The sequence below is a fragment of the Barbus barbus genome (assembly GCF_936440315.1).
Source record: "Barbus barbus genome assembly, chromosome: 14".
Taxonomy (NCBI): domain Eukaryota; kingdom Metazoa; phylum Chordata; class Actinopteri; order Cypriniformes; family Cyprinidae; genus Barbus; species Barbus barbus.
This window is the reverse complement of record NC_136742.1, coordinates 7250413-7306259: the sequence shown is the minus strand read 5'-3', so window position 1 is coordinate 7306259 and position 55847 is coordinate 7250413. Positions and strand designations below refer to the sequence as shown.

The 55847-nt window shown below is 36.6% G+C and overlaps 5 protein-coding genes across 6 annotated transcripts; 2 read left to right on the top strand and 3 right to left on the bottom strand.

Annotated features, from left to right (window-relative positions):
* The first annotated feature begins 1824 nt into the window (after positions 1-1824).
* On the top strand, positions 1825-5602 carry LOC306879844 (protein FAM89A-like). Its single transcript, XM_079433055.1, has 2 exons — positions 1825-2242; positions 3481-5602. Exons 1-2 carry the CDS (start codon positions 1991-1993, stop codon positions 3754-3756), a joined length of 528 nt encoding a protein of 175 aa, XP_079289181.1. The 5' UTR covers positions 1825-1990; the 3' UTR covers positions 3757-5602.
* Positions 5603-10889: 5287 nt separating this feature from the next.
* Positions 10890-15628, bottom strand: LOC306879998 (protein ARV1-like). The gene is made up of 5 exons (XM_079433254.1): positions 15314-15628; positions 14760-14879; positions 14463-14616; positions 13229-13450; positions 10890-11720 (listed from the first exon to the last, which is right to left on the bottom strand). The coding sequence occupies exons 1-5, from the start codon at positions 15461-15463 to the stop codon at positions 11593-11595; spliced, it is 774 nt and encodes a 257-aa protein (XP_079289380.1). The 5' UTR covers positions 15464-15628; the 3' UTR covers positions 10890-11592.
* Positions 15572-33550, top strand: LOC306879997 (tetratricopeptide repeat protein 13-like). Its single transcript, XM_079433253.1, has 23 exons — positions 15572-15776; positions 17584-17678; positions 18258-18333; positions 18421-18491; positions 18898-18963; positions 20095-20187; positions 20275-20391; positions 21061-21171; positions 21372-21454; positions 21542-21683; positions 22515-22689; positions 23523-23679; positions 23808-23938; positions 24770-24902; positions 25027-25119; positions 26216-26299; positions 26917-27001; positions 28398-28507; positions 29905-30040; positions 30993-31072; positions 32136-32214; positions 32297-32376; positions 32488-33550. Exons 1-23 carry the CDS (start codon positions 15608-15610, stop codon positions 32600-32602), a joined length of 2481 nt encoding a protein of 826 aa, XP_079289379.1. The 5' UTR covers positions 15572-15607; the 3' UTR covers positions 32603-33550.
* Positions 33551-37322: 3772 nt separating this feature from the next.
* Positions 37323-47321, bottom strand: LOC306880063 (C-type lectin domain family 11 member A-like). Of its 2 annotated transcripts, XR_013785048.1 has the most exons (5): positions 47000-47281; positions 45720-45831; positions 45140-45331; positions 39509-40011; positions 37324-37847 (listed from the first exon to the last, which is right to left on the bottom strand). XR_013785048.1 is itself a non-coding variant. In XM_079433344.1 (4 exons), exons 1-4 carry the CDS (start codon positions 47093-47095, stop codon positions 39614-39616), a joined length of 798 nt encoding a protein of 265 aa, XP_079289470.1. In that variant the 5' UTR covers positions 47096-47321; the 3' UTR covers positions 37323-39613. The 2 variants fall into 2 exon arrangements, 1 of the variants encoding a protein (XP_079289470.1); XM_079433344.1 differs by having other exon boundaries at positions 37323-40011; positions 47000-47321.
* Positions 47322-48352: 1031 nt separating this feature from the next.
* LOC306879849 (uncharacterized protein C1orf198 homolog) lies at positions 48353-54765 on the bottom strand. Its single transcript, XM_079433064.1, has 4 exons — positions 54461-54765; positions 52534-52584; positions 51884-52450; positions 48353-49772 (listed from the first exon to the last, which is right to left on the bottom strand). The coding sequence occupies exons 1-4, from the start codon at positions 54746-54748 to the stop codon at positions 49716-49718; spliced, it is 963 nt and encodes a 320-aa protein (XP_079289190.1). The 5' UTR covers positions 54749-54765; the 3' UTR covers positions 48353-49715.
* Between the last annotated feature and the right edge of the window lie 1082 nt (positions 54766-55847).

The following is a 55847-nucleotide window of genomic DNA, read 5'->3' as shown; positions in this document are numbered from 1 at the left end:
TGTGTTTACATAGAAAAACAATGGAAAAGCAGCAGAGTATAAAAACGCATACTGTGTGAACAGCCCCTTACCATAAATGCTGTGGTCAAGCTAAATTTCATGTCATTGTGTAAATAAATGAACAGGATTGAAATAAGAGCTCGAGTTTTTAAAGATCAAGCACTGTCTGACTAATGGTGTTCATTTCTTTGGAAATGTGTATTATCAATCTGATTTGTGTCATTTTATCAAAGAGGACTGAATGTCACAAACCAACTAATACCACAAAAATATTGCACATATAGCCGTCTATACTGTTATTTTTCCACCAAAAGTTATGTTACTTCCTGGAGGATGATTGAAGACTGTGTGAAAATTATTTAATATTTGATCCATTATACAGCATGAAAGCATATTATAACATGGATTTTAGCCAAATTTACCCAAGCAGAATATCGTAGTTATGTTATACCATTCATCGTAATGCGTGTCTTGTGTTGACACAGAACATAAAAATGACACAAGAGCCAGTAAAAAGTTAATTCTTTGGATCTATATTGTCTTGACAGCATGTCCTCATGGTCAGATCTTTATCCTACCGCACTGTTCTCAAGTGTATCCAACACAGATAACAGTTTCAGCCGGATTGTGGATTTCATTTGTTGTGTTCATTGTGTGTATGTAGTTGTTTGGTTGGTAAAGGAGGCCATGACGTTTAGCAGCTTTGTCTTTGTGTGTGTGTATGCATATGCTGTCTTTGTACTGGCCTCATGTCAGTGCTTTGCGTGCAGCTGCAGCTGGGTGTGTGTGTGTCAGAGGGGCGGGTCTGTGGCTGCTCATGCTCACCATCTGTCCGCTGCTGACACCTTTGTTCCGTGTCGGGATTCCGGCCCTGACCTCACCCAGAGTCAATTCATCTGGCCATGTGCTCCTCAAGCCAAGGTCTGAGCTGCCATTTGAGCACTGTGATCTGGATTTAACCCAGTGATCAAAACACCAATGCTAAATTACAATATAACAACATAATGCAGCACATTTGTATTTATAGATGTATGTTTTTTAGCACTTCTTAAAGTGAATATATTTTAATGTGTTTATTTATAAGTACATATTTTGAAGAATTTTTGAGAACAGATTGCTAAATCTTTTTTTATTTATTTAATTTATCTTTATTCATTCATCTTTTATGTATTTATTTTCCTTTTAATTATATATTTTTTTCTTTTTCTTTTTCCTCTTTTAAACAGGCCAGTACCAATACCAGTACTATTTTCTACATTTTAAAAATGAATATAATACGTGTATATACTTTTAACAGTTTTTGAGTACAGATTGCAAAAATCTTTGGGATTCATTCGTTCATTCATTTATGTGTTATTTTATTTTTCTAAAATTATTGTTTTTTTAATTGTTTGTTATTTTTTTCCCAAACAGGTCAGTAGCAAATTCAAATAATAAAAAAAAGTTCATTTAAAAAAAAAAAAAAAAATTTTGAACATATTTCAAAATCTTTGGTCTTTTATTTATTTATGTGCATGCGTATTTATTTATTCATTAATTTGTGCTATTTATTTTATTTATATTTATTAAGTTGATTTTTTTATTATAATTTAGTTTTTCCTAAAATTACTGTTTTTTTTTTTACTTTTCTTCAAAAAAGGTCAGTAGCAAGACCAAATAATATCATACATGTGATGGAAATGTAGGTTACCACACAATAGCTCTGGCTGCGCTTTGATCAGAAGAAAAGATTAATTCAGAACTTAATTCTCATGAATATTCAATGACCTCGCTGTCCGTCATTGGCGGCCACGCCCAGTCTGCTCTGGGTCTCTTTAAAGCGACAGGAAGTGCGAGTTGAGGTCCAGCCTCAAAGACTATAGTGTTGTTCGCAGCGGTGGCTGGTACATGGGTTTTTCGACGTCGGGGTGTAAAGGTCTTTAAGAAAAATATCGCATGCCATTACTGTACACTCGTCTGTAAGCAGAGCGTGCTATTTGTGAATGTTAGTATGAATGGTAAGGTTGGGAATGGAGCAGCGGGCGGTATGCTGGCCTGTATTGAGGGTCTGCCGCCGCTGCCCAAGAGCCTAAGCGGACTGCTCAACTCCAGCGGCGGCTCGTGGAGAGAGATGGAGAGGATGTATGTGAAGAAGACCATGATTCAGGACGACTTGAGCCGAGGAAGGAATAACACGGACAATCTGCTGGCGAATAAACCAGCAAACCTGGATGCCGCCCTTGCTTTGCTCAGAAAAGAGATGGTAAGGGTACAGAATAGTAAGCAACAGCTGTTCTCCTGACTGCAGGCGTTCATTTAACTTGTCAGTGCCTGTGATTTAAAGGCTAGTGACCTTCCTACCTAGTCAACATGCTTGGACAGCGTAGTCACGAATAGAACATGTCTGTAACGCGAATCGATTCGGAAGGAACAACAATTGAAGGCGCCTGCGATGCTCAGATTAATCGATTCGAATGTTCGCAACTTGTCTGTAATGGCCAAAAATGTTCGATTTGAATATTTAGAACACCCGTGTGATTGAATGTTCTGATTGCATATTAATTGGTTTGTTTTTTGTTTCCTTTGATCCCCAACATTGTTCGATTAGAACGTTCCAATTGCGCCAGTGATGAACAAAAATGTCCGATTCAGATGTTTTGAATTCACTTGTGATGCCCAAAGTGTTAGATTATACTTTTAAGAACTAGTCTGTGGTGCCCAAAAATCTTCATTTGAGATTTTTTTTTGAATGTGACTGTCATTCTGAATGTTTCATTTGAATGCTTTAACACTAGTCCAATGTTTAACAATGTTCGGTTCGTCGTTTTTGTTCAGTCTCACAAAAATGTTCAATTTGCTAATTCGTAACCTGAAACCAAATGAATTTTTTTTTTTTGAATCTTTTGAAAGTGAACCTGATCTTCAATTTTTTGTTTTAATTTTAATATTTTGAAAACTTCTGTGATTCCCAACAGTGTTGGTGATGAACAAAAATGCTCTATTCCAGTGTGCGGTTCATACATTCAAAACTTGCCTGCTATGGCCACAAATGACCGTTTCAGATGTTTTGAGAGTGACCCTGATCCACAAAAATGTTCGATATGAGTGTTCGGTTCAGGACTACCAAGTGTTACCCAAAAATGTTCAATTTGAATATTCTAAATGCACCTGTGATGAACAAAAATGCAGGGTTCCTGCATTCGTAACTTATTGTGTAAACATTTAAAAGCAACATGGTCTATTTTGAGTATATTTGTGCATTACCTTTTGTTGTGACACTTGAACCATTACTGGGAAAGAATCAAATCATTACAATATCAGAACAAAGCTAAACCAGAAGAACATAAGGTTTGGAATGCAAACACCGAATATGCATTATGTGAGTAAACACCACAGATCGATTTGAAAGTAAATGTTTGGTTTTGAGTCACTTTGTTCTAGCGTGCAATGTGTTGTCCCTGTGATGTTTCCGTAAGCACTCATGAGAGTTTGTTTGCGCAGGTGGGTTTGCGGCAGCAGGACATGTCCCTGCTCTGTCAGCTCTGGTCCCTTCACGAGTCCATCCAGCAGTACAAGGGAAGCTGCCAGGACCTCTCCGCTGTGTCCAGTGCGGATGGACCCTACGGGATGGAGAACGGTTATTTCGACGAAGATGAGGAATATTATACTGAGTCCAGTATGACACCAGCCGAAACGCCAGATGGAAACGATACATCTCCTAAAAACGGGACATCCAAAGACAGCTGGATACATGACTCGTTCCATATCACAATCTAAAACACTTTAACTCTTTAATGCAAACAAGCTGTGCCATTATTTAGTTTGCTGGCATTTAGTTTTACAGCAGGCTCTTTCTATAGGACATATAATTGAGAATTATTATTTATTGTATAATATTCTACATAGTATTTTTTTTTTTTCCAGATTTAATCAACATTGGAAATTTTATAAGATCTTTTTTTATAAGGGGAGAAGCATATCATTTCATAATGAGGTTTACAGTAAATCATGTTAAACTTGCGTTGATGAATTTCTAGATATTTGTTTAATGCTTCACCCCTCTGAATTCAGAAAAGTCTTATTTCTGGTTGAGCAGTCGCTCGCTGGGTGCTTGCAGAAGACGGGGTTTTGTTTTTTATTGAAAATATGTATTCTGAATATGCTGGAAATGCTACCTATTGTTTGCTGAAATGTAATCCAGGGTATAACCAGCACAAAGAGCTTGTGACAGCATCACCAAAACAAAATGCAATGTCCCAGTTTGTTCATTGCATTATGTATTGTGTAACTCATTATGAACACGTAAGCAAGTAAATCGATAACCAGCTCCATAACATTTCCATAGTGTTTACTTCTCACATTGTGTAAACCTATTCTAGATGTTTTATTTATTTACTTATAATTGCTGCTTGGATTCAGTCTTCCATTGTGCTTGAACTTCCTCTCAGTGCATATCATGGGAGTGTCATCGTGTCAAGTGACTGGCATAAGGTCACCTGTATTCATAATGTGAGTACAATGCCCATTAAATACACCCAAAAGATTCAGTGTGTGCATATCATAGCATGCCATAATGTAAGCATTTTATACAGTGTAACATTTTCTTGATGTGTTGGTGAATCTAATGCCTGGAATTCAAAGATTTGCACCGTTATGGATCATCTAATTCTGTGATTGATAACTGATAGTCATCAGGGAGCGTTTCCTAATATCAGCCAAGAGAGAATGTCTTCTACCTCTATTGTGTTTGAGCTCTGAAGTCTTTTTTCTCACACCAGCAGACACAAACAAGTGGCTGTTTTTAATTCCAGCATTTACACAAATCCTGATTCGATTTGAACACACTCTTCCAATATATTACCTTCAATTCTGAGAGAAAAAGTGAAAAAATGTTATGCATCCAGCAAGGCTTTGGGTGCTTTGACCAAAATCAGCACTGAACTTCACACATCGTGCCTTGACACACCTTGGCTTTGAATCCAGGTGTTTTTGTTATCTCTGTTATCATACTATTTCATATCAACATCCAGCATCTTCATGCATGCATTTCAGTCCCTCTCATTAACAGAAGAAAGTTCCACCCAGAATCTACTCACCACCCATCTCATTATCTCCTGCAGTCATTTATTGCTGTGATCCTGCTCGGAAATTCCCACTCGGTTTTCGTAATTTGCATAGGAGTCAGTAAAAGTGATTTTTGGCCTGTTTGATCTCTGTGGTTGGATGTGAAATGATTTCTGCAGTTGCTGCAGTTTTGCATACAGTGATGTTCAATTATCTGGTTAGATAGCATTTGTGTGTTTGTTTTCGGTCAGTCTGTGTTCTTGAATGTTTTTCAAATTTTTAAACGCAAAACATTGCATATGTGAGGTTTGAACTGATAATTGATACAGGAATGATCCTTTTGTATGTTTTATTGTATGTGTTAGCGATATAAAATAAATGCAATAATGTATGGCCCATCTGGTTTTTATGCGTTTTTATGTCACTTTAGAATTTTAGTGTTCAAATTCTTCATTCAATATATCAACATAATTATGAAATAAATACTAGTGCTGTCAAACAATTAATCGCATCCAAAATAAAAGTTTTTGTTTACATAATATGTAAACAAACTGTATGTATACTGTGTATATTTATTATGTATATATAAATACACACACATGCATGTATATATTTAAGAAAAATATGTTAAGTTTATACATTTAAAATATTTATATATAATATCAATTATATGAATATAAATATGTACATGGAAATATTTTCAAAATATATACTGTATGTGTGTATTTATATATACATAATAAATATACACAGTATGCGCACAAATATTATGGAAACAAAAACTTTTTGGATGTGATTAATCGTAATTAATTGTTTGACAGCACTAGTATTTGTAATTTTGTTGATATTTATATTGAATGAAAAATTGTAACATTTATATTGAATGAGTCATTTGACAGCACTAATAAATACCTTTATTTATAAAAAATTAAAAATAAATAGTGGAGAAAAATGTGGCTTTCCAAAATAATATATTATATAATATAGTATGCATTGTTGTCACATGACATTTTTTTGCTTATTCCAGTTGTTTAATTTGCTCTTAAATGCCATTTTGTATAAAAAAAAATATCTTAGTCCCATTAAATAATGAATGAAGTTGATACAACTTTAGTTCCATCCATTACACTGGAAATAGAAGGTCAAGTTGATGCATTGTGGGATACAATATTTCACACATTAAGCTCTTTTATAATGCTCATTTTGTCCACTGAATCTATTCTGTATATGCAGAAAACATGCTTAATGTACACAGTATACATTTTCTGCAGCTGCAGTATTTAGTATGTATACTGTGCACAGTATCCAAATCATATGCAGAATATCAGCCTGACCTACATATGCCAACTGAACAGTACACAAGAGCTTACTAATGCAAAGCACTCAATTTAACTTTCCATCTCCTTTTTGATATTTGACTATCCTGCTTAACTTGAATCCTCTCGCTAAATTAAACGAGGTCAGGTGTTGACCATGACTGTGTCCCAATTCAGCGACTGTGTCCTTTGAAGAACGCAGACATCAAAGTCCACGCCTTTTTGGCCACAAAGGTCGAATTGAATTGCTAAATGGTAAGAGTGGCAGTAATATTTGTACAGGACTTTTTAGAGAGTTGCATTCAACTGTCTAATACCAAGCAGGGTTCACATCCTGTCAAAATATGTTCACCTTGGTCCATTTTGGGGATGTCGTGGCCTAATGGTTAGAGAGTCTGACTCTTAATCCAAAGGTTGCGTGTTCGAGTCTCGGGCCAGCAGGGATTGTAGGTGGGGGGAGTGAATGTCCAGCGCTCTCTCCACCCTCAATACCACGAATGAGGTGCCCTTGAGCAAGGCACCGAACCCCCAACTGCTCCCCGGGCGCTGCAGCATAAATGGCTGCCCACTGCTCCGGGTGTGTGTTCACGATGTGTGTGTGTTCACTGCTGTGTATGTGCACTTTGGATGGGATAAATGCAGAGCACGAATTCCGAGTGTGGGTCACCATACTTGGCCATATGTCACTTTCACTTTTTTATGTGCATAATATAAAGTATAAACTAGCTATGAAATCACATCCTAGTAAGATTTTCTGTAACATTTGTGTCATTAGATATTCAAAACCTATTACAATGTTGAAAAAAAAGGGTAAATTCAACATTTTCTTTCAAAAAGAAAAAAAAAAAGAGGTTGGACAAAATAATGTGAACACCTGAGATATAGGCAGTATTCAGAACGTCTATCAGAACAACAGAGATGTTGAAGACGGGAATCTGCTTCTCTCTCTTCTTGATTATATTTAAGTCAGGTGATTTGTCTAGCCTGGTCATAGTTTGAAGCTCATCTTGGTCAGGGGTGTCCAAACCTGTTCCCAGAGGGCCACTGTCCTGCCAAGTTTCGGATTTAGGCTGCATCCGAAAACTTAGGCAGCTGACTTCAGCGTTTTTGCACGAAGGCACTTCTGATTTTGGACAGGCGTCTGAGGCAGCGAAACGGTTTAATGATCTACAACAAAATAGAACGAGTTTTGGTGATAACTAAACTAATATTTAATTACTACAATACTAATTTCTCGCTAGAAATTACATCAAAAGTGCAAAAAGTTAATCAGAAATAAACATTTACACACAAACTAACCACTAAACGTAACTTTCAGACACCATCTTTTATTTTTTAGCTCAACCGTCACGGAATGGAACGCAGAGGATTGTGGCCGAAGGCAGCATTTTTCAGTTTTTGGATGCAGCCTTAGTGTGCCATAAAGGGATAGTTCACCCAAAAATGAAAATTCTGTTATTAATTACTCACCCTCATGTCGTTCCAACCCCATAAGACCTTTGTTCATCTTCAGAACACAAATTCTGAAGCGATTTTCAAAGATATTTTTGATGAAATCCGAGAACTTTCTGTCCCTCCATAGACAGCAACACCACCACGTTCAAGGCCCAGAAAGGTAGTAAGGACATCGTTAAAATAGTCCATGTGACGTCAGTGGTGCAACCGCATTTTTATGAAGCTACAGAATTTGTTTTTGCGCGCAAAGAAAACAAAAGTAACGACTTTATTCAACAATTTATTCTCTTTTGTGTCAGAATTCGATGCGCATTCACGAGATCATGAGCAGAGAATGACACGGAAGAGGTTTTATGATCACAACAATATCCTTTTCACAATTTAGCACCAGTATCTGTGATTAAAGTTCTATAAATTACAGCTCTTTCATGGATGTTGGCTCTGTGAAGTTCTCTGTGGTTGGTTTTTGTGGAAACAGGGTCTTCAAGGTCAATATTGAGGTTTGCTTGTTTGGACACAATCTTTCTTAATGGTTGACAGTCCCTATTATTCACCAACTCTTCTTCTATGCTAATGAAGTCTTGCCATGTTTTGTGTACACTCATAAACATAAAGACTCCCAGGCTCCCATGATTTTTCCAATTTAGAAGTCTGACAAGTCAACTTTTTCACCAAGTGCTCCTCTTCTCAACACAATTCTTACTACACTTCACAAACTAGAGAATACAGACAATGAAAAGATAAATACAAAAATGAAGGCCGTTTCTCAATACCAAGTTCGCAGAGTCTGGACTTCCGTCCTTTCGAGTTTGGACTTGCCAAGTTCGACTCAGAAGAACGAACTCTCGAGGACGGGAGGACGAACTGAATTCTGGGTTATGGCCTGTATCAAGTCCGCACAAGTCACCTCTCGATGCATCCTCGGTAAAAGGGGCGGATCAAGAACACATCCGGGGATTTGAACTGGACTTGGCTAGATGTGAACTTTGAATTGGAACAGTACTTGGGCAGCGACTGATGACGTTTCACAAGTCCACAAGAACACAAGTACAGACAAGTACGCATATTGAGAAACGGCCTACGTTTCACTGTAAACCAGTGTTTCTCAATTCCAGTCCTGGGGGCCTCCAGGACTGGGATTGAGAACCACTGCTGTAGACTACACAAATGAACCCCTATAATAACAATGGGTGTTGTTCACATTATTTAGTTCAACTCCTGTACGTTTAGCCTTTATGCCGTAGCTATAGCATGACTTTATACTCATCTGAACAGAGCCAGAGATGCTCTGTTTTATATCACCGGTCACATTGCTCATTGCTGTTTGAATAGCGTCCAGCACTAATTGGCATATAACCAATGGGCAGAACAGTGAGTCATTGCCCTGATATGCCAGGAACAAACTGACAATGGGATTAAAAGTCAGATGTTCATGCTGAATATTGAGGAGATGAATAACAGCTGCAGGCCACTGATGATTTTATGATATTCCACTGCTCACAGGTGTAACTGCGCTTTCTTTAACTCGATATCTCAGAACATTTATTAGGATATTGCATCAATATATTGCATCAATACTGATGCAGTTATACAGTTTCCTTTAGCAATAGGGAGGTTAGATGCTCGTCTTCCTTGTTTCCATATGGGGGTGTTTTATTGCTGTGCACTAAATCTGTAAATCTAAATCCACACCTCTGAGTTTGGGCCTAAACACCTGTTCAGGAGATTGAGCTGGATTACTCTAATCTTTATTGAATGTGTCCACGTCACGTTGACCAGGGATTTTCCAACAAGTGAAAGACAAGTGCAGCAGAGACCGTGGTAAAGGAGCCATTACATGTGTTAATAGCAGGGGAAAACACCTTATTAGTGAATAGGTTAGAATTTTGTGATTTTTTTTTTATGAAACATCAAAAGGATAAACAATGCAGATTTATTTTCACAGCCGCCTTTGCTCATATTTACCAAGGGTGCTAATATTATTGGAGGGCACTGTATATTGACTGATCATCATCCAGGACCTTAACTATTTAGTTTTCATATAATTGGGAGGTAGGCCTGTTATAGAATCATTTGAACTTTTCTAACTTGTACACTTTACAGAAAATGATGACATCGAATTTATGCTAAATTTGCCCAGATGGCATCTGCAAAACTATACAGTATTCAAAGAATGACTTGAACTAATTGACTTTAATTTGAGCGCAGCCCAACCTTACATTCTCTACTTATAGGATAATTTCATTTTAGGCCTTATTTAGCATGCTATTTTACTCTTAAACAATACTGATCTATGAAACAGACACACAGAGATTCTTCAGACCTGAACCAAACCCTAGGAACGACAACAAATACCAGCGTGTGATCAAGCACCAAAGATATTTAAAACCTGTTCTGACTTGTGGACGCTCCACGCTGACCTGTGTTTAGTCATAATCTTCAAATGACAAAATATATTCAGTGTGGATTGAATATTTCCACTACATACACTAAAAAACAACACTGATTTAAAATATTTTTCTATCTGTAATTCATTGAAATTATTTTTAGCACTTAATTCATAATATTTTAAATGCTACTGCATCAGGTAGGTATATATATATATATATATAAAATTAGTGCTGGGTAACGATTAAAAAGTTTTTTGTTTGCATAAAATATATGTTCTGTGTATATTATGTATATATAAATACACACACATACAGTATATATTTAGAAAATATTTATATGTCTATATATTCATATAATTTATATTTTAAATAAATATATTTAATAAACATTTTTTTTTCTAAAATATATACATGCATGTGTGTATTTATACATAATAAATATACACAGAACACACACCCAAGCAGAAACTTATTTTGGATGCAATTAATCACGATTAATCATTTGGCAGCACTAATATATATATATTCTGTTGCATTACTTCTTAAGACTTTTAAACAGTAGTTTAAAAGTAATGAAATATGAAAAGCTGATTTGTGCCAATGAGGATTTTAGGCACCAATCTGAACCAATACCACAATGAATCAAACATAGCCTTTACCACAATCCCCCTCAACTAAACTCTTACAAAACATTCAGTTTCACAAATAAGCGAAAGATTTATTCCCTGACTTTCATCAGAACAAGTTGTACAAGTTCATACTGAAGGCCAACACTTCACATTTACGTAACAGCGATAAATCACATCAGTAAGAAAGTCCATACATAAACATCCCAATAAAAACAGATGGTTTTCAGACCATTACAATATCGTGTCGACACTAGTCCACAGGCATCTGTAGTATATTTGACTTAACGAGCTAATTGAGGAATTTGACAAATGACCTCAGGAATGTGAAGCTATGTCTTCAAAGTCTTTATAAACATCCAGGATTTTGTGAAAATTGCACAGGCTTGCTCTTTTTCTATACAGACCCAAACTAGTTCTTCTGTATGAGGAGAATTCACAAGTGAAGACAAATTACTGGTTTTAAATGGAGTTAGCTCAATATATAAGCACGTAAAAACTCATAACCATGTGGTAACCATAGTAAAGATAAAAAATGTGCTCTCTATGACCTCATTTAGTTTCAGTTTGGACTTGCCAATGAATTCCTTTGTACAGAACATCTTGATCAAACAACATCTCCGAAGTAACGACAAGCAGTCTCTACATTCACATCTGAGATTTTACAAGGTAAACCGTTTAGTAACTCAAACTTTCTTCTTCATTCATTTTGCTTCAGTTCATAGAGCATCCATTTATCATCTGGACTCCGGTTCTTCTAGACTACAGCATTGACAGATAGTCTTGTGAACAGACTTGCAGTGTTTTTAAAGCCTGGGCAACCCATGTTTCTAACAGCAAGCCACCACACACCGCCAGGAGAGACAGCCACCGACTGCAGTTCAGAATCACTGAAACAGAGAAAACACAAAATGTGTCCACGATAAAGGAAATGCATTTTAAAAATGTAATTTAAAACACGTGCCAAGTTCATAATGTACTCCAAATATTTGTACACTTATTGACATATAGTCATAAAGGTTTGCAGGCAGTCTCTTTATAATATAATTTCATGCTTTATATTTTTGCCTGCATGTTGGTTGCACCACATGACAAGAAAAGCAAGTCACTGAAATATCCATCCTATACATTACAATACATTTAAAGCATCTTTCAGCTGCGTCCAGATGTGCTAAAGAACACTAACATTTGCCCACACTTTGATGATTTTTCATATTTTTTTGAAGGTCTTGGTTGCCAGTCACTCGGGTGCCAAAATGAATCGCCATTAAAAGAAAAGTTCAGCCAAAAATGAAAATTTGCTTTAAGAAAAAAAAAACTCAAGTTGTAGTTAAGTTCATAGTGAATGGGTACCATCAGAATGAGAGTAAAAATATCAATTCATGTCTTGTGAAGTGAAAAACTGTGTTTTTAAGAAACAAATCCATCATTAAGGCTAGGCTATTTTGCTTTAAACCATAGCTTCTGGCCAAAACACTAGTCTATAAACCATATTAACATTTCCTCAAGTGAAAAAGTCCATCTTCTGTTGTCCTCTCACAACAAAATTTTCCAGCATACCCGTTTTGGAGCGTTTTTGCTTATAAACAGTGCTTGATCTGTGCATATTTCTCTCTTAATTCATAAAAGATCTGTGTGGCGCACAGTTCAAACGAGTACCGCTATTTGTTCCGCTTTTGACCCGGTTGGCGTTTAACATATCTATCATGAGTGACAACTATCAGTTAGACAAAATGTCTTTTATCCAGGGTGTTTGAGTTTGTTAAACACCCGCGCTGCAAAGCACACAGAATAATGCAAGTGGGCATTTTTAATTGTTTATTTATTTTTGTAATCGCGGCTTTGAACGATTATGTAATCGTGGCATCCATAATCGTAATCGCGATTAGAAATACGATTAATTGTGCAGCCCTAGATTATTGTGATGTTTTTATCAGCTGTTTGGACTCTCGTTCTGACGGCACCCATTCACTGCAGAGGATCCATTGGCGAGCAAATGATACATTTCTCCAAATCTGTTCTGATGAAGAAACAAACTCATCTACATCTTGGATCAGTACTTTTTCAGGCAATTTTAATTTTTATGTGTACTGTTCCTTTAAATACACTTAAATCAATGTTTTGTTGATATCCCTATAACAGTGTTGGTGAACCATCTGCACACACTACAGGAACTGCTGGGGGTGGTTAGCACACCCGTGAAGACCTTACGCAAACAACGGCCCATCCTCTGTGCGAACGAATATGTGTGGGAAAGAGAAAGTGTTTACTTTGGTTCTGTGAGTGTGATGTGGACTTTTCACTTTGCCTCTATGTGAATGAAAGAGAGCGTACGGTTATCTTGCGCTGCCTGCAAGTGTGTTTAAAGTGTGTGGACTCCATAAAAGTTGAGATTCACCTCTTATGGCTTGTGAATTGGAGGTGAGGACGAACAGTCGTATGAGGCTGAAGCAGAGCGGGGAGAAATCGTGCTCCCAGATGACAGCTGGAACTAACAGCACTTTGCCGTAGCTGGACAGCAGAAGTGCCTTCAACAGCGGAGTGAATACTAGAGAGGAACCACAGCAGCGCTGCGCCACCCAGAGAATGAACAACACACCTGTGCAAAACACGGCCAACTCTAGAAAAACACAAAGAATACGCGAGAATGAGGGTCAATTTCTAATGATTATGTACATTTTCCACCGAATTCTCATTATGCTAAAGTGCAAAACATATTCCCAGTTTCTCATTCCTGTATTGCAACCGTTTGCATTACAGTAATAAGAATAAGAGTAGTACATGTATCATTTTTTAAAATATTATTTTCATGACAATTACAAAAATCATGTTAAGTACAGTAAGAAAATAATGCAATGTAAATAAGTACAAAAAGAACAAATCCTAATATAAACAGTATTATTTTTTTTTGGAAATTAACACTTATATTGAGCAATGATGCATTAAACTGGTGACAGCAAAGACTTGTATATAGTTACAAAAATCAAATCAAAGCTGTTCTCAATCTTCATTTTCAACATTGATAATAAGTAATGTTTTTATAAGCACAAAATCAATATATTAGGATGATTTCCGAAGGATCATGTGACACTGAAGAAGACTGGAGTAATGATGCTGAAAATTCAGCTTTGCATCACAGGAATAAATTACATTTTATTAAATATTTAAACAGAAGAGAGTTATTTTAAATTGTAATATTTCATATGTATTATTAATGACAAAAATTCTGCCTTGGTGATCATAAAAGACTTCTTAAATAATAATAATAATAATCCTACATATCCTACATAACTCTTGAGCAGTAGTTTATGTACTGTAAAAAACATTTTTCTTTATTCTAAATGTTTTCCCCTTTTTGATTTTATTTTTTTTTAAGGGGAATTAAAGGGGACTAACCCTTTCCCATAAAGCACTATCATCAATTGTAGTGTAAGCCTGCAGAACAGTCAGAACAGACCTTTCAACAGATCACAGTAAAAATACTAGGGCTACAAAAATAGACTACAAACCCCTAAATCTTTCATAATACCTTCATAAACATGCATAACCTCTAAGCTACATTGTTACTCAACTAGTCCTTTTTAATCGTTCTAATTAGCCAGTGCCTGAGTTGATTACAAACGATGATTTACCCAGTGCAGCCAGTGTAAACATGCAGTAAAACTCCCACTCTTTAGTGTAACGGATGATATCAGCAGGGTCGTTGCTGGGCTGGGACCCCTGCAGGAGGGACCAGCGCAGATACGCCTCACACAGCAGACAGAACACACACAGTTTCCAGTGGATCTACAGAGAGAGAGAGAGGAACAGAGGCTGTGTTCACAATACAATACTCGGTACTGTCTGTACTCAGCACACAGTATACAAACTTTAAGCATGCATTTTTTTTTTTTTTTTTTTTTTAAACCCAGTATAAAAGTTTTACTTACATTGATCTCAGTGTTGAAGAGGATATGTCTAAAGGCCTGGATTTTGCATAAAGTGGCATCTATCAGAACAATAACTGGGTCATATTCAATGTATTTGTCAGCTGGCTTCTTGCATGAACTCTGTAGAGAAAAAAACAACAACCCTACATCAGTTAGTTTCAGTTTTGAATGACAGTTTATGAACAGCAATGCATGTTAGCTTATACACTGATTTTATCATTTGTATATGCATATTTTTTCATTAAATTTTTAACGTAGGCTACTTACATTATGCTGAAAGCCATTAAAAGTTTATTATTATTATTTATTTTTTAAAGGTGTCAATAACGGGACCGTATTTGTTGTAAATGACAACAAATAATTTTTTTTTCTGGGCAATACTGGTGAAAATGTAGAACTTTTTTTCCAGTCAAAAAAGAGAAAGTAATAGAGAAATAAATGCAGCCGTGCTCTTCACTGTATATGCATTAGTACCTCAGGCCTTGCGAGCATGCTTACCACAACAGGACAGAGAAAACAAACTACACTTGACTTTTTGAACTTGATGCACTCACACAAATGGTGATCTTCAGTATTCCGTTGCTGTAATCTCGATGCAGTTCGTCTGCAACTTCGTTACACTCGACGCATTTAAACAGTCCGGGTGCCATTCTCCATACGACACGACAGCATGAAAACACGCCTACTGCTTCCTGAACCTCCATGAGGGGCGGGGCTTACCAGGCTACTGACGGGAAATGTAGTTCTTTTCCTCTGCGTCGCCACTGCCGGAAGCAGGGATTTAGTTCCACGCAACTACATTACCCAGACTTCACCACTCCTCACCTGCTCATAACATTACTCACAACATGGCACCTGCTGGCGGGGGAGTTGTGCTGGCGGCTCTGTCGCTGCTGTACTCATGCGGAGCTATTTTATCCAGCGAGTATTTCTCCACCTTGACCTTTTTCAACAGCGACCTTCACAAGCACGGCTGCAGCTCTCCGGCCGAGTGGGAGGAGTATGCGGCGGACTGCGGTGAGCTTCTGCCACGTCCTGATGTATATACTGTGCATCTGATTCACTCTCTTCCGCAGTGACACGAGCTTGCCGGGATCATGCATGCGGAGACTCAGATCATACAGGAGAAACTCGCATCATGCATGCAGCAACTCATGTCATACAAGCAAAAAACTCTAAAAATGCTTGTAGAAACTCAAGCAGATCATGCATGCGCTTCTAATTGCTAAATAAACATGCACCAATATTTTTTTTATTGAGTGCCACTGAGTTCAAGATTGCTTTTAGCAGATGGAGATGATCGTGGTTTTCTTTGAAGTAACTTAAATGAGTGCCATGAAAATACAAATAGCAAGAGTCCGCTGTTTTCAATAGTAACAATAACTATAGGAAGTAAATATGGCATTTTTTCAAATTACTATGGCATGACTTGGTCTTCTGTTTCAGGTTGTGTTTTGATCCAAAGGAGCCTTGAAATACAATCCTAGTAACACATAATGAAAGAACACAATGTACTAACTCAAGTGATCCATAGAGTATGAGAGATTAGGTTATGTTAGGTTACCTTTTATCGGTGGATTGTTTAATAATAATTTCATGCTTAAGTATTTTGTGACCCTGGACCACAAAACCAGTCATAAGGCTCTTTTCTTTTTTTCTTTTTTTTGATAGGATCAATTTTTCCCTAAGATTTCCCATTGATGTATTGTTTGTTAGGATAGGACAATATTTGGCTGAAATACAACTATTTGCAAATCTGGAATCTGAGGGAACAAAAAATATTGAGAAAATCACCTTTAAAATTGTCCAAATGAAGTTCTTAGCAATGCATATTACTCATCAAAAATGAACTTTTTATATATCCTGATTTTTGGCATAAAAGAAAAATCTGTAATTTTGACCCATGCAATGTATTATTTGCTATTGCTACAAATATACCCGTGCTATTTATGACTGGTTTTGTGCTCCAGGGTCACATTTAATGCTTTTTGAGCTAATATTACATGACTTTGCATTATGGATACAGATGTATGGTGCAATATAAAGACAATTGTATAGATAATAAAAAGCAGAGGAAAAAAGACTATAGTGCAGCTAACTATATAATATTCAAATATTCAAGAAAGCAAAATAAATATTGTTGTTATTTAAGGTTATGCATTTAATCAGGCATTTGGGTATTTTGGCACAGATTTATATTTTGCTCCGTAGCAACTAGCCAAATTACACAAAATGTCACACAATTTGTTGGCATCTTTAAAATGCTAGTTCACCCAAAAATGAAATTCTGTCACCTTCCCCTTGTTCCAAGCCTGTATGAGTTTCTTTCTTCTGTTGAGCACAAAAGAAGGTATTTTGCACAATGCTGATTCCCAAATAGTCGACGGTAGCCATTTACTTCCATAGTATTTTTTTTTTTCTCTATACAATGGAAGTCAATGGGTACCGTCAACTGTTTGGGAATCAGCATTCTTCTCTATATCATCTTTTATGCTCAACAGAAGAAAGAAACTCATACATGCTTGAAACAACATGAGGGTGAGAAAAATGATGAAAAAATAGAAATTGGGGGTGCTGAACCATCCCTTTAAAAACCAATGGACAAAACTATGCATGGGAAAAACAATCCAGACTGCATTTGATGCTATCGACGAGGATAGCATGTGTTACCTTGTAATTTTCTGAGCATTTGATTTGATTTCAGCAGCAAAGCCAGTAATAAAGCAGTGATCTAGATGGTGTATTGAACACTCATTACATTTAGTTCAAGCCAAAGTTATTTGGTTAGCCGGTCACATCCGGTAAATGTTTTTTGGTTCCTCAGAGTCAGCTATCCTGCAGTTGGAGGATCCGGACTGTGAAGAGGGGAGCGACCCACCCTGCGAATCCATCTTTTCACTCAATGCAGAGAAAATCCTTGTGAGTTGCATTTGCATTATATTGCACAGTGTTAAAGGATTAGGTCAGGCCAAAATCTAAATTCTGTCATTGTTTATTTACCCTCCTTTTGACTTGCTTTCTTTTGAACGCAGAAGTGAACCTTTGAACAACATTGATTAAGTGACTGGGTTCTGGGGCTGTTAAAATGACCAAAAGCACCATAAAATGTGCTTTAATGTTGTTTTTTGCTGCATTTTGCAGTTGCAATTTCCAGTCCCCATTCATTTTAAGTGCATGAAAAAGTGACACTGGCACATTAATATTTGTTGAGTTTTTATTGAAGATAGAAAGTCATAAAGTGTGTGAGGGTGTGTCAATGATGACAGAATTTTCATTTTCAGGTGAATATTCCTTCAACACCTGCTCTTTAGAACTTAGAACACTATAAAAAAGAGGGTCAAACTGAAACCAAAACCTATCCAGCACAAAAAATAAGGTGTTTTTCTCATCCTCTGTAATTATGGGTGTCTTCACATTGTTTTTGCAACCACTGGTGGGTTGGATTGATTGCTAGAGGTTGACCTACTTCCTGACATGTTTCTCTTTCTGTCACCACAGAATCAGGCAAAGTTGTTTGTCAAACAGCGTCGGTTTCCTTTCGCTGTGGAAAACCAAAATACCAATGAAGAACTTGGTGTGTATCAGCTCATTGTTTGGACTTTGGCAAGTGTGGTTTTTGCGCGTGTCGTGCTCTGCTAACATGGTTTTGTTTTTATTTCAGCCATTGGCTATGTTCTCATCAGAAATGGCCTGTATGATGAAGCTATCAAGCACTTCTCATTACTGCTGCAGGTCAGTTATGTTGGGACTGAAGTAAACATAATGATACAATGTTTATTTGGTGTTAAAATCAACATGAAATGAACATTGTCCCCATTCATAATGAAAGTTTCTGGCCTTGTTGCGCATGATTTATTAGTTCCCATTATTCCAAGTAAAAATACATAAATAAAAAATCGGTGATTTCAAGATTATGACTTGTTAAAAGCATTCACATCCTCGCAGAACTTCTATATCCGCATTCTAGAAGTGAAAGTTGTGAAGGCCATTTTATGTTGAAATATTAGTACATCAGTTGTATACAGTTGAATGAATATCAACAGAAACACTCTAACTAAGGTTGAGTAGTAGTAATGAACGAGAATTAATGAACTTGTTTTAAGCCCTTTTTCACAAAAGAAGTGTCCTCTGTCACCAGGGAGAGCCTGAGCTGGTCAGTGCCATCTATGGACGGGGAATAGCCTACGGCAAAAAGAGTCTGCAGGTCAGTCTTTTGTTTAACACTGCCAGTCAAACGTTTGGAATAATTAAGATTTTTTTAAAAATGTTTTTGAAAGAAGTCTCCTAAGACTAGATTTTTGATTAAAAAATATATAGTAAAAACAATTTAGAAGAACATTTAAATTTTTATCATTTGATGTCAAAGCTGAATTTTCAGCAGCTATTATTCCAGTCTTCATTGTCACTTAATAGAAAGTTCAGGGTAAAAAACAAACAAAACTAGTGCTGTCAAACGATTAATCGCGGTTAATCGCATCCAAAATAAAAGTTGTTTACATAATATATGTCTGTGTACTGTATATATAAATACACACTTATGCAGTGTATATTTTGAAAATATTTACATGTATTTAAATGTTTGCATTTATATTTATAATATATTTAATATACAAAAAATGTTCTTAAATATATGCATGCATGTGTGTGTATTTATATATAAATAATAAATATACACAGTAAACACACGTATTATGTAAACAAAAACGTTTATTTTTGATGCGATTAATCGTTTGACAGCACTAATAAATACACACACATGCATGTATATATTTAAGACATATGTTACATTTATATATTAAATATATTTATATATGATATAATTTATTTGAATATAAATATATGCATGTAAATATTTTCAAAAACATATGCTGTATGTGTGTGTCATTATATATACATAGTAAATATGCACAGTATACACACATATATTATGTAAACAAAAACTTGTATTTTGGATGCGATTAATCGCAATTAATCGTTTGACAGCACTAAAAAAAAAATACAAAATTCAACAAGGACACATTAAATTGATCAAACATGACAGTAAAAGATTTCTTTAAATAAATGCTGTTCATTGAACTTTCTATTCCTCAAGTCAATCCTGAAAAAAACACCATGGTTTCCAAGCAAGAACTGATATCACAATATTACAGTTTTACAGTATTTTTAATCAAATGCAGCCTTGGCGAGCATAATAGACTTTCAAAAACATAAAAATATCAGAATTATTCCAAAGTTTTGAATGGTAGTTTGTGTATGTTGCTTTATCAAACACTACAAATATATGTGCAATATTAGTCATAGCTGTGCATATAAATGAATCTCACTCTCTCTGAAGGACATAAAGAACGCAGACTTGGCTCTGTATGAGTTGAGCAGGGTGATCGCACTGGAGCCCAGCAGGCCAGAAGTGTATGAGCAAAGGGCGGAGGTGAGGAGCAAGGCATTGACATCCTTCACTACTAATGAAGACTGTTTCTAAGGTGTTTAGTGGTAATAATGAAGCGTGTGATTTCAGATTCTGTCACCTCTGGGCCGCATCAGTGAAGCTCTGTCTGATTTGACTAAAGCCATACAGCTGCAGCCTTCAGCCCGACTCTACAGACACAGAGGAACGCTGCTCTTCATATCAGAGGTACACACACGACACGGCCGTCTTATCTGTCAGGATGCACTTTGATTTTGACTTGAATAGATAAAAGCGTAGATCTATTATAGATCACTTTATATAATGTCCAGAGCGGACAGATAGCGCTGGTTCTGTCTGGGTACAGAGTCCAGAAACTTCACGTTTGTCAGCTTTAGCACAAGTGAAGATATCTATTGTTATCCAGTTGAACAGTAACTTGATTGATGCATTATAAATACTACAGCGTGTCCATTTGGTGATACACATTGAAAGAGTGTATTAAGCTTATTTCATTTATTCGTGTTTATTGGATTTATGATAGAAATCTATCTACATATAATTGTGCCTGATTGTTTGGGTGGGTTATGGCGAGGGGGTTTTACAAAACATTTAACTGTCTATAAATGAAATGTATTGTTTGCCCACTGAAGAAAAAAATTATGAATCATAAAAATAATACTACAGCGTGATATAAAAAGAGATAAGTGAGTTTTTAATTGTAGGGGTCATATCACAAATAATTTAATCTTATGAGATAAGGTTTATTGTACTATGAAATGCCGATTTGTTGCATTTAAAAACCGAAAGCTCCAGAACTCCAAACTTTTGAAAGATGTTGTTTTAATTGATTTTATAATATTTACAGATACCTTCCTTTCTCTCGTTGTCTTTCAGGATTATATGGCAGCCATGGAGGATTTCCAGCAGTCTCTAGAGCTGAAGAAGAACCAGCCCATCGCTATGCTCTATAAAGGCCTGACCTTCTTCCACAGGGGCCTCCTTAAGGTAAATAAAAAATCACAGATGTGTTACTTATGTATAAGTGAAAACCAATCCAGAATGCCCTGGTTTAAGAACCTTATGTAGTTCAGATGTAAGAACTGGACTAAAACCAGCAGAAAGTTTCATGTTTAAAGGTTTTTTAAAAAAAAAAATAGAATATATTTACTGTAACTGTCTACTAAAATGATGTTTTCTGTATGCAGGAGGCTATAGAGGTGTTTAAAGAAGCTCTCAAATTGAAGTCAGACTTCATAGATGCATATAAAAGCTTGGCTCAGGCTTACAGGTGAGTTGCTACTGACTCGTGATGATTTTAACAGTCAGTTTTTTCATATGTTTCTCTGCAGAGAGTTGTTTGTTTGTGTGTGTTCAGGGAGTTGGGTGATTTTGAGAATGCTATGGAGAGCTTCCAGAAAGCTCTGTTACTGGATCAGAACCACATCCAGTCTCTCCAGCTCAGAGGAATGATGCTGTACCATCACGGCAGCCTGCAGGAGGCCATCGGCAACTTTAAGGTAAATCAAGTGTGTGTGTGTGTGTCCCAAATGGTGCTGTGTTTCTCTCTTTGTTGCCAAATAGTAATAAAAACAACATGAAGTAAAATAGATTTGAAGTAGACTGTTTACTCAATGTAATGAATGTTAATATCATAACCTTAAATGTTCCAATCAAAACAATTCTTGATAGATAATATCATCAAATCCCACTGTACATTACTTCCCAGTAAATAGTCAGTTTTAATGGGAAGTATATTGCATTGCAGTGAAATTAATAAGAATACAGAAGAATTAATATCAGTTATTATAAGCTTGAACAAAAATACCAGATTCACATTTATGCGTTAAAATCGTTTTAGAATACCTTGAGCCATAGACTTGTAAGCAAATCATTATTTTATTACATTTTCAAGTGATATTTCAAAGTGAGGGACATCTCACAATTATTTTATTTTGTAATTGACAATATATGCTGCTAGTAGAGTCAAAATTCACCCCAAAATGAAACTTCTGTACTCACCCTTATGTCGTTTAAATCCCACAAGACTTCTGTCCATCTTTGAAACGCAAAAGCTATTTTAAATGCAACCTGAGAGATTTCTGTTCCTCCATCACAATATCCATTGCAACCTTTCAGAAAGTTCATAAAGACATCGTAAAAGTAATCCATATGAATCAAATGCAATTTAGGTTTTTATTTACAACACTACATATATAGATCACATTGAATATGGTAAACAGAAGCTCAAAGCACTTGTTTGAACCAATATGTCAAGTTCTGGCAGAATATGATCATTCATTCAATTGTGGTTGTTTGCTTCAGTTGTGTTTTATCATGTTGTCTTTCAGAGATGTCTGCAGCTGGAGCCCTATAATGAAGTGTGTCAGTACATGAAGGGTCTCAGTCACGTGGCCATGGGCCAGTTCTACGAGGGCATAAAAGCTCAGACTAAAGTCATGCTCAACGACCCTCTCTTGGGACAGAAAGCCAGCTCTGAGTATCTCAAAGTCAAATATCTCCGAGGTGAGAAATTACACCTGTATAAGAGTGTTAGCCAGATAGATGGTGTTATCTTGTGACATAAACCAGTAAATTTAGCTACAGCAGTGTCATACATCTTACCGTAGAAAAAATATCGGTTCACGAATGTAAATAAATTCTGTAATAGAAGTGCAATTATTTATTAAATGATGTGAGGCATCAACCTGGTTCAGATTAAAGTAAAAGAAAATAAAGTTGTTTTTTTTTAGTTTCTTATCAGAAAATCAGTACAAAATTAGTGCTGTCGCATCCAAAATAAACGTTTTTGTTTACATAATATGAGTGTGTACTGTGTATATTTATTATGTGTGTATATATATATAAAAATACAAACACATGCATGTATATATTTAAGAAAAATGTTATGTTTATATATATAAAATATAATAATATAAATGTATATACATGTAAATATTTTCAAAATATATACCAGATGCATGTGCATTTATTTATATATACATAATAAATAAACACAGTACATATATTATGTCAACAAAAACGTTTATTTTGAATGCGATTAATCGTTTGATAGCACTAAGAGTAATATTGTCAAATATTATTACAATTTCAAATACATTTTATTTATTTAAATATATAAATCACTTTAGTAACATGATCCACAGCATTTACTTGAGAAAAGAAAAATTCCCCAAACATATGAACAATAGTGTGTGTGTGTGTGTGTGTATTTGTAGGATAGTAATTATATTACATGAAAAATCTCAATTTGATTTCACCCCTTTAGTAAAAGGTGTGAAGTATTTAGATAATGATTTGGAGTTGAAATATGCCTCTGTTTGTCTCTCATGTAATAGAATACTCCCGTTATTTACACTCTCATCTGGATGTACCGGTAGCGGAGTATAATGTTGATCAGGATTTGCCTGGAAACTTTAAAAACCACTGGGCAAAAAATCTTCCCTTCCTCATCGAGGATTATGAAGAACAGCCTGGTCTTCAGCCTCATATTAAGTGAGTTTAGATGCAGTGTTTTGGGGCATCATAGGCACATTAAATGTATATTTATGAATAACGAGGTAATTAGTATGTTTTTGCATGTTGTAACTTTCTTATATTCCCTGCTTGTTTTGTGATTGTAGAGATGTTCTACCTCAGAACTTTGACAGTTACTCTGCTGAAGTTCAGAAGCTGATCTGTACAGCGGATCACCTCGGCGCACTGATGCAGTACGACACATTAGGCTTCTTACCAAACCTCAGGATTCACAGAGGTCAGAGCTCTTTAAAAGCACTAAATAATCAAATCATACTTTTTAAAAAATGACTATAAATGATTCAATAATAAAACAATAGCAATAACACGTGGTGCAAAAAAGAACACAGACACTTGAATACATTGTAATTTTACTTTTAGTAATTTTTTTAATTTTAATTTGAAATATAATTTTGTTAAATATTTGAGGTCAGAGCTCTTTAAAATCGCTAAATAATGGTGTTACAAATATAAATATAGAAAAGTTTATATTAAATCATGTGATGCAGCCTTCAAATTAAATTTGATACATTTTCTTTGCACCTTGAATACATAAACAATCGTTAGTAGTAAATATAATTTTCTGGGTTTAATGTGTTATTTTTATAGCAAATATCATGAATTATTAATTTATAAATATCATTAGGTTTTTTAGGAGTTGCACCACAGGACATTTTTTGTAATGTCATTAAAAAGTCAAAAGCTATGATATAATTTTTTTGTTTTATGCTGTTTTTTCTGCATGTTGATTGGACAACAAGTGTTTGTTCATAATAAGTAATGAGCAGTGATTTTACTTTTCTTTTTATTAATTTTACATTTTTTCATCTTAGAAATAACAATCCTATGCCTACTTAATGTTTTTCATTTTTTGTTTAAATTATATCATTTTTATGAGAACTTTTTTCTAAAACAGTTCCATTTTTGTCTTTGTTTCCAAAGAATATCAAAATGAATTGTAATTAAAAAATAAACGCATGCTTATCATAGAAGAGGTGCATTCAAGTTGTGATATTTCTGAATTGCATTTTTAATATAGTCTTGTGTTTTTATTGTGTGTTTTGTGTAGCGATGGGCTTGGCCACCATAGAGGTGATGCAGGCCATGCAGCGCACCTGGAGTAACTCGAAGGTTCGAGTCAACGGAAAGACCAGACAGCTGCAGTGGAGAGACATGTTTGACATCGCAGTGAAATGGAGAAGGTCAGATTCCAGCCAGCGTGCCTGAGCTCTTCTCACGGCTCTGTGGAGGGTGTTACCAGGGCTTGATGATTAATCTTTGCTGGTGTGTGTGTGTGTGTGTGTGTGTGTTCACGGACTTGAGCAGGATTGCAGATCCAGACCAGCCTGTGCTGTGGTTGGATCAGATGCCTGCCAGGAGTCTTAGCAGAGGATTTAACAACCACATTAACCTCATCAGGTACTGTCTCTGCCCTCAACCTGTTATTTGCTCTGTAAAGCGGCCAGGCCTAATCGCTTAAGAACTTTGTTTGACTTTTAAGGGCAGTGCGCATCAAGGATGATCACTAGAACCATGAAGTTTTAATGATTATCTCATTTCTCCACAACCACACGATTTTGTTAGTTGGATGAAAGTTAAAGAAATCAAGACAGCCGTAGATATTATATTTTATATTATTTATATATATTTTTATTATAATTTCTATTTTTCATTATTTATTTATTTTGCTTTAAAACATTACAATAGTAATATTTCTTATTTAGTTTTTATTTGTAAATGTTTGTAATTAATTATTATTATTATTTAATAGTAGTACAAATTATTATTAAAATTATTATAAGTAGTAGTATTAATATTGATATTATTTTATAGCTATATTGATGTATAATCACAAAGTGCCGACCAATTTATGTAGCCTTGCAAACAAGCAAAGAAAACCTTTAAATAAATTAGATTTTTTCCCCCAAATCGTGCAGCCCTTCAGTGTGCTGTCAATGAAAATAGATACCTAACCATTATTAGATAATACTAATATTGCATATGCTAATATTGGTATCATTAATGCCGATTCTGTCCAGAGAAGATGCAGCCAATTTCATACCTCAAGCGTGAGCAGAGTATGAATAGTTTTACTTCCTATTAGAATGCTGCTTTTGTTGTGACGACACGGGTGTCAAACTCAAGGCCTCTGGCCTGTCACCTCATTTCATGCGGCCTTTTTGAAACGTACAAGTGAGATGTCTCATTTAGTGGTTTTCTTGTAAACATGAACTCTTTGATGGATACAAGCGCACTAGTATGTTTATAGCGCTCAGCGTGTGCCGTGATCAGCTGCTACACTCACATCCCACATCGCTCAGTGCTAGTCATATTTCACAGTTATTAATGGTTTTTAACACATAATGTTTATTTTAGGTTCCTGGAATTGAGTTTGAGACCCCAGTTCTAACCTGTCAACATTGGTGCCATAAAATATGTGCCGCTCACACTTGTGGTGTGAAAGACTTAAAACTATTGCTATGCCTGTTTTAATGTTTTTTCTGTTGTTTCACAGAGGCCAGATAATTAATATCAGATATCTGGAGTATTTCAGTAGCATTCTCAGCTTTGTGAAGGAAAGAATACTGGTTTATCATGGGTAAGTCTCTCTCTCTCTCTCTCTCTCTCTCTCTCTCTCTCTCTCTCTCTCTCTCTCTCTCTTTCTCTTTCTCTCTTTCTTTTTTTTTTTAGGAGGCAGAATTTTTTTTTTTAAATATACTGACAAAAGCTTAACACAATTGTTTGTTAGTGCTTCCGTTTACTCATTTAAAGGTGCACTAAGTGATTTTTGAAAAACGCTTTTGACCACAGCATCGGACCGAGTCCCAAAGCACACTTTTTGCCATGAAAATAGCCTAAGATGCTGACATGGCATTAAATAAAAATCTACTACTACTGTATTTTTGATCAAATAAATACAGCCTAGGTGAGCACAAGAGACTTTATTCAGAAACATAACTAAAATCTTTTAAACAGTAGCGTACATTTTATTTTATACCCTGTACATTCAGTCAAACATGTCACCATTCAGTTATAAACCTAGTTCGTTTATTCATTCATTTATTAATTCATTAATTATTTTCTTCAAACACCTTATTTTTTTATTTATTTGCCTCATTCATGCATGCATTCACTCACATACGGTTTATCTTTTATTCATTGTCCATTTATTAATACATTGGAGTAATTGTCATGCACGTTGTTTTTCTCCATCAGGGCGTATAACCCGCGGGGGCTTCAGGAAGTAAAGCAGGCTCTGGAAAATGTGAATAAAGTGGAGGATCTGCTGCCCATCATGAAGGTAACATGAGCATTAAACATGACAAACAGAGTTTTATAGCTGTTTATCAGTCTTTTTAATCATTTAATTATTATCTTTATTAATCATTAACTGGATAATTTGTGTGCTGAATGAAATGAAGTAATCTTTCTGCTTAGTGCTTAGGCAAGGTAACTGTTTCTAGGTCTGGAAGCATCCTTCTCACCCTAAACGTTTATCAATGTTTAATGTCTGAGATATTTTCAGTTTCCAGTTTTTTTATATATATATAAGACACACATACAGTATATATTTAGAAAATATTTACATGTATTTATATGTATATATTTATATTATATATAAATATATTTAATATATAAACATTTCCTAGTTTTCTTAAATATATACATGCATGTGTGTGTATTTATGTATACATAATAAATATACACAGTACACACACACATATTATGTACAAAAACATTTATTTTGGATGCGATAAATCGTTGTTTAGCACTAATTATTATCAATGTTAAAAATTATATTAATATTGAATCTTTTCTGAATTTTTACATTGGGATTCATACATACAAGTTGAAAAGAAGAGCAGTTATTTGCAAGATAAATCTTTTGTAGCATTATAAATGTCTTTACTGTCATTTTTGATCAATTAAATGTCATTGATGTATTATCTTTTAATCTTTTAAATAGTATTGTATCATGGTTTTTACAAAACATTTGAGCAGCTAAAACTGTAACAGTACTATATCAGCATTTTCAACATAATAAAAATAAATGTTGCAGCAAATCAGTATATTAGAATGATTTCTGAAGGATCATGTGACACTGAAGACTGGAGAAATGATGCTGAAAATTGATCACAGGAATCAATTACATAAAAAAAAGAAAATAGTTCATTTAAATTGTATTAATATTTCAAAATATTACTGTCTTTGCTGTAAATTATGCAAATAAATGCAGCCTTGGTATAAGAATAAGAGACTTTTTTCAAAAAAATAAAAAGTTATTATTATTCCAAACGTTTTAACCCTGTAGTGTTTACAGTATATACTGCATAAATAATGTCATTGTGAATGTTTATGATTTAATTTCAGTCTTCCTTTCTTGGATACACCATTCATATATTTCATACGATAATCAAAATGATGTTCACAGAGAACAATAATGAGTGTTAGTCATAGAAACAATTAACACCCTCAACACATGACAGTTAGTCTAGGATTCGGTCAGATCTGTGAGTAATGATATGAACAGTTGATGAGCTTTTGGTAAAAACATGGGCTGTGATTGCTAACCTTTTTATTTGCTTGCTCATAATTATGCTTGGCATCTAACACTTGCATTTGTGTTTATATGACAAACCGCATGAAGAAAGACAGAGCGTCTCTGATGTGCTTCTGTGTTTTTTTAATATCTGAAGCAGTTCAACAGTAAAACCAGAGACGGCTTCACGGTTAACTCTAAAGTGCCCAGTATGAAGGATCCTGGGAAAGAATACGACGGATTCACCATCACCATCACCGGAGATCGGTGAGAATTAAACTAGTCTGAAATATTATCCCTTCGCAGTTCATGCTCTTTGGTGTATTTTCAGTTTATGGGATGAAGCAGGCCATGTTTTTAATTCTCACAGCTTCCATAAGCAGGTGTGTGAAGGGCTTTCTGGAGGTGAAGATGATTAATATGATGATTAATTTGGTGCTTTAGAGAACAGATTCTGTCTTTCAGACACTCTTAATCACACACAGTTATGAGAGGTTTGTGTGCCTGGCTATTATCTATATAGCTCTATTATCTATATGCATTTCATGATATCTAACCGGCTTTTCCACACTGTTTTTCTAAAAAATGAACATAAGCAAGTATGCACCAGGAACCACTAAAATGATAGATAGTAATATGTTATATTATTTACTTGCATATATTTGTACAGGAACATTTAAATATATTTTAAAAAGTTTTGATGACCAAAGTGGTCGTGTAATGACTGTTGGTTGTAATGCAACAAATTTGCATCACCCACTTGAACCTATTATGAAGTGAAAATTCATAGAACAACAGTGTAGTAAAAATGAGCTATAAAAACTTTGTTGTGATTTGTCGAGACCTTAAATATTATGGACGCCCAAGAAAAATAAAATAAGGTAATTGCAACTTTTTATCTCACAATTCTGACTTTTTTTTTTCTCGCGATTATATACAATTGCCCGTTTATATTTCGCTATTCTGATTTTATAACTTGCTTTTGCTTGTATAAACTCAGAATTGCGAATTTTGACTTTATTTCTCCGAGTTGCGAGTTTACATCTTACAGTTCTGACCTTTTTTTCTTACAATTGCAAGTAATTATCTTAGAATTGCGTGTTTATATGTCAGAATTGCGAGATGGAAACTCACAATTGGGAGAAAAAAATCCGAATTGTGAGAGAAAATGTCGCAATTACCTTTTTTCGCAATTACCTTTAAAAAAATATATATATTCTGTGGCGGAAACAGGCTTACATAAAATATCCAACTAAACTAAATTAAACAATGTTAACTTCACTTATCATTTTAAATCAAGCACAAACATTTACTTTAAGTTGAAACAACACATTATTACTTGTTCTTTTAAGTTGTGATAAATAATCGCAGCAATATTTTAATTTAATTTTTTTTACCGTGAATATAAATGTGTGCTACGTCATGCTAAAACCCTCTCTAAATCTAATTGAAGCTAAAATTGTTTTTTTATTTATTTTTTAATCTACATAAACGAATCAGCTTAAGTAATAAACTAGTCAGATGTACCATTTTAGTTTTTACATGTTTCGTAGCGCAAACAATGTATGACGGCTGTTTAGCAATTATTATTTTTTGATTACTTGATTATAGTTTCGAGCCTTATTTTGTGTCTTATGCTAATGATTTTGTTGTTTGTGTGTTAGAGTGGGGAACATGCTGTTTTCAGTAGAGACTCAGACCACAGATGAGAGGACGCAGCAGTATCAGTCAGAAATTGAGGCCATCTATAAAGATCTCACTGCCAAAGGCAAAGCCCTGGTGCTCTCCACTGAACTCGGGGTAAGATTAACATCTGTCTGTCTCTGCTGAACATTGATTTCAAAATCTCCTCTGTCTCCTGCTGAACCTGTAGTGTGACTGCTGGCGTGTGTTCATTAGTCACGTCTCTTGAAGCTAATAAATTCAGCGTCACGTAAACGGTTCTGGAATCTGCACCTGTCTGACCTGTTACACAGAGAATTATGGGAGATCTGTGACCTGTGTGTCTGGTCTCTCACACATTGAGAGACCCACACACAGATATCTTTGCCTGTGTCTTTATATTACTGCACAGGGCGGCACACAACATTTGAATTTCATGAACAAAAACTAAGGCTTAGTGCATTCATTTAGTGTGATTAATCTGTACATTAGAAGAATTTAATTTAGATTTATAAGAATATAAAAGAAACATTAGAATATATTTCTGTTAATTTGAATATATATTTTTATGTAATATTAGAGTGATTTCTGAAGGATCATGTGACACTGAAGACTGGAGTAATGATGCTGAAAATGCAGCTTTATTTCACAGGAATAATGCATTTTAATATATTTTAAAATAAAAAGATTCTATTTTAAACAATGCCATGGTTAATTCATTCATAAAGTTTCCATTTATATTATTCATAAATATTAAAAACTATCAGCCAGTTACTATTTTACTATACAAAATTCACTATTTTGCACACTTATAATTTTAATCAATGTTTGGTAAATCTTTCTGCACTCATTGAGTAAGTTACTGTGGATAAAAGCATCTGCCAAATGCATAAATGACATATATAAACATAAAATATGAAGTTATCTTGCTGATTTTTGGCTGTCATTGTTGTCAATGAATATTTGGATCCATCGGTCCTCCAATTTAATAACTATAGAACACAGACCACAGTCAGAGAGTAACAAAGCAAGAAGAAAAAGAAATAAATAAACATACAGCCTCAAATGTTCACTCTCTCTGTCTTTGTAGGACGCAGATGCTGTGTGTAATTTAATTCTTTCTCTGGTGTATTACTTCTGTAACCTCATGCCACTGTCCAGAGGCTCCAGGTAAGAAAACAAAAAATGGTAAATAGGTGTTTGCTAGGGTTTTAGGAAGTTGAATTAATACTTTATGCATAATCAGTAAAAAATGGCATTAAAAAGGGTAATTGCTTTTATTAGTTTAGCTAAGTTTATTTCTTTAATCCATCAGCTGTCAATACTGACAGGTATACTTTTTAAATGGATTAAAATAGAATGATTGCATGTTTAGAAATACTTTTTAAAATCCCTGTTTTACATTAAAGGGATAGTTCACCCAAAAATGAAAATTCTGTCATTAATGACTCACCCTCATGTCGTTCCAAACCCGTAAGACCTTCGTTTATCTTTGGAGCACAAATTAAGATATTTCTGATGAATTCCGAGAGCTTTCTGACCCTCCCATAGACAGCAAGGATACTACCACGATCAACACACAGAAACTTAGCAAGGACATCATTAAAATAATCCATGTGACATCAGACGAAATGTTGAATAAAGTCGTTTTTTTAGCACAAAAAGTATTCTCGTAGCTTCATAAAATTATGGTTGAACCACTGATGTCACATGGATTATTTTAATGATGCCCTTGCTACGTTTCTGTGTGTTGATCGTGGTAGGATCCTTGCTGTCTATGGAGGGTCAGAAAGCTCTCGGAATTCATCAGAAATATCTTAATTTGTGCTCCGAAGATTAACGAAGGTCTTACGGGTTTGGACCGACATGAGGGTGAGTCATTAATGACAGAATTTTCATTTTTGGGTGAACTATCCCTTTAAGTAGAAAGTTTTGAACCATATTATTCATTTAAAGAATTATTGGCCAGTTGATTGGTTAATGGCCTTTCCCTCCTTGGTTATAAATATACTGTTGTTGATCTTTCATTTTAAAAATACTATTTAAACAAGTATTTCAAAATGTATGAATTTATTTGGTTGTTTTGAAGTTTATTTTAAAAAGTGAATTAAATAATTGCACATTTGTCTTATTAAGAGTCAGTTTCTTGAACATACGGATTTAGCCACATGACGTTTTCAGATTTTTATATCAGAACCGTGTTTAATTAGTAAAATCGCTGTTATTCTTTCAGTGTTGTGGCATACTCTGTGGTCATGGGAACTCTGATGGCCAGCGGGAAAGAGGTGCTGGGCCAAATCCCATCTGGAAAGGTAACATCAATGATTCAACGAGACACATGCCCCTTTATAAGCGTCTATTGTAATACTTGACTCTTTCTGGTTTGTCTACCAGCTGTTTGATTTCGAGGCCATGACTACAGCCAGCCCTGATCGCTTCAGTAAGAACGTCAAGAGTTGGATGAACTTAAAGAGGTACAACTTTAATGAATTGAGTGCTTGTTTTGAGTCCTAGGCGAGCATCCCAAACACTGTTACGAATGCTCATATTCACAAACACTTTCTTCTTTCTCTCTCTGTAACTAGTTTGCCGAGTTGGTACCAGAACCTTCCATCGGTTTCAGAGACGTTCCAGTTAACGAGGACCATGATTGAAGTTCTCAACACAGACTCCTCTTCGCACTGTCCCAAAAAATCCTGAACTTGAAATACCATCAATATAGGACCGTCTCTACTCAGGGCATCTTTGCTTACAGTCCTCACTTTTACATGTTTTTTACATATCGAATATCAGAACAAATTCTTTGATTTTTAGCTTTTATATTTCCACAAATATGGAGAAGAGCGTTGACTATTCAACTTTTTAATTAAATATAAATTTGGGTTGCCCTTTATTATGTCATTAAAGTTCAGCAATTGCAAGCATAATCTGAGTTGGAATATAGTTGAAAATCTTTATTCAGTTATTATTTATCAGTTGGTTTTCATGGATCTTTTTGGTTTTCGAATCAAACCGGTGATTTGTTGCAGAGATGTCCTTTGAAGAGTTTTTTAAGCAATATTCTTCAGCTCGAGTTCCTTTCTGAATACTTGAACACAGTGGGGAAATATGTTTGCTTTTGTTTGTTTGACAGACAGAAGATGGTCACTGTCCACACTGGCTTCTTTATCATTTTTGTTGTCTCTATTTAATGGCTCAACTGAATAATGTGCGATCGGATTCTGGAGATGTTCATGTGACCTTAAACACTGGGAACAGTTGAGCCTCAATCTGTAGTTGACTTGAAGCAAAAAAAGTCTTATTTCATTAATCTTATACATCTTTGACTTTGTTTTATCTTCTTAACGGATGATTTTAAGTAGATTTTCAGTTTTCTTCTTCATGTCATGGTTGGTGCTTTTTGGCAAAGACTTATTTTCCTGTGAAAAAAAAAACATTTTTCCATGAGGGAAAATAAAGGTGGGTTCTTCAACGCACAAAAAACTTGAAATGGAAAATCTGTGACTTTATTTGCTGGAACAGCCACAGTCAATAAAAGCAGTTGAATGAAACCACTGTTGTTGTATTTAATCCCCTTTTGATCTCCTTTTTTGTGGATCAAAAATATAGAAATAAAGGGCGTATGTATTATTTATTCTATTTATTTTCTATTTAAGTTTCTAATTCTCGTTATTCAGTCGTGAATTATTATTGCTCAAATGTGCTGCTGCTGAAAATGCTACAATGACACGTGGTTCCTGTTACTTTTTTAACCAATCACCGTTCAGTTTCCGTAGTCGCCAGATCATCTGATCTGCTGCATGACAGGTTTATCTCTGAAGCTCAGCATGGCTACTGAAGTGGGTCAAAACACACTCTTAGGGGCTTTGAAAGAACTGGTCGGCTTTGGTAGAACATCTTACCATGTCCCCCCCCCCCCCCCCCCCCCCCCCATAATAGGCCTATTATACTGTAGTATGTGACATATGATATGCCCTGCTTTTATGAACCCTGGTTGTAGCCTAGTGGATCAGTTGTTATTTCCGATTTACTTTCAATTTAGGAAAAACAAGGGAAACAAAACTGTGTGACCACCCCCCCTGGATTGTACACTTGGTTGAGCCCGTAAACTCCGGCTTGCGGCATCGTTAAAAAAACTGTTCAGTCAATGTATTCCTCAAAACTATGTTCTAGATGAGCAAATCTTTATCAATATATGAAAATTGTGGGAATTGCACTTAAAAAAATTATCTGGGGAAGGGCTCACATTTGGACCCCCCCCCCCCCCAAAATATCTATACCATGGTTACAACCTTGCATTCAATGGTCAAATATCTTGCATAATAAGAATAATAACTGTTTGAATGATGGCGTACCAGGCAATCATCATGTTTTAAGAATTCTTATCAATAAAATTAATGTATTTTTTTATTTGGGAAGTAGCAATGTCATTAACAGTAATATGTAAATAATGTATAGTTAGTTGGTAATTATAAAAAAATAATAAAAACATTTTTGCCTGTACTTTATCCATAACATACTGAATACCAATGCCGTATTAGTATATTGGTTAAAATACTATTATTTGATTCCCAATTTAACAGAAACACTGAGGTTCGAGATCATGTTGAAGGCTTGCTACAACTGGAAGTAAGCAATATCATTTTTTAATTTTTCATGTGACTGCTATGAAGCCCCTAACAGGACCTGAGCATGATATTAAAAATAAATACATTTTACAGGTTTACAGTTGTTTTGCCGGTTCTGGATAGTAGCTTAAAATCAGTTTCTAGCATGTCATGCTTCGTGAGAGGGGTTGTCTTGTTACCTGGTTGAAATTTCCCCATGCATTTATTTATTTTTGTTATACAACCCATAGGTTATAGCTGTATCTCTATATACAGTTAATGTTCATTGTTTTGTAAATTGAGAATTCCAGTTAAATTTTTGAATTTGGCAACAAGAATCTCCTCCTTGTGTTGCTCCGGCATTTTAGATGACAGCCATGATGAGACCACCTGACTGAGCTGAAGGACAACCTGTCAATTAAAGGAGATGAAAACTGCACAGCTGCAAGTCAAGTCAAGTCTGTAAACCTCAGCCATTTCTGATTATGGAAAGTTGCTTGGAAAATATATTTCGAAAGCTTGTTGACCCAGCTGTGGTCTTGGCAAGGCAAAATGTTGTGCTGCTTTTTTGTAGCAAATGTTCCAGAGTCAGCATCGCTGTGTTCTTTGAAACATTGACACTGTTTCTGCCTCTTTCTCATACAGGAGCTTCTGGAAGCTCAGTCAGTGCGGGTGCTGGTGGTCTCGTACGGTTCTCTTGAAGGGGGCCACATTCTGGCTTGATCACACAGGCTATGAGTTTGACATGCTGTTGGATGCAGAGAGAGCGGTGAGGACTATCGACTGGGCAAAAGCATAATTAGCCATTCTTTGCTTAATCCTAAGGTTATGGAAGCTTGTTTCAGTTACTGAATAAAAAAATTTTTAAAAAGTAATTGCAAGTTATAAGTCATATAAGTCAGAATTCTTGCATTTTTAAGAAAATAGACAGGCTTTTTCTCCTCAGAATTGGACTCGCAAAAATAGCAAATTCCGAAAAAAAATTCGAATTGCGAGAAAAAAGTTTAGATGGCAATTCTGACTTTCTTTCTCGCAATTGCGAGTTTATATCACACAATTCTGAGAAAAAAGTCAGAATTGTGAAATTAAAAGTCACAATAACTCTTTATTTTATTTGTTTATTTTTTAATTCATTGACAGAAATGGGCTTCCATATAAGGTCATCAATGTTAATGGCTTAAAAAAAATCTTCTCTTATTAAGCATTTAAGACATTTTTCCTCAGTGTAAAATATAAATGTAATTATCTTGCTGGGTGTTTTTTTTTTTTTATGTTGCAATTGAGCTAACAAAATCATAAGTGTGTCCTACAGCCTGTTACTGTATGATTTTACACATTTTTTCTATTTAACATTTATTGCCGGAAAATGTAATCACATAAATCAGGGCTTAAACGGCATTTAGAAAAAAAAAAAACTGCATTTAGATAATCTAAGCTGCATTTAGATAATGCATTTAATTCCAAAGGTTGCAGAAATTATAAACCTTATGTAAAAAAAAACAGTTGATATAGTATTTCGTTTGACACCCTGAGGTAAACCATCAGGATTTTCTGAATGACGATTTGTTGAATGAGAAGGACAATGGTTTTAAGAGATTCATGCTATTTGTGGAATGCGCCAAATCCATAAAAACAAACTCCAAACATTGCATAATACCCAGTGATAGAATAAACATTTGTCTCCCTGTAGTCTAGGACTCTTGAAAATGGATTAAAAGCCCTCTCCCTCTGTCTCTCTCAGATGGGTGGACAGACCATCAGTTACACAGATTCTGGCTGCCGTCTCTGCTCATTCTTAGCATTCCTGGAGAAAAGGGTCTTTTTTTAATATGTTAAACTGCTTGACTTGCTTCCTTGCCATCCTGATAAGAAGCTCCAGTTCCTGAAAAGTTATACTCCTTCGTGCCAGACTACGATGGCCAAAATAAAGGTTGTAAAATTAGCCGTTCCAGGCCAGTTCCAGGTCATTTTACTCATCTGTAAAATATAAAAATGGGAGCTACTGCATTGCTGTGAGATTTGTACTAAAGGGAACATGAAACAAATATCATTTCAGTGTATTTGGGACATTAATTCCATTAGTCTATAGTAGATAGTATGTGTACACTGTCACTGATTTTTTTTTTTTTTTGGCCTTTAATGTGTTGCTGTAGGTTGACTGTAGATATACAGCTCCCCCAGAGATTGTATGGATGAAGATCTGACTCAAACTCATACACCAATGAAGAGTCACTTCTGATGGTCATTTACACCCTCTGGTCATCACAGCTTCTCATCTGATGAGTTACTGTAGCACAGACCTGTCTGACCTCTATATCACACATCAGTGTCTTGATTAAATGAAATGAGATTATTAACTTCATTTTGTTTTACACACATTTTACTATTATTCAAGACATATGAAATAATCTTATTACGCTGTTTAACTACTATTTACTGTGAATGGTAAATGTTTACAAAAAAAGAAATAAAATATATAACTGATTCAAAATATATATAGGTTTGATTTTCTTTGATTGTTGATATCAACATTGAATAAAGAGCTGGATGTTGGCCAGAATGAGACTGGACTTTTCTCCACCATTCAGCATAGCACAAGAGTCTTATTTCACTTTAAACCTGCTTCAGTAGTTGCCAAGTGAAACAAATACAGGGTTGAAACAACAAGCCATAATTCTAAAGAATTTTAGAGCAATAAAGAAAACAAATTTCTGTTACGGTTTTTGATCACACGTCTAAAACCGCACTAATGTAATGTCAGAACCAGGGCAAATGCAGACCACCCTTCGAATAATACACACATTAAACATCAAAAAGATGAAATAATTTATTGTATTTCATTTGTCCATGATCTTCAAACCTTTGTTATTACAAATATTTCCAGTACTGGCTTTAAGATCCCATGAATATTGGAGTTTTGTGGCATTTATTAGCTTTAAAGCCATCTACAGTATAGGATGTTGTATTTTTTGTAAAGTTTGTTAATTCTTAGCAGATATACGCTTTTTAAAATATACAGTATTTCTCTTCTCTACGCCCTACAATATACGATCCAGAGGAGAATCCTATCCCCTTCCTGTTCAAATGTGCTATCTTGAGCTAGTAGGCTAACTCATTTGCGTGCTAACTGAAGGCTAACTGAAAATACTAAGAAAGAGACATTTTTAATTTGACCATTTTTTAGCTTCAGTAATGTAACATGATACATGTATGTAATATGTAATTCAAAAGGCATTAACATTTTCATGAATACAGGGTCAAATTATATATAGGGCATATAATAATACACATATAATAGTGCATAAAATTTGTCTAGGTTAAGTTAAAGGATTAGTTCACTTCCAGAATTAAAAATGTCCTGATAATTTACTCACCCCCATGTCAGATGTTCATGTCAACTTCACGCATTACGTAGTCACGTTGGAAAGGTCATGCTTTGAAGTAGGCGGAAGTACCGACCCAGTGTTCTTAAAGTCAACTCACAAAGACTAAAGGTCATTGCACACTGGTGTCCGATATTCTCGTCCGAAATTTTCGCATGTTGAAAAATAAATATGACCTCACGTTGTGTCAATCACGTTTACACACTGCCTCCGAAAATTTCGTTCATCATAAAAAAATAGGATCGGGTTACATTTTCTGCATTTTCGCATCCGTAGCAAGCATTTTGATAGGAAAGGATGACGGATATGAAAAAACGCGTGCGAAAATTTAGGACTCAGTGTGCAGTGACCTTAAATCAGACATCTTTTACAAAAAAAAAAAAAAAAACGGTGTTTGATGATTTCGGAGTTGGAGGAGAAAATTTAGATGGAGTTCGGTACTACTTCTGCCTACATCACACGTAAGCTTTTCAATGTAACTATGTCATTCTTTGTGGACGCACATTGCAGAGCTAATGCAAGATGAGCGTTTGTGGTTAAAATGTATATTGATTTTTATTTTTTATTGTTTGTTTGTTTCACTAGATAAGCAATTCAATTGTTTTGCTAGATAAGACCCTTATTCCTCGACTGGGATCGTGTAGAACGCTTTGAAGCTGCCCTGAAACTGCAATTTGGACATTCAACCCGTTGGTCCCCATTGAAGTCCACTATATGAAGAAAAATCCTGGAATGTCTTCCTCAAAAACAAGGCTTTTCACACTGCGCTTAACCCCGGATTATCGTCATTCTAAACACTGCTTTTAACCCTGGGTAAAGAAACGTTTCACACCTGTAATTTGAAAGTGGTGTTAGCACCTGGGGTTATGAAACCCTGCTCCGGAGCAGTGCATTTGCGGTGTTAACCATGCATTGTGGTGCTAAGTTTGTTCAGTGTGAAACGGAGCGGTGTTTGCTTGTTGCTGCTGGACGCTTGGCAACAGACAGCCAATCAGAAACTGAGCAGCAAAGCTCATGTCACATCAGTATCAGGACACACGCGTTGCCGGTGAGAGAAAAGTACGAAATGTCAAAAGACAGAAAGCGTGTGAACTGGAGTGATGAGAAGATGGTATTATTCTTACAGTTATGACAGTCTGTCCATAACTGTAAGAATAATACCATCTCCTCAAAAGTCTGCTCTGGTTGCCTGCAGTTCGTCCAATCAGTGACAGTGACACCACAAATATGCAAATAAGAACATTAACCTGGGGTTTAGGAAAGTACAGTGTGAAACATCTGTTAATGAATACCCAGGATTAACAGTTAACCCCATGTATAGTATGAGCAGTGTGAAACGTGATTACAGATAACCCAGGATTCCATTTAGGAGGACCCAGGGTTAACAATTTCAAGTGTGAAAAGCCATAACCTTAATTTAATTTCAACTGAAGAAAGAAAGAAAGACATTCACATCTTGGAGGACATGGGGGTGAGTAAATTATCAGGAAATTTTATTCTGGAAGTGAACTAATTCTTTATAGAATCCTGCTCCAACTTCCTGTTTCAATAGAAAAAATGTTAACAGGAAAGAAAATGGCATTTATCAAACCATTTCATGGGATCATTAAATTCACTGGCCCAAATTTTACCTGTGCAACAACTGTTTTTAAAACAGTTAATAGCTGCTCTTGATATAAAAAAAAAACCTTAATTAGAAGCCATTTAGGAAAGTATCAAGGTCAAACATCAAACTCGCACAGATAATACATGCGTCTTTCACAGTAGGTGTCCCACCAGTCTCCGTCATCTGAAGACATGGCTACACAGTTCTCTCGTTTCCCACCATCTGGCTGGCTTGACAGGAAGTGCCTCCTCCACTGGAAGTAAGTGACACGAGTTGTGTCCTCAAATAGGTAGAGGCCTTCAGAGCGCTCGTCATTGATCCCAAGCCACACAGGCCAGTTTCCATGGAATAATGATTTCACATATTCAGCCAAAGCTTCCTGCTCCTTGCGATCTCGTGGCATAGCCATGCGTCCTCCCTGCTCCTGACACTTATTGGATGCATCAGCATAGGTCTTATACACGCGGTATGCCAGGAAGCATTTGTAACCCATTTTACGGCCTTTCTGGCAGCCTGGAACCACAAAATAATTTTCATCATATTTTAATAAAATACAGAACACAAAAGTTATTGGGCCTCATTTATCAATCTAACGTAGAAACGAGCGCAGATCCATGCACACAAATCAACTTACGACAGAGTTCACGTGTGATTCATGAAACATTCTTATGCCGCCAATCTCAAATGATCGTACGTTGATAAATGTGGTGGCAGAAAACGCTCTCGGTTACTTAAGTAACCTCGGTTCCCCGAAATGAGGGAACGAGACATTGCTATGGGAAATACATTTTCCTCGAATACTACTGAAGCCTTATTGAATCATGCCAGTGAAACTGGCCAATGGCGTTCAAGCGTGTGAAATATGAGTGGGAATCCCACTCTATATAAGGCAGTGCTTGTACGTCATCCACTCAGAACCTTTGACTGAAGCGACTTGCATTCTAAGATCCTGAGCTCGGTGACACGGCAATAAGAGCAATGTCTCGTTCCCTCATTTCGGGGAACCGAGGTTACGTAAGTAACCGAGAGCATTTCCCTTCAATTCGGTCACTCTACATTGCTTGGACACAGGCAGTCCTTTTGTGCATCCACCAAAACATACAAATAGCTGCTCCGAGAGTCTGAACTGTCTAGAGCGCTCGATATAAGTGCGCAGGGCACAGCAGGAGTGTATTAAGCGGCTCCGTCCCGGTCAGTGTTTCAGGGTGGAAACCAAATAGTGTTATGACCTGCGCTTTAAATGGAGTCGAAAGCTCTTTAGAGTTCAAATTCAATACACTAGTCGTCAATTTGGGCCAGGTGATTGCAGACTGGGGGGCGGGGAGTTTAATACCACACAAGTGTGAGAGTGAGTGATGGGGGAGAGGGGAGTGAGAGGAGGAAAATTGCCCTGAGATTGAGAGAGACAGCATCAGGAACGCGGCTTCGATTCCGGTGCCGGTGGTGCGTCATTTCTGTCAGGGCGGGGTCTCTGGCCCTTCGAGCCCTGATGGCGCTTCGGCCACGGTTGTCTTGACCTCACCGCCGGCTTCTGTTCACGCCGAACAGCAGCAGAAGAGGAGTGCGGTCTTCCCACTTTGGCAGGAAGTGGCTAATGGCTTTCGACTGCTTCTGCGCTTCAACGAAGCACTCCGTGAACATCTCCACCGCCGCTCCGAAGAGACCTGAGGGATTCACTAGTGCGTCCAGAAGGGCTGTTTTCTCTGAGACCTTTAACTCGGTCAGAGTAAGCCACAGGTGACAATCTAGCACCACAAGATTCCCCATATTGCGGCCGATCGCTCGAGCTGTCACCTTCGTTGCTCTGAGGGCCAGATCCGTGGCGCATCTGAGCTCTTTACATACCCCACTTGGTCAGCTCCGTCCACAGAAGACAGGAGGGAGGATCCCGGATTATCTCGTCATGCACCTCGGGGAAAAAAGGGCCGGGTCTCCGCAGGGTGTCTTTTCGGCCACGATCCGACTGGAGGTACCACTCGTCCAGACGGCTTCTGGCCGACTTGGCAGGAGGTGCCCACTCCAAACCGAGCTCATCCACTGCCTTGGACAGGACTCTTAGGAGCTCGACATCACTGTGATGGAGGTCCCCCACGGCGTTAGACCACTCCTCTCTCACAGACGCTGCCACTGAAATGGCATCATCCTCCTCGTCAGCGCCCACCATGGCACCTTAAGACCCCACATCTTGCGCGTCGGGGTAGGGGCGGAGATCAGCGGTCATGAAGCGCACTGGAAGGGGACCTGCAGCAGGGGGTGAGGAGCACTGAGCCGGTGCGGGCTCGTCACCTAATCCTGACAGATCCGCTTCAGAAACTGCAGAGTTAGTTGGGCGAGTTCATCGCCATGGACAATGGCCACACGGAACCTGAGACTCATATCCCGGCAGTGGGGATATCCGACCATATCCGACCCCCCAAGCGCCGCCTCTGCGTGGGCGTGGCCCGGGCAGAAGACGCACGATTCGTGGCCATCAGAAGATTTGATTGGCTCCGCACAGGAGAGGCAATTGCGAGTCATCTTTGCTTCCGATGCTCACCGGAACACAGCAGGGGAAGAGAAGGCGTGTCCGCTGCAGCGTGTAGATCACGGTGAGTAGTCTTGTTGATAGGCTTGCTTCTCGTGGAAGGTTGGCTGAAGAAAAAGATTCTGAATGGATGACGTACAAGCACTGCCTTATATAGAGTGGGATTCCCGCTCATATTTTGCGCGCTTGAACGCCATTGGCCAGTTTCACTGTCGTGATTCAATAAGGCTTCAGTAGTATTCGAGGAAAATGTATTTCCCATAGCAATGTAGAGTGACCGAATTGAAGGGGAACAATCGTTGTTTGAATATCACACCCCAAAAAACACCCTGGTTTAGAAGCTGGTTTAGAAGCCCCTAGAGTTTATGACATGGAGAAACTAAACCCGGCCAAAAGGAGGAAGTAATCTCATTAAAGAGAAATTGATCTTATTCCAAATACACCCGTTAACCTTGTAATTGCAAGATTTTTAATCTTTTCATTTTACATTATTGACACAATTTACATTTTTTGACGACATTCATTTATGTCATTTTATAATATTATTATATTATATTTTATAATATCAAAATACTGGTAAATGTACATTATAGCCTAGTTCCCCTCACTCTACAACAAATATTTTAAATTTAACATACAAGCAAAACTGAAACGGCGTTGGGCTCACAAGTCTGTCTCATTCCACAAGAATCCAAATGTTTCCATTTTTGCCATATTTGTAACATTTGGTTGCTAAACTATTATTCATTGTGTAGCCTAAATAAGGCTTTATACTTCACTCATGTTCTAATATCCGTGTAAAATTCTTCACATACGCAAAAAAATGTTTGTTGGGCGCTGCACACTGACTTTTACAGTGGGCTTTTGTGTAAATAATGTTTGGTTAATAATGTCTTTTATGTTTGGTTGACTGCATTTTAGTTTGATGATGAATGGCTGAAATGTCAGGCAACGTTAGAACTAATGTTGTTTGTGTGTGCGTGAGGTCCCTGTGCGATCAGATGGATTAAATCAAATAAAGATATAAAGAAAAGAAATACAATGCATTAAGAGTGTCACAAAAACGAGCGTAGCCTATTTGTTGTAGTTTTTTCCCTTTTGTTTATGTTAATTAAATTAGACATATAACCTGTTATATACAGTGCCCTCCAAAATGATTGGAACAGTAAGGCCAATTCCTTTATTTTTGCTGTAGACTGTGAACATTTGGATTTGACATCAAAAGATGAATATGAATTGATAGACTAACATTTCAGCTTTTATTTACAGGTATTTTCATCTGGATCTGAGACACAACTTAGAACATAGCACCTTTTGTTTGAACCCACCCATTTTTCATGTTACCAAAAGTATTGGAACAGATAGAATTAACAGATTAAAGTGAAAAAGACTTCATATTTAGTTCCAAATCCTTTGCTTTCAATAACTGCATCAAGCCTGTGACCCACTGACATCCCCAAACTTTTGGATTCTTCTTTTGTGATGCTTTTCCAGGCTTTCACCGCAGCCTCTTTCAGTTTTGGGGGGTTACCCCCTTCAGTCTCTTCTTTAGCAGGTAAAATGCATACAGCAAAAATAAAGTAATTGTCCTTACTGTTCCAATACTTTTGGAGGGCACTGTATTTCGTGTGGTCCTATTTATTTTATTCCATTTATAGACTTAATTTCTGTTTTTCTCCTTTCACAGAAGCACTGCAGGTGCGTGATGTGACGATGTGTGAATCCGTTTCAAACACCTGAAATTAATTACAGACAAAATTAGTTTTGGCATCATTTCGTTTTAAATTATGTTGCACCAGTCCGTTCTTCAGTTTTGCTTAAAGTATTGTTGCCTAGAGGGGGTTAGAGTTCAGGCAGGGTTAAGGTGAGAAATAGAAGATTTCAGTATAGTCAGATTTCAGATTGAAAGGAGTTGAAAGAGTAGGACTTGTGTAATATGGATGGAGGCCAGAATTTAGATTTGAAAGTTGCCGGTGAGGTTTAGAACTAAGAATTTAGTGCTAAGGTTAGGGCTGGTTTTACGGGGTTGAGTTTCGCATTTACCAACGTTTTCGCTCTGAATTTAGGGTAGGTTAGGTTTTGGTTTGGATAGTCATATTCTCATACGTCACTCCCACGGACCACCCCCACCCGTTCGTTGAATGTCTGATATATATGGCTCACTAAACTGGAAACACTTGTGTGAAGGCAAAAGTCCTAATCTGAAAAGTCTAAAGCGAAATCTGGCTCATTTCTACTGGTTTTCTAAGAGATTAGGTGTCAGCAATCTTTAACAGTTCACCAGGAAACAAAAGCTTTGTAAACAAGTACCGGGTGTAACCCCTCTGGTTCTACTCCCCAACTTGCTCCAAGCAGGATTTGAACCGGCGTTTCCAACAAGGACCCTAAAGACCGTAACTTCTAACATCAGTCGATTGTGCACCTCTTAAGATCAGCGAAATTAGGTTAACCTGCGCAGCTCTTATCAGATGGCCTCCGTTACACGGGACTACAGCAATGAGTGCTTCTCATTTCTGGATTTAAAAAAGTTTGTGAAGTTCCCAGCTAAAAGTCATTTAAGTGTTTTGTTTGAGGCATTTTGAATTTAAAAGAGATGTGTTGCCATGTTTACCTATAGCATACAAGAAAAGTTATATTTTTCCGAGCTTGGTTGAACCTTTTGAATTCTGTGTGATTTCATTTCATTAGTAGTTTGTTCTCTGAAATACCTCACTGAGAAGGAAATATCTGTGGCATACTCCGGTAAATATGTGACGTTTAACATGCCCCTAAACATGACGTTGAACAAAACATAACCGTGATTATTCACTTTTCAGATGACCTCTTCCTGACTAAGTGAGCAGTCGTTGGCCATTGTTCCAGGCCCAACAAAGGGTGTTGATCCCACTTTTTCTGCCTAATTATTGCTGCCCAAATAACCTTATGTATTGGATCATCGTGAGCAAAAGGTTTAACTTGAGATACTGCCCTTGAAATAAACTGTCACCACCCTACTTTATATTTGGTAAGATCCTCAGTAATAAAAATATGGATTCTTTAAGCACAGCTAGATTTCCACTGTTGACTACAATGCCATTTATAACCCACAACTATGAGCCCAAAGGTAAAGCCACTAACCCTCTAGTCGTCCGATCTCTTTGCGATTGTCCTTGCAGTAGGACGAGACTTGTTGAATGGCATCCTCAGTGTCGCCTAATCTATTCTCAAGTCGTGACATTCTTTCCAACAGTTGTGTAACTTTAATGTCCAATGTGTAATGTCCCACATTAAGCCTGTGGATAGCCTGATCCATCGCTGCCAGTCTAGAAACTGCAAAAATGTATAAATTGACAAATGTGAAACAAGTCTTTCATTAGTCAGCTATGCTGCTGCATACCAGTGAATGAATAGAATATTAAGAAACTGTGTCGTGAAGGGGGAAGGGGTTGACAAGGTAGTTAATGATATAAAGTGTCTGTATTCTTGAATAGCGTTTTTTTTTTTTTTAGATAGAATCTTACTTAAGTTGCATTATGTAATTCACATACCAAGACTATTAAATATTACCATACAACCAAGCCTTCATGTCAGGACAAACAAAGGCTGATATTGCAAGTAGAATATATGCAAATATACATTCCGTTGGATTGGTTTTGGCTTGTTTTTCTGGCTCTTCAGATGGAAGTGGGTAAGTGAAGTGAGTTTTTTGTTAACGCACGGATGTAGTTGTAAGTGCTCTCCATTTCAGAGACTGCAGTAGTGGGTTCCGGTTCTATGATGTCAGGAGTGTCCCCTCGCCCTCTAACCATCTCCTCATTGAACACTCTCACCTGTAGAATTAAACGACAGCAAAACCACCATCAAAACCAGACTTAAGGCTGGAATACACTACACAACTTCTGCCCATATTATTGCCCCAATTTACACTCTGAAAGAGTCAACAGTTGTTGGCAAATTTCAGAGGCAGTCTGCAGTTTTAGGCAGTCACAGATTTTGCAGAAAATTGCATAGTAGCTATATGATGACCACAGACTTTGATTTTTTTTTAGCTCAGACTATGAACCCATTCAGTGGCAGGATATCAAACAGATTTAATTCTTTGAGCCAATTGTAAAACAAATAATGTTTTCATTTTAATTCGATTTCCTAGCAATGTTTCTGTGAGGGGCTATTGTGTTTGGAGCAATGTTGTGACCCTTAGTCATAAAGTGCATGATGCCCAGTTTTCCTCTGTAACCAACATAGTCAAATATGTGATGTCTAGTGGTTTGAAATCTGTTCCAGCCTTTGCCTGATACAGAATACACATGCACAATCTCTCTGGAGGTCATGGCCAGGCACTTCAAGTAATGTGATTGCTAATCGAGGATGTTTTGTAGCAACCAGAAGTGCATACCCTTGACATTTGCTCCCACTTTATACACACTTAAAAATAAAGGTGCTTAAAAGGTTCTTCACAGCGATGCCATAGAAGAACCATTTTTGGTTCCACAAAGAACCATTCAGTCAAAGGTTCTTTAAAGAACCATCATTTTCTTACCTTTTTATAATCTGAAGAAACTTGTTTCGCCACAAAGAACCTTTTGTGAAACAGAAAGGTTCTTCAGATGTTAAAGGTTCTTTATGGAACCATTTAGACAAAAGGGTTCTTCTATGGCATCTTGAAGAACCTTTATTTTTAAAAGTGTAAATGCAGACGCCTTTTGAACTAGCTTCATCATTCCAAAGCGGTACAGTAACCATAAGCAGAAAACCATAGTGATGCAGTATCATGGTACTGTGATTGCATCATACGGTAATACCCTGGTATTTTGATGTATGTCAAGGTGTTAACACTTCAATGAATACCATTCTATTAGCATCATGGTAGGTTTTCAAAGACACATTTTGTAAGTGAAACTCTTTAATTATGTCTATATATTAAGTTATATTTAAAGAAAAGGTCACTGTTAAACAGTAAATGGATCATTTCCCACAAAGTAAATCTAAAATCTTAACCTGAGACAGATGAGCTGTCGTGGTGTTCTCGCCAGAGTAACAGGAAGACAGAGCGTTGAAGCCCACTACGGCTGCCAGAATCACTGTTAGACTCATCTCCACTTCAAATCACTTCACTTCATAAATCCCTTTCTTCTGTTCAGTCAGCTCTTACTGCATACACAACTCCTGATGTTCACTCAACAGCAACCTTCTCTCCTCCTTTTACATCACTTTCAACTCTGTCTCGCTCTATCGTTCACCTCTAAACAGCTCTGTTTTGTTTTAGCCTCCTCCCTCTCTGCAGCTGTCGGACACTTTTCCTCCTCCTTTCACCTTGTCTGAAAGATTCCTTTTTTCTTTCTCTCTCTTTTTGGGTTTTCTTTCTTTCGGCTGCTTGTTCCTGAGAGTTTTATACCCAAACACAGGATTATTATTTCTTTCCATTCCTCCCACATCTATTCTTTGTGCTAACATGGCAGTTTTACTGACACAGCTCTTTCTTTCGCTTCCATAAACATTTGAATAGATGTTCATTTTCTTGTCCAAGACTCAGCTTTCTGTGTTCTGTGTTTTTATGTTTTTGTCCTTTGGGAACATGCTGTTCTGTAGAAGTCAATAGTGGCCGGATGACAGGAAAATGATGAACGTCTCATTACCAGCTGAGTCCTGTCTCCACACATGGAAGGAATTTGGACTTGTCCTCTGAACAGGACACTTCTCTCTTTCTTGCTCACTTCCTCTGGAGGAGACTTTGGAAGGGAGTTAGATGTAAGAGTGGAGTTTTGCCCAAAATAATCCATTTCATTACATAAGAAAATCTCTCCCAGATGACTGTGTTTAGACGTAATACGGAACAAGAAACAGATAAACAGCTTAGATGTCTACCTTTGACAAATAACTATTAGAAAGAACTCCAAAACCATGGATATCTACTGTTGTTAGACTGATCTAATCCACCTATCAACTGAACTCCTTCAAAATAATTCAGATAGCAAAAACAACAACCTTTGAACGTTGAATGACCTCTTGGAAAACTACAGAGCCACTTTCCAGTCAGAAACTAACAAGGCCTTTTTCAAAACGTGGTGCAATAACGTCAATCCACCAAAATAAATGACTGCCTGGGGAAATAAACTCTTCAAATAAAGCATATTAGGGGCATTTTGAAAATGCCACATATGTGACCAATTACATTAACGCACATTCAATGGTTATATTTAACTAAAATAAATAACACTCGGAGCAGTGAACTGACAAAAGGCAGAAAACTGTCATGGGCTTTATGAGTAGAGCTCCATCTTTCTGTTTTCAATTATTGCTACACTGCCCCCTACCAGGCAAGAGAAGAATGAGACAAACAACAAGAGTGTTAGTGTACTTTTTTTATTGTACTTATCTTCCATTACAGATATATGAATGCATAAATACCGGCTCCAGGCCATGCATTCGTATTCAACAAAAACATCTCGCAACAAAGCTCCAAAAATGATTCCTACCCTTGAACCCTAGTTAGCTTAGCCCTGAATCATACGACAGACAAGTACGTAAACGCAAACGTTGATTTCACACGTTCAAAATCATGAATTCTGTAAACATCAGACGCAAGTGAAGAGCGATATCTATGTGTTTACAGCTAGCTACCTGAACAATAGCACATGCAGTTTCACATTCAACTCTATCGCCCCCTTGAGTTCTGGAGATAGTTACTGCCATAACACTTGTTTAATGTTGCATCCACATTTGCGTACTTGCGAGGAGTATGTTTCGGGCCTAACAATGAATGGAAATTTTAACTATTGCTTTAAGTTATTACGTCATCTCTGGTGTACTGGGCTACAGGAAAGAGACAAAGAAAGGAAGCATTCAGGAGAATGAGGAGAAAAGTCAATGATTCACTTCAAAACATACAATGAAAGTAGCACGCATATAAAAAGTCTACAAAACAAGCAAGGCGCAAGTCATCATCTCAAAACCATGCTAGCAGTACGGTGTCTCATTTAGGTCCTTATCAATAAATGTACAGTGAAGCATCTTAACACTAGTATTGAGGTCTAGATAAATATAGATACAAATTTATGGCAGTGACGGTGATTTGGCATTCACACTAGTGGTTTTAATGTGGATCTGAGTTCTGGCTTGTTTGATTAATGCATCTTCCGAACTTCACACAAAGGAATTTTACTTGAGTCCGAAAGAGGGGTTTGGGGTTTGTTTTAATGTGAGCCACAGTGTGGTTCGTGGTTGATGTGAATGCAATCCAGAAGTGGGCTGGTACTGATTACATTGTGCCAGTTTGGTAGTCACACCAAACAAAAATGTAAAACATTGTTCTGCAACTTTAAAGATTTCGTTGCCTGGATACACAGAATAAACAGTTTTTGGTGGTTCCAATGTTGATGGTAAAATAATTTTTGCAAACCAGTTTAGAATAACAGTAACAGTGGGAAAGCAGACCAACAGGGCCTGGAGAGTAGAGACAACCAAAAGTAACAAAGATCAACATATGCTCTGTTTAAAATCCTATCTGATGTATCATAGCTCATGCATTCAGTAACTTCTAACCAGTGAGATGGAGTCAAACAGATGAAGATTTTACTACAATCATAGAGACACTGATGCACTCTAAAGAAACTACTGAAGCATTTGGATTTAAAAGGAAAGTGTTCGGTAGTGTTGGGTTTGTGGTGCTTGTAGGTCCTGTGATCTGGAATAGGTTCTTCAGGATATTCAAGCGTTACCAGTTGTCCAAGAAATCAAAGCCAGTCTTCAGGATATTGCTGCTTGTGTTAAACTGGAAAAAAGGAAATACAACAATTTGTTGTTAGTGGTTAAAATGTTAGTAGAAAAAAAAAAAAAATCAAGAGAAAATGTGGGTCAGTGACTTACAAGTGTAAGTAAAAATAAATAGAGTAAATGCAAATTAAATTACATAAATAATTTATGAAATTTATTGCCAAACAACATAACACAATTGTCTGAAATATATACACACACGCACACATACATGCATATATACATACACACACACACACACACACATGTATAATATATGTATATATTTATGTTTGTGTGTATGTATGTGTATATGCAAACTTATTTAACATACTTTTTGTATTCATATTGGTTTTGGTTCTGAAAACTGACACGTTTTTAAACTGATATAACCAACAACTAATATATAAATGATTCTGCCAAACTACTTGGTTTTCTTTTTGAAGAACATGATTATTTTAATAACTTTCTGATACATCCTCATGTTTTATTCTGATAAACTAGCTTGTCAGTGAACTACAGCTCTGTGTAGTAATTGCCGCTCCATCTGAGAGCAGGTGATGGCGATTTACTGCTAATCAAGAAACCGGCTTTACCGACGAGATGCGCATGATAATCGAATTCGATTAATTGCACAGCCCTATCATAAACTCTTAAAATTATAGGTTCCAGAAGATGATTTTGACCAATATGACAATATTGGGTTCCCCAAAGAACCTTTCAGTCTTTTTAAAATAATCATTTCTTTTTCCAGTATAAGGAAACCTTTTGTGGAATGGAAAAGTTCTATGAATATTAAAATGTTCTTCATATAACTACAGATGCCAGAACCTTTATTGTAAAAAATATCAAGATTACGAACTTTGTTCCCCCAAAACATGCTCATTCTATAAGAGTTGTATGCAAGTCATTGTACTCGTTAATTTCGTTCAAGGGGTCATATGATGCGATTTCAAGTTTTCCTTTCTCTTTGGAGTGTTACAAGCTGTTTGTGCATAAATAAGATCCCTGAAGTTGCAAAGACTAAAGTCTCAAAACCAAAGAGATATTCTTTATAAAAGTTAAGACTCGACCTCGCCCCCCTAAAACGGCTCATTCAAACACGTCCCCACATGTCTACGTCACGGTGTGGGAAGATTTGCAAAACACTGCCCAAATGTATATGCACAGAAAGAGGGCGGGACTTTTACTATCGCTGTAGTATTGTTGCTGCGGCTGGCGCCATGTCCTGGAGACACCGTGAAAGTACTTTGTTTGGGCATCCAAAAGAGGACACAACTAGAAATCAGTGGTTAAGTTGTATTTACAACACTATTCCAGAACAGTACAACCCAAATATTAGAGTGTGTGCAGCGCATTTTACGGACGACTATTTCCTGAACCTGGGAGTAGCCTGTCAGCTGTGCACAAAGGCTGTTTCTATAAAGTGGGGCAATTCCAACTTTGCAAGGACAGTCTGACGCTTCTGACTCTCAGCCTGTAAGTACGTTTTCTTATTTAAAGAATTTGCCACTGACTATTCAAACGTGAGTTTTGAGCAGTGTGGAGTAGTGCTTGTTGTTTGTCGTTTCTCCGATCACAAATGCAGACATGGTAATGTTTACGTGGAGCGATGCAACACAACGCGTAAAAAGACAGTATAAGTCATTATAATCAGTAATTATGTCCCCACTGGATGCAACAAATGCCCCGTTTGTAATGGGTTTTATTGTTTTTGTGTCATCGCGCCGCGGCATTACAATACGTAAGGGGCGTAACATTTCCGTCTCACTTTTGAGGTATTCAGCCAATCACAACGGACTGGATAGCTGGCCAATCAGAGCATGCCTTGCTTCACAGAACGATGAGCTTTGTAAAAATCTGCGCGTTTCAGAAAGGAGGGGCATAGAGGAGCAACAATAATGTACAGTATGTGGAAAATAATGTGTTTTTTGAACCCTAAACCACATAAACACATTGGATTACACCAAATACACAAAATAATGTTCTTTTTAGCAACGTCATATGACCCCTTTAATATATTGCATTAATTAACGGAAAGAAAAATATGAAGAACATCAAGGTATTTACCCATGTACAACTGTCTGTCTTCATCTAACTATATGAAATGAAGGTCAAATTCCATCTAACCTGTGAGAAGGTAGGACTGGAGGCAGGTGAGCTTTCTGCCTTGCCGGCATCTTTGACTGTGCTGTTGGACTGAGAGGAAGACCTGGTGACCAGACCAGGACTGAACACATCATCCATAGTGCTTACAGAGGGAAGCGTGCTCTGGGCCCTCTCCCACCCTTCCTCTGAGGAGGACACGGGAGCAGGAGGTGTTGGGGTCACGCTAATGGCCACAGGGGTCACGCTGATGGGAATGGGGGGAGGAGGGGCATGAGGTTTGGTGATTCTCTGCTGAACCGGCCGTGAGGGTGGCACATCCTCTGACTCCCTCGGCCCAGACTCTGGCCTCAGGTACGACGGCAAAGGCTTCTCTCCTTTCTCCAGAGACTTGATCTGGCTGGGCGTCAGAGACTGAAACTCAGCCTTCTCGCCCTCTAGCCGCGAGCGTTCAGCGCTGATCTTCCAGAAGGACGACTCGTCAGTGCTGGGCAGCTTGGTACTCTGAGAGGGCTTGGGTTTGGATTCGTTCACTGAGGAGGGAACGAGCGGTTCTGAAGCGCCGGAGATGATGCTGAATTCCATCTGACTCTGTTGGGAAGGGACAGGCTGAATCACATTTGTTTGCTCTTTGCTAGCAAAATGAATATTTTTAGTAGAGGTGGCCTACTTACCCTGGTCTCCCAAGAGAAGGGAGCAGAGTGCTCATCTTGCCAAGTTAAGTCCTTGAAACAAAAGAGATAGAGATGTTAATATGCCATAAAATGTGACAATACTCCTTTAATCTGCATTGAATTAGGGATAAACATACAGGAGTAAGCCAGCCTATCACAAAATATAATACATAATTTAAAAATGGTGCACAGATTTGTTCAATAAGTGGTTCATAGATTCATCTTTCATAACATTTTAATGTATAAAATTCGAAGAGATTTGTTTGGTAAACGCTTATTGATATTTGTTTTTACTTTTATCATCAGTTTACAAGCCAGTTTAACTGTATTGCAAAATTTAAACCAGAATTTATAGACGTGGCACAGATTTATTTAAAATATTTTGTAAACCGTTTAATTTATAGCTATTTGGTTCAGACTTTTAGCTTAGGCTTTACAATTTTGAGTGATTTGTTTGGTAAACTGTTTAATTTAACATTTATTTTGTTGACACTTACATTGGTTTGGCAGCCAATAAAATAACTGTAAATATTCAAAAAGGATTTTAGTAATGTTTACTTTTAGATATAATTGACAAAGATTTGTTTAGTAAACAGTTTAATGTACAGAAATGTGAAATATTTGAGAATAGCCGTTTACTGAAATGTGAGAGATTTTAAGTATTAAATTATAAATAGTTAATAGAGATTTAAGTAAAAAGTGTGTAAAAATTACTAAATTTTTTTTTACTCAATTAAAATTACAAGTATCTGGCCGAAAACATACTTGAGTAAAAGTAAAAAACTTTAAATTGTACTCAAGTATTAAAAAAGTACTTTTTTTCTGACAGACATTCAGAAGTTTGAAACCTCTTCGTATAATACAAGTGTATGGGACGTCCAAAAATGACACTTCAAAAACTACACAAAGTGAATATGACAGTAACTCAACCCCTGTTAATGAATCAAGGTCATTGGCATATGTAAGAAAAATACAAATACTAATGTTAAATTTGACCGTCGTGTGGTTTCTGAAGTGATCCTGTCCCCTTGAAAATGTGTGCATGTGTTCATCTGAAGAAAGAAGGTTAGTAAATGATTTTCTTTATTTTTGGGTGAACTATCGCAAGATGCGATGCAAACATATTCCAGACAGAATACAAGAATGTGTTGAATTAATGAGGAGAGTCGTATAATTAAAACATACAACATTAACGGTTTGAAAGGCCACTTTTTTGTGTTATCTATTCAACATCACCGTCTAAAAGGATAATTCATCTTTTAACAATTTATTTGGGGCATTTAGTGTAATTTTTTTCTCAGCAATTATTGATCAATAATTATTTGAGACTAATTAATGAGCAAATCATGTAATTATTAAGATTTAAAAATATATATAATTGCTACTCAATGTGTCAATGATATTTAAAATACAACTTATCCATTACCTAAACATGAATTACAATTAATTTAACATACAATGTTCATTTAAACACATTTTTGAAAAGTACTGTTTTTGCTTCAGAAATGTAATCAAGTAACTTAGTCATTTTAAATTGTACTTGAATAAAGTACAATTCCCCCAAAATAATACTTAAGTACAGTAATCAAGTATTTTACACCTCTGGAGGTTTGTCTATTACACTTTAATCTTTGTTTTTGACATAGAAGTAAAAAAAAAATGTAACTTAAATTTGTTGTTGAAGAGAACACTTTAATATACATTTAACTTTTTAGCAGCTGATGTAATAACAGTTTTGTTAAGTAGACTTTTATTTTATTTAGACCTATTTAGGCGTAAAATTATTTAAAGGTAGAAAATCAATTAAATGTAACGACTAGTAAACAAGTAAAATCAAATAGCAGAAGGTTTGTTTTTATTTGTTCACATCAATGTAATGTAAGCCCTATATTACTAGAGATAAGTCTACGCTGAACTAATTTAACACCTCGTCTCCGAAGTGCACGGTCTTCTGTCCGGTCTGGAGGAGCAGTTTCGGGAAGCAGACCAGCTCTTCTCGCTCCACCCGGTGCATCCCGTACCGAGCCCGGATCCGCGGATCCATCATCCCGTTGTCTATCGCCGTGTCCTGTTCGACGGGACTCATCTGGTCCCACTCCGTACCGTGCCTCTCCTTTATCTTCTCCCTTTCCTCCATGATCTTACGGGCCATAGAGTTGATGGAGGAGAAATATTCCTGCTTTTTGGCCTCCGTGAGGAGCAGATGATCCGCCATTTCCTCAACAGCTGGACGCACACAAGACTTTTATTCTGTTTTCACTCTATTTTCAGGTTAAAATTATCTTCAAAATTATTAATTTGGGTTAAAACGTAACTTTTTTTGACATGTACAAGCAAAAACAGATAAATAAATGGACCATGCTTCCATAGTTTTCCCATTCCTAAGCTGTCTAGTCGTAGATGGTTTAATAATAATAATTTAATAGACATTTCTTTTAAAAAAGGGTCAAAATTCTTTCATATTTAAAAGTTTGTGAGTAGTACGATAATAATTGTTTAAAGTCTCTTATGCTCAGTAAAACTACAGTAAAACAATAATACTGATAAATATGATTACAATTTGAAATAACAGTTTTCTATTTGAAAATCTGAAATATAATTAATTCATCTGAATTTTCATTACTCCAGTCTTCATTGTCACATGATCATTCAGAATTTATTTTACTTTACTTTTTTAAGAAATTACTTTTATTCAGCAAGGATATGTTAAATTGTTGTTTAGACTTAATTGTTACACTATATAGTAGGGGAAAAAAATATTTGACCCCTGATTTTGTACGTTTGTCGACAAAGAAATGATCAATCTATAATTTTAATGGTAGGTTTAACAGTGAGAGACAGAATAACAACAAAACAATCCAGAAAAACGCATTTCAAAAAAGTTATAAATTGATTTGCATTTTAATGAGTAAAATATGTATTTGACCCCTTCGTAAAACATGACTTGGTGCTTGGTGGCAAAACCCTTGTTGTCAATCACAGAGGTCAGACGTGTCTTGTAGTTGGCCACCAGGTTTGCACACATCTCAGGAGGGATTTTGTCCCACTCCTCTGCAGATCCTCTTCAAGTCATTAAGGTTTCGAGGCTGACGTTTGGCAACTCGAACCTTCAGGTCCCTCCACAGATTTTCTATGGGATTAAGGTCTGGAGACTGGCTATAGACCACTCCAGGACCTTAATGTGCTTCTTCTTGAGCCACTCCTTTGTTGCCTTGGCCGTGTGTTTTGGGTCATTGTCATGCTGGAATACCCATCCATGACCCACTTTCAATGCGCTGGCAGGCTTCAATGCCCTGACCCTGATGGTACATGTC

Coding starts and splice junctions, on each gene's coding strand:
- LOC306879844 (XM_079433055.1), top strand. CDS start 1,991: ATGAATGGTAAGGTTGGGAATGGAGCAGCGGGCGGTATGCTGGCCTGT. Junction 2,243..3,480: donor CTTTGCTCAGAAAAGAGATG/GTAAGGGTACAG, acceptor TTGTTTGCGCAG/GTGGGTTTGCGGCAGCAGGA.
- LOC306879998 (XM_079433254.1), bottom strand. CDS start 15,463: ATGGAGGTTCAGGAAGCAGTAGGCGTGTTTTCATGCTGTCGTGTCGTA. Junction 14,880..15,313: donor TACTGAAGATCACCATTTGT/GTGAGTGCATCA, acceptor TTTTCTCTACAG/AGTTCATGCAAGAAGCCAGC. Junction 11,721..13,228: donor CAATTCACAAGCCATAAGAG/GTGAATCTCAAC, acceptor TCTCTGTTTCAG/TGATTCTGAACTGCAGTCGG.
- LOC306879997 (XM_079433253.1), top strand. CDS start 15,608: ATGGCACCTGCTGGCGGGGGAGTTGTGCTGGCGGCTCTGTCGCTGCTG. Junction 21,172..21,371: donor TCCACAGGGGCCTCCTTAAG/GTAAATAAAAAA, acceptor TTCTGTATGCAG/GAGGCTATAGAGGTGTTTAA. Junction 23,680..23,807: donor GGTCTTCAGCCTCATATTAA/GTGAGTTTAGAT, acceptor TTGTGATTGTAG/AGATGTTCTACCTCAGAACT.
- LOC306880063 (XM_079433344.1), bottom strand. CDS start 47,095: ATGAGTCTAACAGTGATTCTGGCAGCCGTAGTGGGCTTCAACGCTCTG. Junction 45,832..46,999: donor CGACAGCTCATCTGTCTCAG/GTTAAGATTTTA, acceptor TTAATTCTACAG/GTGAGAGTGTTCAATGAGGA. Junction 45,332..45,719: donor GAGCACTTACAACTACATCC/GTGCGTTAACAA, acceptor ACATTTTTGCAG/TTTCTAGACTGGCAGCGATG.
- LOC306879849 (XM_079433064.1), bottom strand. CDS start 54,748: ATGGCGGATCATCTGCTCCTCACGGAGGCCAAAAAGCAGGAATATTTC. Junction 52,451..52,533: donor CCTTCTCTTGGGAGACCAGG/GTAAGTAGGCCA, acceptor CCTTCCCAACAG/AGTCAGATGGAATTCAGCAT. Junction 49,773..51,883: donor CCAGTCCTACCTTCTCACAG/GTTAGATGGAAT, acceptor CCTTTTTTCCAG/TTTAACACAAGCAGCAATAT.